The sequence below is a fragment of the Gopherus evgoodei genome, unplaced genomic scaffold, assembly GCF_007399415.2.
Source record: "Gopherus evgoodei ecotype Sinaloan lineage unplaced genomic scaffold, rGopEvg1_v1.p scaffold_45_arrow_ctg1, whole genome shotgun sequence".
In the NCBI taxonomy this organism is placed as follows: domain Eukaryota; kingdom Metazoa; phylum Chordata; order Testudines; family Testudinidae; genus Gopherus; species Gopherus evgoodei.
Window position 1 is genome coordinate 1,900,825 of NW_022060066.1, and position 72,089 is coordinate 1,972,913.

General features: G+C 43.4%; 5 protein-coding genes across 5 annotated transcripts; 2 read left to right on the forward strand and 3 right to left on the reverse strand.

Moving 5' to 3' along the window:
- Nucleotides 1-9,478: 9,478 nt before the first annotated feature.
- On the reverse strand, nt 9,479-10,420 carry LOC115642778 (olfactory receptor 6B1-like). Its single transcript, XM_030546487.1, has one exon. It carries the CDS (start codon nt 10,418-10,420, stop codon nt 9,479-9,481), a length of 942 nt encoding a protein of 313 aa, XP_030402347.1.
- An 8,725-nt stretch (nt 10,421-19,145) lies between these two features.
- Nucleotides 19,146-19,763, reverse strand: LOC115642808 (olfactory receptor 6J1-like). The gene has a single exon (XM_030546509.1). The coding sequence runs from the start codon at nt 19,761-19,763 to the stop codon at nt 19,146-19,148; it is 618 nt and encodes a 205-aa protein (XP_030402369.1).
- An 11,615-nt stretch (nt 19,764-31,378) lies between these two features.
- Nucleotides 31,379-32,323, forward strand: LOC115642779 (olfactory receptor 4D1-like). Its single transcript, XM_030546488.1, has one exon. The coding sequence runs from the start codon at nt 31,379-31,381 to the stop codon at nt 32,321-32,323; it is 945 nt and encodes a 314-aa protein (XP_030402348.1).
- Nucleotides 32,324-37,137: 4,814 nt separating this feature from the next.
- LOC115642803 (olfactory receptor 4D2-like) lies at nt 37,138-38,085 on the forward strand. The gene has a single exon (XM_030546506.1). The coding sequence runs from the start codon at nt 37,138-37,140 to the stop codon at nt 38,083-38,085; it is 948 nt and encodes a 315-aa protein (XP_030402366.1).
- Nucleotides 38,086-51,031: 12,946 nt separating this feature from the next.
- Nucleotides 51,032-51,958, reverse strand: LOC115642786 (olfactory receptor 4D1-like). The gene has a single exon (XM_030546492.1). The coding sequence runs from the start codon at nt 51,956-51,958 to the stop codon at nt 51,032-51,034; it is 927 nt and encodes a 308-aa protein (XP_030402352.1).
- Between the last annotated feature and the right edge of the window lie 20,131 nt (nt 51,959-72,089).

The window sequence follows — 72,089 nt, forward strand, 5'->3', positions numbered from 1 at the left end:
CATTTTGCAGTGTTAAAACACATTTTGTAGGACTGTGACCATTTAACCAGGTGATTCAGATCTCTCTCCTCTCCTCTTCATTATTTACCACACCCCTTATCTTTGTGTCATCTGCAAAGTTCACCAGCAAAGATTTCATACCCTCATCTGGATGCACCAGAGACAATAAGGCCAGACTCAAGTACCTACATGTAAGTGGGGGAATGGTCCCACTATTGTGGGGAACTTTCCTGGCTTCTGCACTACCCCCGTGAAGTGCACTGGTGAAAGGATCTGAGTCCTCGCTCCCACTTCCTTTACCCAGAGGCCTCTCTGCCCTTGAGGACTCCCCTTCCACTCTCCTGTCTAGCAGAGTCCTCGTAACCACAACAAGGCTGGGCCCAAGATTCCTGGGGGAAGCTCAACCCCCAACTCTGCTGTGGTCACCCAGGACAGGAGCTAGGGTGTCCCCACTCCAGGGTACTCTCTCTGCACTGGGCACCTTCCTGACCCACTGATCATTTCATACAATTTAAAGCAAATACAAGTTGTTTAATTCACAGTTTTAAAAAAAGAATAAGGACAAATGGGAAAAATTAAAAGAAAACACATCACCCTGCTCTGTGGCAGGGAACATCACAAACAGTGTCTCTGGACATCAGGGCACTTCACAGTCTCTTCCTTTTAGGTCCCAGGTCTCCTTCTCAGGCCCTGGCTGTGCCGCAGGGACACCATGGGTTGTACATTTGCTCTGATGGTGGCCACTCACCTCCGGGCTCTAGGTGGTGGGGACCTTCTTCCCAGCATCAGCTGCCTGTCGGGTAAAGATCCCCCTCCCAATCTGGCCTGCAAGGACCCTTGGCTGGGGGTGTCTTTTTGCGCTGGGCCCTTTGCCCAAGGTCCTCCCTTGGCTGGCCCTAGTTGCTCACTACACCTGGCTCTGTGGCTGCAGCTCTACTCCCAACTCTGACCTGCTTCCTGGGCTGCTTTTCTGGCCCTTCTGGCTGGCACAACTCTGTTCCCCAGCTCAGCTCCAGCCTCTGCTCTCTCCTTAACTCGTCCCCACTCTGTCTGACCCAGGCAATTCCAGCTCACACAGAGGATGGGAAACCCTCTGTCCTCCTGACTCCCTGATTAGCCTGCCTGCCCTGTCAATCAGGCTAAGCTGGAGCATTGGCCTCTCTCCATTGTTCCTGGGGACTGTCAGTCTCAGGGTCCTGATTTCCCATGAACCCTTCCCCTTTTGGTACTGGGAGCTAGCCAGCCAAAACACTCCCACTGAGTGTTAGTAAAGCAGATAGAAAGAATGAAGTGACCACAGTGAGATGTGATCCACAAGCGGGGAAGGATTTGCATCTTCCCTATGTTGCCTGGATTTTCAGAATGGATGAGAGGATGTAGACATAACAGATGAGGATGATCAGAAACTAGCTCATTCCTATGATAACGCTAGAGATGAGGACACTGTATCATTGGGAAAGGATTCTGTGGAATACAGATATGGTAGGGAGGGATCTTGCAGCTTATCTGACTGATTCTGTTTGGCCAAAGAAGTCTAAGCAATTCAAGAAGAGGACATTCACCAGTGCCTTCAGAAGCCCAGTGACCCAAGCACCAATGACCATCTGAATACAGGCAGCTCTGTTCATCATCTCCATCTAATGTGAGATGTGAAAAAGCATATGGAGACATATGTATCTCATAGAGCTGGAAGGTGATCAGGTCCAGCCCCCTGCCTTCACTAGCAGGACCAAGCACTGATTTTGCCCCAGATTCTTAAGTGGCCCCCTTAAGGACTGGGCTCCCAACCCTGTGTTTAACAGGCAAATACTTACACCATTGAGCTATCTCTCCCTCAGGTGAGAGGAGTATGTACATATATCAGTCGTAAGCCACTGCAGAGAGACTGAGACCGATAGATAGATAGATAGACAGATAGATACTCTCCAATGTTAAATTTTAATAAAATTGTAGCCTGGTGTTTAAAATGCATCTATCTATACCAATGTCTGTCCTCATCCACTTTCATGTCCTGATCACCATTTTAGAACAGGACCCAGAGGAAATAACTGGATATTTATAGTTGAAAGATTCAGTATATTTGGCTGTCTCCCTCTTCTAAACCCTCTGAATTAATCGTGTTTGCTTTCTTAGGGCCTGATTCTGCAAACACTGTAACATTTGAGTAACTTTGTGTAGTCTACCACAATCGAGGGCAACTGCATGTGTGTTCCCCCACTATGGTCCAACAAGGTCACTCGCGATAGGCTCCCGGCTTCCCAGCTTCACCTCTCTTGGGTGGAGACACATGTCTCTCTCTCTCTTGATCAGGGTTATTCCAGGCCACACTGTTCTCTACCTAATTGTGAATTCTTCAGCAATATGGACTGCCTCAACAGGTCTGCTTTGGAGGACTACTTCTCCTCTGAGGCCATACACAGAGTAATTGCCCACAGTTCAGTCAGCACAGAACTCTCTGTAAGCAAGCACAGTTATTATTAAGGTGAAATCATTACAGAGAAAACATCTTAAAACAATAACAGAACTTACATGCTGTGACGAGATCTCCAGGGTGCAGCCTGGGACTGTGGGATCACGGTTCCCCTTTAACTCTTTCCAACCTGGCTGACTCTCACAATGACTTGCTAGTGACCAGCAGCAAACTCCTCCAGTGCTCCTCACTCAGCACAACCGCATGTGGAGACCCCACAGCCAGCTAGACTGCGTGAATGCTCCCAGAGCCACTTATGAATCACACAGAGAAAGGGGAAACTGTGGGTGAGATTTAAAGGGCTCCACCGGGTTTCCCACCACGGCAGGGAGCCCAGAGGAGCCCTTTAAATGCCATTCCTGGTCCGGCCGCCGGAGCTTCAGGCAGTATTTAGAGAGCTCCACCGGGCTTTCCGCCACAGTATGGAGCCCGGAGAGTCCTTTAAATCCCACCCGCAGCTTTGACAGCTGGGCTGGGGCTGGCATTTAAAGGTCCCAGAGCTCCACAGTGGCTGGAGCCTCACGCCCTTTAGTTCGCCCCAGGGGCTACCAGTCACCTCTGCAGCTGGGAGCACCCTGGGTGATTTAAAGGCCCTGGGACTCCCAGCCACAGGTGGTGCCCTAGGATCTTTAAATCTTGAGGCCACGCCTCTTCCACTTGAGGCCACGCCCCCACAGACTCCGGTCGTACAGCGTAAAGCTGAAATAGCGCATGTTAAATGCGCGTACTTTGCGACATACCTGTACTTGGTCCTACTAGTGAAGGCAGGGGTCTGGACTCAATGACCTTTCAAGGTACCTTCCAGTTCTAGGAGATAGGTATATCTCCAATAATTATTATTATTATTATAGTGGGTATACACCAACCTTTGCAAAGCTGAACACATTTGCCACTCACTTCAGGCAAACTCACTGGTAAAGATAAACAGTAAAAGAAGTTTATTGACTACAAAAGATAGATTTTAAGTGATATTAAGTGATAGGCAAAAATTCAGAGTTAGTTAACAAAATAAAATAAAATATAGCCATGCAGTCTAAACTCTCAACTCTGTTAGACTGGGCAACATGTAGATTAAACTTTTTTTCTCACTCCACTAGATATTGCAATCCATAGTATACAGATTCCACCCTTGAAATCTGGGCCAGTCCCCTCAGTTGGAGTCTTCAGAGTGTCCTTGTTGCTTGCAGCGTAGGTGCCTGAAGGACAAAGGCCCAATCTTGGTCCCCTGTGTTTGGTTTTATACCCTCAGTCCATGTGCTTGGAAAACACAAGTCCAGGCATGTTTGAGGGGCATTACTGAGTCTCCAAGGAAGGTTAAGAAATTCCCCTGGTGTGGCCTCATGCAGGTGAGTCATTGTGTCATAGCTCCCTTGCTGGACAATGGTTGTTGATGGGTTGATTGATACCCCACCCAGGTGTTGGTTACTTTCCTTGCTGTTGCCTCTAGAGAGCTAATATCTGACTGATATCCCAAGTTAAAGCATATTTTAGTGACCACCATACAACACAATTCTCATAACTTCATATGCATCAATGATATAATTATATGGACAGAGAAATGACTTTCAGCAGATCATAATCTTTCCCCTGATACCTTACAAGGCATGCTTTGGATATAAGATCACAATTATACAAAATGAGGAATATGGGATTTCCAGGACACTCCCCCAAGGTATAGAACATCACACATGCATGCTAATAAGTCTACCAGAGATGATCCCAACTCCAACAAGGGACCTGGCCGGTGATCAGTCTTTCAGTATTCACACAGGGTTGGGGGTTTTTGGTTGTTTTTTCCCCAGTGGTTATAAATTCAGGACAGCTGTTTTCCCAGAACAAGAACACCCATGAAACTGAGAGTCAGTTTTATTCCATTTGGGTCTCTGGTCTGGTCCTCATGTGACAGGTGATCATCAGATAATGGGTGTCTCCTTAGGATGCAGCTTTAAAAGGATGGTTCCAGGGGAAGGAATTTGCATTCCCCTCCTCCCAGGTATTTCCTAGCATCCCACATAACTGTGGTTGTCTAGCACATGATTTCAAGGATTCCTTTGAAGCTCATAACACCTTCAAAGATTTACATGTCACATTTCCTCGAGAAGTTATAGACAATCCCACAACAGCACATAAACCTTTGCATTTTTAATACAGTGAAGTCTGAAAATACTTAAACTTAATTCAATAAGGTTAAATTCAATTCCACTTTGTACAATGTGTACGACTTGTACTTTCCACAGAATGCTGGGATGGGTTCGGAGTCAGCAGGTTATGATGATGGGTGAAATAATATAGCAGAACAAATGCAGACATCTATGGTATAATCTTGGCCTTTGTAAGTCAATAGATTTTTTACCACAAATGTGTACATAGTTGCTCCATAGTTCAGTGGTAAGAGCACTGGTCTTATAAACCAGGGGTTGTGAGTTCCAATCTCACTGGTGCCTGGTCTGTTAATGTGTATGGTCTATGTGTGTTTTTATGGGGGAATATCTCAGAATCAACTCCTATGTATCCCAGCCCCCTCAATTTTATCTTCACTATAGACCTGCCACAACAAATAGATTTCTCTAGGACACAACGGGGGCTCAGGTTTCTGTCCAAGCACAATCTGCTGTTGAATCAGAACCTGAACTAGATTCCTCTTGTTATAGCTTGTGAAAGCCAGTGAGGAACCCTTGGGCCAAATGCTGACCCAGGTTGTGTATGCCTCCTTCAAAGTCCTTCGAAATCACCTGGTATTCACTAATGGATCAATTAGTGCTAATGGCCATACCTACCAGTACCCTGCCTCTCTGTTTTTCTCTTGGCAGGCAAAGTAATTGAGCAGGTAAGAGGAGAATCGGAGGGATGAACCTAAAATGGAAAAGAAGAAACCAAACAAGAGCTCTTATGGTCTATCAGTAATGATGAAATAGACTTAGAACTGGCCCAGAAGTCAGGACAGTTGGATTCTATTCTTAGCTCTGACAGTGACCTTCTGTTTGACCTTGCTGCAAATACTTCAAACCTCTGTGCCAAAGTGGGCCATCTTCATCCTCTAGTCTGACCTTCTGCATAATACAGCCTATAATAGCCAGTTGAAACATAGCCTTGCTTAGAAGCACATGCAGTCCCAATATACCCCAGACTTTCAAAGACTCGTAGACTCCAGGACTGGAAGGGACCTTGAGAGGTCATCGAGTCCAGTCCCCTGCCCTCATAGCAGGATCAAATACTGTCTAGACCATCCCTAATAGCCATCTATCTAACCTACTGTTAAATATCTCCAGAGATGGAGATTCCACAACTTCCCTAGGCAATCTATTCCAGTGTTTAACTACCCTGACAGTTAGGAAATTTTTCCTAATGTCCAACCTAAATTTCCTTTGCTACAGTTTAAGCCCATTGCTTCTTGTTCTATCATTGGAGGCTTAGGTGAACAAGTTTTTTCCCTCCTCCTGATGACACCCTTTTAGATACCTGAAAACTGCTATCATGTCCCCTCTCAGTCTTCTCTTTTCCAAACTAAACAAACCCAATTCCTTCAGCCTTCCTTCATAGGTCATGTTCTCAAGACCTTTAATCATTCTTGTTGCTCTTCTCTGGACCCTCTCCAATTTTTCCACATCTTTCTTGAAATGCGGTGCCCAGAAGTGGACACAATACTCCAGCTGAGGCCTGACCAGTGCAGAGTAAAGCGGAAGAATGACTTCTCGTGTCTTGTTTACAACACACCTGTTAATGCATCCCAGAATCATGTTTGCTTTTTTTGTAACAGTATCACACTGTTGACTCATATTAAGCTTGTGGTCCACTATGACCCCTAGATCTCTTTCTGCCATACTCCTTCCTAGACAGTCTCTTCCCATTCTGTATGTGTGAAACTGATTGTTCCTTCCTAAGTGGAGCACTTTGCATTTAACTTTATTGAACTTCATCCTGTTTACCTCAGACCATTTCTCCAATTTGTCCAGATCATTTTGAATTTTGACCCTGTCCTCCAAAGCAGTTGCAATCCCTCCCAGTTTGGTATCGGCCGCAAACTTAATAAGTGTACTTTCTATGCCAACATCTAAATCGTTGATGAAGATATTGAACAGAACCGGTCCCAAAACAGACCCCTGCTGAACCCCACTTGTTATTCCTTTCCAGCAGGATTGGGAGCCATTAACAACTACTCTCTGAGTACGGTTATCCAGCCAGTTATGCACCCACCTTATAGTAGCCCCATCTAAATTGTACTTTCCTAGTTTATCTATAAGAATATCATGCGAGACCGTATCAAATGCCTTACTGAAGTCTAGGTATATCACATCCACTGCTTCTCCGTTATCCACAAGGCTCGTTATCCTATCAAAGAACGCTATCAGATTAGTTTGACATGATTTGTTCTTTACAAATCCATGCTGGCTATTCCCTATCACCTTACCACCTTCCAAGTGTTTGCAGATGATTTCTTTAATTACCTGCTCCATTATCTTCCCTGGCACAGAAGTTAAACTAACTGGTCTGTAGTTTCCTGGGTTGTTTTTATTTCCCTTTTTATAGATGGGCACTATATTTGCCCCCTTCCAGTCTTCTGGAATCTCGCCCGTCTCCCATGATTTCCCAAAGATAATAGCTAGAGGCTCAGATACCTCTTCTATTAACTCCTTGAGTATTCTAGGATGCATTTCATCAGGCCCTGGTGACTTGCAGGCATCTAACTTTTCTAAGTGATTTTTTACTTGCTCTTTTTTTATTTTATCTTCTAAACCTACCCTCTTCCCATAAGCATTCACTATATTAGACATTGCTTCAGACTTCTCAGTGAAGACCGAAACAAAGAAGTCATTAAGCATCTCTGCCATTTCCAAGTCTCCCGTTATGTTTCCCCCTCCTTACTGAGCAGTGGGCCTACCCTGTCCTTGGTCTTCCTCTTGCTTCTAATGTATTGATAAAAAGTCTTCTTGTTTACCTTTATTCCCATAGCTAGTTTGAGCTCATTTTGTGCCTTTGCCTTTCTAATTTTGCCTCTGCATTCCTGTGTTATTTGCCTATATTCATCCTTTGTAATCTGACCTAGTTTCCATTTTTTATACGATGCCTTTTTATTTTGTAGGTCACGCAAGATCTCAAGGGTAAGCCAAGGTGGTCTTTTGCCACATTTTCTATCTTTCCTACCCATCGAAATAGCTTGCTTTTGGGCCCTTAATAGCGTCTCTTTGAAAAACTGCCAACTCTCCTTTGTTGTTTTTCCCCTCAATCTTGATTCCCATGGGACCTTACCTATCAGCTCTCTGAGCTTACCAAAATCCGCCTTCCTGAAATCCATTGTCTCTATTTTGCTGTACTCCCTTCTACCCTTCCTTAGAATTGCAAACTCTATGATTTCATGATCACTTTCACCCAAGCTTCCTTCTACTTTTAAATTCTCAACAATTTCCTCCCTATTTGTTAAAATCAAGTCTAGAACAGCTTCCCCACAGTAGCTTTTTCAACTTTCAATAAATTGTAGAGAGAATCCACCTTTTATTCTAGTTTAAACCTGCAACTGGTCCATATCCTAAGCTGCAGAGAAATGTGACCCTCCCCCTCCCCCAAAAAGTCTCTGCCAGTCTGACCTGGGGGGAAATTCCTTCCTGACCCCAAATATGGCTATCAGTTTGACCCTGAGCATGTGGGTGAGACCTTCCAGCCAAAGAATACTTTGTAGTTACTTAAAGCCCTCCCGATCTAGTGACCCGTCACCGGCTGTTGGGCAGATTTTCTACTAACAGGCTCAGATATGCCACATGCGATTGTAGGCAGTCCCAACAGAGCATACCCTCCATAAACTTATCAAGCTCAGTCTTGAGGCAAGTTAGGATTTCTGCCCCCACTGCTCCTCATGGGGGGCAATTGCAGAACTTCACACTCTAATGGTTAGAATTGTCTAGCTATCAGGTGTGTGCTCTGCGCTATTCTGGTGCAGCGCTCCCTCTGTCTCACTAGGTGAAATCCTCCACTGTGGAGAGATAATTTAAAAAGGAATTGGAGCAGGAAAATGAGAATATTTTGGCAAAATCAAAATTTTCCTATGGAAGATTTAAGTTTAAGATTTAAGTTTTCCAGAAACTTTATTTTCCATTGATAAATATTTTTACGGAAAATTCCCAATCAGCAGTAGACTCAGTATCTGTGATTATAGACCTTCTTAAACAGGAGGGATGAAAATCTAGCATGATTGAAATCAATGGCAAAACTCCTATTGACGTCAGTAAATCCAGGATTTCACCCTAGGTGGCAGTTGTAGAAATCAGCTTCTACCAAAAGTACAAACAAATAAGTTCCCACACATCTTGAGTTCCTGCCTTGTCTGCATTGTTGTTTACAAGGCATCACACCATTCTCTGGAACTGTATATCATCTACAGAGCTGATCAGTGTTGGAATAACATTGTTTTGCATTCATCAAATACTTCTGACCCCTTTTGAATCAAAAAGTATCTAGTTAAATTTTGAGATCCTGGAGACATTACAGATGGAAGTATTTTCCTTGATGCAATCTTGTTTATTTACAAGGAATGTACAAAGTCCTACTTCTCTGAACGCAAGAGAAAACAAGAATAAGCAAAAGAGGCTTACAACCTCAAACCTGTTTAGGCAAAAAACTCTCTCTTTCTAGCTTTTCCCAGGGTCTCGATAGGCTCACGAGCTACTGCTTGACTTTTTTGATTTTTTGCCTCTGCCTCTCTTTCTGTTCCTGTATGTTATCAGCTTCTATGTGTTCTGCCCTCCCCTCCCCCACCACACACACACACACACACACACACACACACACACACACACACACACACACACACACACACACAAAACTCAGTAATAGCCCTCCATCCACTCAGTCCAAACTCTTGAGCAGGATCACAACCTCTTTTTGCCTTAGGTGAGAGGCTTCTACTTAACTCATCCTAATTGAAGGTTGCTTCCCACCCAACCTCAGTGAGGTTTGTGATTGATGTAGTTCCTGGTACCACTCCACATAATGAAGCCACCCGGGGAAAGTTCTTCCTTAGACCCTAAATAATCCTGAGGTTATCACTGATTTCCTCAGTGCCTCTTTCACCATGTTGTTCCGTAGGGTGTATATGATGGGGTTTAGCAGTGGGGTCAGGACACAGTAGAAGAGTGACACCACCTTGTCCATGTTAGAGGACTCCATCACAGGTGGGTGGGCATACATAGAAAGCGCTGAGCCATAGAATATGCCTGTGACCGCAATGTGGGCACCACAGGTGGTCAGAGCTTTCTGGAGCCCACCCTCTGAAGGCGTCCGCCATGCTGTCCGTATGACGCAGCTGTAGGAACCAGTGGTGAGGAGAAAGGAGGTCCCGGCTATGGTGCATGTCAGGGTAAAGCACATGAGCTTGCTAAGATGCGTGTCTGAGCAGGAGAGCTTGGCCAGAGGGACAAAGTCACAGAAAAAGTGGTCAATCTTGTTGGGTCCACAGAATGACAGCCTGGACATGAACACAGTGAGGACAGAGGAGGCCAAGAAGCCAGACACCCAAGCGACCACTGACAGCTTGAGACACAAGATGTTGCACATGATAGTGGAGTAGCACAAGGGGTGGCAGATGGCCAAGTAGCGGTCATACGCCATCACTGCTAGAAGGAAGAACTCAGTGGAACCCATGGAGAAGAAGAAAAACATCTGGGCTATGCATCCACGTACAGAGATTGATCTGTTCCCTGGCAGAAGCCCAGCCAGCAACTTGGGCACTGTGACTGAGGTGTACCAGATCTCCAGGAAGGAGAGGTTGCTGAGTAACACATACATAGGGCAGTGGAGGCTTGGACAACTCCTGACTATGACAATGATGGAAGTGTTGGTGGCAATGTTCAGGAGGTAGATGATCAGGAACATCACAAAGAGGATCCACTGTAGCTCCGGGGATGCAGAGAAACCCATGAGAATAAACTCAGTCACTTCAGTTTGGTTAGCCCCTTCCATGGTGCTCGCAGCTGTTTGAGCCACAGGAGAAAAAATGTATATGTTAATATGAGGATTTCCAGAGCAGAGTCAAATCCTGAGAGTCATTGAGATAGATAGATAGATAGATAGATCTGTCTGAAGGGACCTCATGAGGTCATCTAGTCCAGTCCCCTGCACTCAAGGCAGGACTAAGTATTATCAAGACCATCCCTGACAGGTGTTTATCCAACCTTTTCTTAAAAATCCCCATTGATGGAGATTCCATAACCTCCCTAGGCAATTTGTTCCAGTGCTTAACCTCTCCAACAGTTAGGAAGTTTTTCCTAATGTCGAGCCTAAACGACCCTTGCTTAAATTTAAGCCTGTTGCTTCTTGTCCTATCCTCAGAGGTTAAGAAGAATAGAGGGAGCATATGGGATAGCTAGATAAAGAGTGTGAGCACTCTGAACTGCTTTGTTTTTTGACAGTTAAAATATGTGGAGCTATACCTATCTCATAGAACTGGAAGGGACAATGAAAGGTCATGGAACCCAGTCCCCTGAATTTACAGCAGGACCAAGTACTGTCCCTGACAGATTTTTGCCCCAGATCCCTCAATGGCCCACTTAGTGATTGAACTCACAATCCTAGGTTTAACAGACCAGTGCTCAATCCACTGAGCTACCCCTCCCCCTCTCACAAAAGTCATTATACAGGACATTAAAAATCTAATTGCATGTGCTCTTTAGTAGATCAATACATTAATGAAGAGCTAAAATTTCTAATGCTCTGTGAGAATCTAGTACCTTAGATTTATCCTGGATGCACTCTAGATACTTCTTCTTGTGTCAAATTAATGTCCTCCAGTTAAATACCAGCTCATGCGGGTACGATTATCAATGTCTCTGCTGCCTCTTCACTCAGGAATAGGGTTTGGAGTTGCAAAGCAGCACCTGAGCTTCTCCGCACACCTGAATCCTGTCTGTCCCAAACTGGGACATTTATAACAAGTGAAGGACACATCCAGGGAATGCAATGGGAATCTGAGAATTGAGGGATGTGCCTGCTGTTACTCTACCTAATTACAATATGATGTGTACATTTCTCCCCACCTCCTACTTTACCTCAGAGGCGGATGAGTCTGCCATAGCCTGAGCTAACATCCTTTGGGATGTTAGCTCAGCCTGGAGCGATTCAGAACCCAGAGGTCCTGGGTTCATTGCGCCCACCAGACCTGAGACCCTCATGTAACATGTGGCAACGTGAACAAGAATTTAAGCTTGGGTGTTGGTTCCCCAGCCCCACCCCTCAGTGCCACAAGAAAGAAGGGAGATTCTAGGCTACTTGTGCAGCTTTTAATTATGCTGGGGCAGAGGCAGGGGGATGGTCCTTTTCGAAGACCTGCAAGGAAAGAGGCTGAGATTCTGTCCCCACACTTGTCCAGTTGCTTCCCTGGGTGACCCTAGGCAAATCACGTTGGGCCAGATTTTCAGATATATGGATTCATAGATGCCAAGGCCAGAAGGGGCCAGTGTGATCATCTAGTGTGACCTTCTGTACAACCTAAGCGAGAGCACTGCTCCCAAATAATTCCAGTCTTCATTTAAAAACTATCCATGATGGAGAATCCACCGGAACACTTGGTAAATTGTCTCAGTGTTTAATTACTCTCCCCATTAAAAATGTAGGAATTTGTCTACCTTCACCTTCCAGGCATTTCGGTGCCCAAAGATACATACAGCTGGCTAGTGGGATTTTCAAAATGCCTTCACCGATTAGCCACCTAACTCCCATTGAAATCACACTAACGCCTAACATACATGCCAGTGCCAAGCAAAGGAACAAACCTCACCCACCCAGACACCTACACAGCTCTGCCATATACCCAAGCAGACACACTCCACACCCCATCTATATCCAACACACACACACCCCACTCCCCAAAGGCCTGGTCTAAACTTAAAAGTTAGGTTGTCATAGATACATCAGTCAGGGGCATGAAAAAAACGCACCCATCATTGACACGCTATGCTGCCCTAACTCATGGAAGACTTTTTCTGTCAATTTAGCTAGTGGTGTTCCTACACTGACAGAAAACACCCTCACATTGGTGTCAACTGCACCTATGCTGTGGGTTCAAACTAGCATAACTACACTAATGTAGCTGTGCCAGGATAGTTGCTGTCTTGTAGACACAGCTTCAGTCTGAATTCTTCCAAGTCTGTTTGTGTTTGCTGTTTATGGCAATAACTGAATTATTTATTAATTAATATTTCTCATTTTAAATATATTTCTGGTTCTTTTATGTACCACAAACACATTAATCTGCCAGTGCACCCTATTTATCCCCTCCCCATACACACATAAATTTATTAGACAAAATTAAACAAAGCTTTCAAGTACACAAAATAACCTGCAAACTTGCTTCTTCTCCAGTCTCTGTTTTGTATTAAACTTCTTGTTTTTACTGTGAATATATCTGGGTATGGTATTTTGAGCAGAGAATGAATCTGAGGTAAAAGTGGGCACTATCCCTTTGGGGCTTATGGATCTGTGAACTTTGGGAGTGTCCACTGGAAAAGGGGTTGGAGGCTAGGTGGGCTTGTGAGTTGGCGAATGCCTATCGCTAAGCTATGAAGGAAGAGCAATGTCTGCAGAGGCCTAGTGTTACTAGAGGCTGCTGGTGACACACAGTCAGCCCCCAGCAAGTACAGGCAAACCTTTTTCACACTCAAGGCAGGTTGTAGCAAGGTGCCTCGCAATCCTGGAAACCCCTGGGAAGTGTGATACACACAATACCCAGTCACACCAAATACTTACACACTGAAGTCATTCATACCCTATGCACACACCCCAGTGTGACTGTTAATATGACCAAGAGCTGCCAGACAGGACGTGCAGTACAGAAGAGAAATGGAATTTTCTTTGTATGGAAGTAACAAATCCGGATGTTGCTCTTGGTGAAGTCAATGAGAGTTTTGCTTCTCATTTTTGTGGGAATAGGGCTGGGCCCATGGACTGGAATGGAAGATGGCCTTTTGCCTAAAGTAAAATGAGAACACTCCAAATAAAATCCCAATCTTAAACTTCCTTTTTTTAAAACAAATCTGTTTTAAATTTTATATCAGAAATAAAAAACTTTACCCACACCGAGTTAATCAAAATGGCAAAATTGCAAGACAGTATGAATCCCAAGTTCCCAAGAAACAGGATCATTACATCTCATATTCATCCTGCCATTCATTTAAATGAAAAGTTAGCCACCTTGTTTCTGATCTAAGCCACGTAGGATAAATCTTACTTAACTACCCTGAATTCTGCGGAACGACTCTGTATAAATACTTCAGACCAGTTCCAGGGAGATCAGAATCTGCCCATTCTAAGTTTGCTATTAGCAGGTCACTCAGGATCACGTACACAGAGTCAGTGTCTGCTCTCACTGTTGTAACCCACATACTTTCGGGTTGAAGCAGCATCTCCAAATTTCTAACAGTCCTACACCCACCGTGCGATTTCATACAGATTAGAGTTGTGACTGTGGTGTAAATGGTTGTTGTCCTTTTCTACAGTTATGAGTCTCCAGTTGCCTATTACTTAACTGGTACGTTGGCTCAAGCAGTAGACGGTCATTGGTACTGGAATCGATCCCTACACACACAGATTGACCAGGTGAGTTATTACCCTACAAATGAGGACTGAAATCTGTGGGCCAAATTCTGTGTCCTGGCTGGGCCCAGATGAACATATATGACATTGAGCCTCCAATGTTTCAGTCCCTGCATGGATAGGGGTTTGTGTTGGTCAAGGGGGGGGGCGTGTTCCCAGGTCCCTATCCTATAGAGAATAGCCTAGAGTGGGGAAAAAAAGTATTATAATTCCACGTGTTTTATTGCTTGTTCCGGATGGGAGTTCAGCTAGCTTAGTGGACTGGGAATCAAAAGCAGAGGCTTATATTCTTGACTCATTTGTGAAGTCATTTCATCACCTTCTGCCTCAGTTTTCCCCATCTGTCAAATGAAGGGAATAGTACTTATCAATGTTTGTAAAGTACTTTTAGATGGTTATACAGAAATTGCTACCTATGAACTGAGTATTATTAACAAAAGACCTTGCAAGAGATATTAGAGAGACGAAGTGGGTGAGGCAATGTCCTTTATTGGACCTACTTCCGTGGGTGAGACAGACAAGGGTGTGATTTATGTTATAAAGTTAGAGCAACATTAGGTAGCTTTCATTGACCTAACTATGGAAATGTCTACTCTTAAATTTCGCTCCCACTGACTTAACTACCCCATCACATTGAATTAATAACTCCACCTCCATGACCAGCGTAGAGTCAAAGTCGATGTATTTTGGTTGATGCACCATCAGCATAGACACTACATTGTATATGTCAACTATTAATGGCTTTCAGGAACCATTCCACAATGTTGCACACAATAGTACAATCGATATATGCACTGCTGGTGTGTCGCACCAACGACACAAAGAACGAAGTGTAGACACTCACTAGTGATGTAATTACTGTGGCAGAGGTATGCCGACATAAGTTAGGTCAACTTAATTTTGTAGTGTAGACAAAGCCAAGCTTTCAAGCTGCACAGAGCTCTTCCTTGGGTCTGAGAAAGGTATTCAGAGTGTCACAGCTAAATACAAGATCAAACAGACAGTTTAGCGTAAGTAGTTAGCACATATTCTAAGATACCACAGTCCAGGTCAATTCCTCCTGTGTCTGATCAGGAGTTGGGAGGCTTGAGGGGGAAACCCGGGCCCACCATCTATTCCGGCTTCCAGCCCAGGGCCCTGTGGACTACAGCTGTCTAGAGTGCCTCCTGGTACAGCTGTGCGACAGCTACAACTTCCTGGGCTACTTCCCCATGGCCTCCTCCCAACACCTTCTTTATCCTCACCACAGGACCTTTCTCCTGGTGCCTGATAATGCTTGCACTCCTCAGTCTTCCAGCAATATGTCTTCTCACTCTCAGCTCTTCATGCCTCTTACTCCCAGCTCCTCGCATGCACACCACAAACTGAAGTGAGATCCTTTTTAAACTCAGGTGCCCTGATTAGCTAGCCTGTCCTAATTGATTCTAGCAGTTTCTTAAATGTCTTCAGGTGTCTTAATTATCCTTCCTGTCTTAATTGGTTCTAGTAGGTTCCTGTTTACTCTAGTGTACCCCCTGCTCTGGTCACTCAGGGAACAGAAAACTACTCAGTCATGACCAGTATATCTGCCTTCCACTAGACTCCTGTACCCCACTGGTCTGGGTCTATCACACTTGTTAACACCATTTGATGCTGGACAGTGATTGGGTGATGCTAACACCTTTGGGTGCATGTATTACATCTAAATTAAAACAAAGCTACTATTTTAGACACCTAAGTTCAAAATTTAGGCACCACTGAGATCCTCAAAGCCCCCACTTAGCTGTTGCCGAGCCCTATAACTACCTTAATTCAGAGGCCAAAAGTTTTGCTGCAAAAGTCCCCAAAGTGCCTGTGTTTCTGCCATGATTCATGCACACCACAGCAAACATAGACATGACTGCACTTCTTTCTCCTGTGGAACCCGATCTGGTAGATGGGCTCTGAACGCATCTAAATCCACATAAGACAGTGTAGGGTGCGGTGAGGACTTCCCTCATTTCTAAGCAGGGAAGGAACAGATTATCATTGATAAATATCGCTAAACAGCAATTTCACCAAACACACAATTCGACGAAAAAATGTTTCCATCGATAATCAAAATTGACTGATAGGCGAAGTAAGCAAAATGCTGCCTGAGCACTGATAAGAGTTTGATTTAAGGATATTGACCTTGTATATTTTGACATGTGATGTTGCCAATTTGTGTTGTAACGTTTTATAAAGCTTTAACTTTCTGAATCTCAGCGTCTACCCTCTTTAAATAATTATTGTCTGATCCCCTGCCCCATAATTGACTGCAACTGTGAAAATTTAAATCAATAAACATTGAATGGGGAAATAAAGCTTAAAATCTGTGATTTTGCACAACTGTGAAAATTAAAACAATATTAAAAACTTAAAAATAAGCATCAATAATATCTGCCAAAATTATTTTAAGAAAAAATTGAATTCTGTCAAACCTATTAATAACTTGTAGGTTTAGGCAGATAACACTGGTTTGGACACACCCGGGGGCTGAGGATTCCTAACCTCTTGTTTTTGGTTTTCACAGGGTGGCAGAGGCCCAGATCCACAAAGAGACTTAGGCCTGGGACTCACCTGGGAGATTAGAGACCTGGGTTCAGTGTCACCCTCTATCCAATGTGAAGAGCAGATCTGAACCAGGGCATCCCATATCCCAGGTGAGCACCCTAACGACTGAGATAAAGGTTACAATGGAGCTCCTTCTTCTGCCCTCCCCCCCACTGCCATTTTGTGTGGCGTTGGGCAACATACACATTTTATCTTGGCTACATTGTGAAGATTTAACACAAATTTAGAAACTTCCCATCATGCAAAGGTTAAAAGAGAGGCCCCCATCTTCCCAAACTCCCATGACATTTCATGAATCCTTTAGCCAAATGACTGAAAACAAAGCAAAATTTGTCGAGTTTGATTGAAATGAAATGTTTCACTTCCACATTATCAAAACATTTAGATTCTTTTTTTCAGTTTGCTCAAAACTATGTGGTAAACGTGACACACACGGATGAACAGTTTGGGGTCAACTAAAACTGCATATTTTTGGTGAATAAACTCAGCACTATTTGCCAGAGTTCAGTACTGTTGATTCTGTAGAATTAATTTGTCTTATAAGAGTGGACATAGTGGCTCAGAGCAATGGTCTATCTAGCCCTGTATCCTGTCTTCCAAGAGTGCCTGGTGCCAGATGCTTCAGAAGAAATGAACAGAACACGCAATTTTCAAGTGATCCATCCCCTGACATCCAGTTCCAGCATCTGGCAGTCAAAGATATAGATCATCTGTGAGCATCAGCCATCAGGAGGTAATGACAGATAGTAAGTGTCCAGACTGGATTTATAGAATGTAGAAATAGTTCTGTGTTCTGTTCCTAACTCCTCCCTTGACTCTGTGAATTAAGAGATTCGGGCTCTAGATATTACATCGGAGTGGCCTATTAGTTTGCACTCCTGGGTAAAGCTGGACAAATTTTTTCTAATGAATATTTTTTTTGGTCAAAAAATGCAGTTTCAGGCTAACCAAAACTATTCATGAATTCAGGTTAAATTTGGTGAGTAGTTTTGGCTGTAAAAAAATGTTCATTTTGACATTTTCTATATGCACCATTTTGACTTTTTTTTAAAATGACATTTTTCAGATGGTTAGTTAGATTTCTTAAAAAACAAACAAACAAAATGGAAAAGAAACCCCACCCAGAACAAAATGAAACAAACAAAATAAAATAATAATAATAACTTTGGTCAAATGAACTATTTTATTTGACCAAAACTAAAATTAATTGTTTCATTTCAGATTAACCAAAATGTTTTGTGTTTTTTGGTTAATCCAATTGGATTTTTATTCATTTTGGGGAATAAAAGAAATCCATTTCTGGTTGACACAATTTTATATTAATTTTTCCATAGATTTTGGGTCGGCCACTGAACCAAAAAACTCAGTGATTCACTGAGCTCTACTTTTGGCTTCTATTCCCAACTCAGGGATGAAAATGGTATCTAGTGGTTAGAGCACGGGGTCCCTGAGTGTCAGCACTCCTGGCTTCTATTTCCAGCTCTGGCAGGAAGAAAGTCTAATTGTTTAGAGTAGCTAGCTGGGAATGAGGAATCCTGAATTCTCTGTCTGACTCACTGTATGACTTGGACAAATCGATTCACCTTTCTGCACCTCAGTTTACACATCTGTAGAATGCTGATTATAGAGAGGATCACTTTCACACAAGGGATATGCTGTGAGCAAATAAATGATGCATACATTGTATTTTCCTTTTTAAATGCAGAACATTTTATTTTATATATTCTGATTGGAATATTTTTTATATATTTCTCTTCTAAAGGCAGCTTCTTCTGCATTACTGACATGAAAGGAGTGATTTGAAAGAAAGAAAGAAAGAAAGAAAGAAAGAAAGAAAGAAAGAAAGAAAGAAAGAAAGAAAGAAAGAAAGAAAGAAAGAAAGAAAGAAAACTTTTATTTTAGTCATACTGGTATATTTTTTCATATCTCCCTCCTAAAACACCCACTTCTTCTGCACTGGTCACAGGAAATGATCAACATCTTCATCCTGATTTTCATTCCTAGCTGAGATGCTACAAGTCCCACATCGGTGGACCGGTGCAATGCTGCTGCTGTGGGACCCTTATAAATCACTTGTCAGTTTATAACCCAGCCATCAGCACCGAAAACACAAGGAGCAGCTAAACGACACAACGGACAGCTTTGAAAAGAAAACATCGGCCTTCCTTTATGACCCTTCCAGGTGCTTGTCGGGAAATGCTGAGCATCCTCAAGGACAACAGTGGGAGTTGTGGGTGCTCAGTCAATTCCAGGAGGTTGTCTGCATCCCGAATAATCATGCCCATGGGCACCTTCCATTGTGAAGCAGAGGTACTAGGGAATACCAAGCCTCAATACTTCTGCACTCTCTTCTTCTTATCCCAGCTCAGACTGCGTGTTCAATGAGCCCCAGGCACTTGGTGATTGAGTCTCTCAATGCCTCCTTGACCTTCTGGTTCCTGAGGCTGAATATGAGTGGGTTGAGCATAGGGGTCACTGCAGTGGTCATCAGAGCGGCAACCTTGTTAAGGTTCATGGAGCTGGCTTACGAGGGCCTGACATAGATGAAGATGGAGGTGCCGTAGCCGATGGTGACCATGGTGAAATGAGAGGTACAGGTGGAGAAAGCTTTCTGCCTGCCCTTGGCAGATGGGATCCGGATGATGGTGCAGATAATATACATATAGGAGATGACAGTCAGCAGCAAGGACCCTAGCAACACAGGCAGCGAGATGATGAAATCAATGAATTCCAGCAGCTGGATGTCAGCACAGGCAAGGTGCAACAAGGGGGCACTGTCACAGAAGAAATGGTTGATGATATTGGGGCCACAGTAGGGCAGTCCAAGTTTGATCATGGTAGGAACCAAGATAGAGAAGAATCCCCCCATCCATGATCCCACCACCAGCCAGACGCAGACCTTTCCATTCATGATGGTGGTGTAGCTCAGTGGGTAACATATGGCCACGTAACGATCATAGGACATCATGGCCAACAGGACATACTCCGAGATTCCCAGCAAGAAATAGAAGTAGGATTGAGCCAGGCACCCATAAAAGGAGATGGTCTTCCTCTCTGAGAGGAAGTTCTCCAGCATTTTTGGGACCACGGACATAGTCATGAGGATTTCAATGAGGGACAGGTTGCAGAGGAAGAAATACATGGGTGACTGCAGGCGGTTGTCAGTGCATATTAAGGTGATGATGATGGAGTTCCCAATCATCGCCACCACAAGGATGATGAAGAAAAGCATGAAAAGGACAATCTCCACCTCACGGGGACTAGGGAAACCTATCAGGATGAATTCAGTCACACTTGTTCCATTCCTTCCTTCCATACCTGCTACGGCCCTTACCTAGACAGAGAACAATAAAATAATGAAACCAACACATTTTCAAGTGTTATTGAGAACTTTACTCAAAATTGCAGAGGGAAACATGAGGTTTAATTAATAGATAACAGTAAATAATAATGGAGAAGATGCAGGAGAGGATGGGGAAAAAAATGATGAAGAAGAAAATGAAGATGAAGATGAAGAGCAAGAACATAAAGAAGGAGAAGAGTCTCTAAAACAAGATTGGATAATTGGGATTGATACATGAATCACTGGGAGAGGTTCCTTGGCCTGTGTTATGCTGGAGGCCAGATTAGGTGATCCATAATGGTCCCATCTGGCTTTGAAATCTATGAATCTATCAAAAAGACAACAACAACAATGAAAATAGAGAAGCAGAAGTCAATGATGATGCAAAATAACTAAATCACAAAAGTGGAGCGAGGCATACTTTTATTTTACTTTTCTCCCAAGCATATGATGATCTGATTTGAACACGTAGGCTGATATTTTCAAAGCAGGCTGAAATTAATTGGAATTGGCCATCTAAATCTGCTATGTACTTTGGCAATCTGTTTATTTGTCCATCATCTTTAATAATATTTCAGGATTTGCTCTTCCCTGCATCACGCTTTGAGGCAACATCATGCCCTATACCAGTGGTTTTCAAATTGCAGGTCATGACCCAGTACTGCATCGAGGCATGTCAGGCACTGGGTCGCGGTGGCTCTGGCCAGCCCCACCAACCGGGCCATTAAAAGTCCTGTTGATGGTGCTGCGCAGCTAAGGCAGGCTAGTCCCTACCTGTTCTGACACCATGCTGCACCCAGAAACGCCAGCAGCAGGTCCAGCTCCTAGGCAGGGGGGCCACAGGCCTTCATGTGCTTCTCCCGCCCCAAGCACTGGCTCAGCACTCCCAATGGCCAGTTCCTGGCTGATGGGAGCTGGGCAAGGTGATGCCTGTGGGTGAGAGCCGCATGGAGCCACTTGTACACCTTCACCTAGGAGCCAGACCTGCTACTGGCCTCTTCCAAGGTGCAGTGCAGTCCATAGTGCCAGGACAGTCAAGAAGCTGCCTCTGCACCCCAGCTGTGCCGCTGACCAGGTGCCACCAAAGGTAAGCCTGCACCCCAACCCTCTGCCCCAGCCCTGAGCCCCTTCTACACCCCAAATCACTTATCCCCAGCTCTGTTGGGTCATGAGCATCAACAAATTTCTTCAACTGGGTCACCAGAAAAAAAGTTTGAAAACCACTGCCCTATACTATACCTACCCTATACCTATCTACCTCAAAAAATCAATCAGTAAAAAACAATCACTGAAAAATTCATCCAAAGCAAAAGAACTATAAAGAGACCTGAAACAAACAAAACAAAGAGGAAAATAACCCGACCTAAGCAGGTTTTTATACCCCCAAAATGGAGAAGAGTCAGAACCTTAGACACATTTCTATGGGCAATCTATTTTATGTCAAAGATGCTGAGATAGGTGTTGGGAAGCAGGATAAAGTGAGAAGAGAATAAAAGAGAAGATCCATTTTTACATCTGTACAAAGAGAATATAAAATAGTTGCCAGAGATTAATATAAGTAACAAAGGAAATTGGATTTGGTACCATTTTACAATCAGTTTGCATTCATCATGCAACAATTCTTAATGCATGGTACAAGGTATGAGAAAAACAGATCTATTGATGGCATTTATTGAATGTCATGTTTGTGTATTAGGCATTATTTTACACTACTTAATAAAACAGCAGTCTAACTTGTGATGCTAGTACAGAATCTGACAGGAGTGGCTTTTCTAGTCTTTCAAATGAGAAATGTGAAATATCCACTTTTCTTAGAATTTTAAGATCTACAAGGCTTAGAAAGGGTTTTGCTCTATGTTTTGTGAAGCATCATGTAGGTTTGTGGTGTGAAATAAAAGAAAATAAATAACACTGGGGCTTATATTTCTCTCTGGTGTAATTCCTCATTCAACAGGGCTGAATCCCCTCTCACTCAGTCTGGTGTGAATGAAGCCTATGGAAGTCAAGGGAGGAAGTCAACTTAAGTGAAAATCCAACCCACCCCAGTAACACCAACATCTACTGTGCTCCCTCATTCTCTGAGTCTTCAACTGCATCTCCAAATGGAGCTGATGATACTGTCCAAAGTTGCCTTGCTCACAGATAAAATAAAGATGATGTTGTTTTATTCTCCAGGTACAAGATGAAAAAAACTAAAGCCAGCAATCCACAAACCTAGGGAGATTCTCTCCAATTAATGCATTATTGCCACTAATAAACATTTTGCCAGTGAAATTCTATCCTCAGTGACTCCTCTGCAGCCCCGGTCCCTTCACATCCAGCCCTCTGTGACCCCTCTGCAGTCCTGCTGCCTGCTATAGTTCTATAAGTTAGAAGCTGGCCATGTAAATGAAACTTACTTGGCAATGCAAGAGCCAGAAGATGATCTGTCTCTCATCAGGGCATTGACTCAAGAGGATGACCAGAATGAAAAATCACACAAGCTTGGCACTGTCCCTTCAATTAGCAAATCTGAGTCTGATAAGCATGGGGGGTGGGGAGTGGTGCAAAGGAGGAAGTTGTTGGTTTAGCCAGGGAATGCAGTACAATTCCTAATTAAGTATTACATTGCAACAGCCAGGTAAAACTCCTGGGTTTACAACTCTCTTTACAAGATGGAATTTCCTGGACAACATGCCAGACTCAGGGTCCCATTCTCCATCTATTGCACCTTGTGTTCTCATTTACAGCAGAGCAAAATGTGTGCAAAATGCTACAAAAGCAGAATGTTAGCGACAGTCTGGGCTTTCTATTCCCGGCTCTGCCATCGGGCCTGCTGTGTGGCCTTGGGACAGTTCCTTCCCTTCTCTGTACCTCTCTGTCTCCTCTCAACTTGTCTCTGTCATTTCTATTTAGTTTGGAAGATGTTTAGGTGGGGACTGGCTTTCCCTATATATCGGTGCAGTGCCTAGCACAGTGGGGCTTCACTTTTGTTTGACATTTCCAGGCAATAAAAATAATGATTGTTGTTGTTCTACACCCACTTTGCACAAGAATAAATGGCAACCCAAGTTGCAAGGCAATGGAGAAGCAAGCCCTATACAAAAACACCTTGATGTCACCCCATATGAATAACACCAGAAAACCGTGAAATACACAAAATATGACAGTCAGAAATACTCACTTCATCTCCCACACATCCTCCTCAAGGAGCTGCATTTAGATCTGTTGTCCTTTCTCAAAGGAGAGAGGTCCCATCCAGCCTATATGGACTCCAGAATGCAGAGTTCTCTTCTTTCAGGACATCTTCGGCTAATGACAGCTGCGCTCTTCCTGCCTATACCCAGACCACTGGCTTCCTTACAGATTTTCCAAGCTTGGAAATTTGTGTGAGAGACAACTTCATTGTAGGAGTTATGGAACCACTGAGCGCAGACTCACTAATTTAACTGTTCACTACTGCACTGACAATAACCCCAGTCTTAACCTCAGCACTATGTATTGGCAGGATGTGCCAATTTTGGCTATCAGTCGAGAACCTGCTATAGCATAGTCTGCGTCAGTATCCAGCAACCATTTGGCCAACATGACAAGATCATGGGTTCCAGCAGTCAGATATTTGAAGCATCGGTGCTGAACAAGAATAATTTATGTACTGCTTGAAATTATCTCCCCCGGCAGCAAAGAAGCATATGGGAAATAGACAGTTCTTTTCTGGCTCACCATATGTATTTTTAGCCAACTGATTAGTATGTTCCATAACATTGTCCTCCAGGGCCAGTTATAAACATTTCTCCTGGGGGAAGGAGAAAAAAAAAGTTTCTTAAATACTACTACAAAAACTATCAAAGAACTGAGATTTAACGATATTGATCATCCACAGCAGATAGATAGATTGATAGATAGATAGATATTGCTTCTAGGCTCCAGTATCAGCATGGGCAGGCTCCTTTCCCTAAATTCAGCAGTCTAATCTCCCATCTTTATCATTTACCTTGGCTTGAGGAGTCATTTTGACCTGGATCAAACTGGGGTTCAGCCATTGACAACTAAGTCCTGGTCCACATTACAAAGTTAGGTCAACATAATCCACATTGCATCAACCTGTTTGTGCATGGGTCTACCCTCTAATTTGTCTGTGGCTGACATAAGCACCCCGTTACAGTGACACAGTGAAATCACCTCTCCAAATGGTGTTGAGTATTCGGGTATGTCTATACTACCAGCCAGATCAGCGGGTAGTGTTCGATGTGTCGGGGATCGATTTATAGCGTCTCGTCTGGACATGATAAATCGATCCGCTAATCGATTCCCATACTCCACCTTAGCAGGAGGAGTAAGCAGCATCGACAGGGGAACTGCAGCAGTCGACTCGCTGCCGTGAGGACGGCCAGGTAAGTCGAACTAACATACTTCGACTTCAGCTACGCAAATAGCATAGCTGAAGTTGCTTATCTTAGTTTGAAACCTCCTCCCCACCAGTGTAGACCAGCCCTTGGTTAACCTACTGAGGTTGATGCAGTGCAAATGTAGATACTGTGTGACTCTAGCAGTTCTCCAGCAGCTGTCCCACAATGCCCCGTTCCCTGGTCATAATTTTGAACTCCATTGTCCAGGAGTCATGGAGACTGGAAGTTATGTGCAGAAACGCCTGTGTTAATAATCCCTGACCCAGAGTTCACTGCTTGGGCCAGTGGTGATTTCTTCTACAAATGCAGCAAAGGGTCCTCTGGCACCTTATTGACTAACAGACATTTTGGAGCATGAGCTTTCATGGGTGAATACCCACTTGGTCAGATGCATCTGACCAAGTGGGTGTTCACCCATGAAAGCTCATGCTCCTAATGTCTGTTAGTCTATAAGGTGCCACAGAACTCTTTCCTGCTTTTACAGATCCAGACTAATACAGCTACCCTTCTGATACTCTTCTACAAATGTGAGTTCAAAAAGCCTGTAACTTACAGGGATCAGATCCTGATGTCCTTACTCAATCCTTACTCAGTGTTTGCTCACATGAAATACCCATTGAAGTTAATTGGTCAAATCTTTCCATTTTACTTATGTTATACTCTGTACTTGCTCAGTAAATGTTCACACTTAAGACAATGAGCCAAAACCTTAGGGTCTTGCTTCTTCTGTACTCATATAAACCCTGCTTCAAAGTCAATGTGCCACATACTGAAGTCCTATCTAGTTCTTACTCAGGCAAAACTATCCCTGGACTCAATGGGAGAAGACTGGTGTTTTCAATGGGGCCTAAGGGAGTTAGGCACCTAAATGATGTTGACTATTAAAGAGAGTTCTGCATCTAACTCCTGCAGTCTCTGGTCAAACTCTCAGCCTAAATACTGAGTCTCTACCCAGTTTTTACTCAGGAAAACTTACAGTGAATACAAATAAGAGTTTTGTCTGAGCAAACCCTCTTGCCATGGTAATAGGTAACCATTATGCTCTTCTTGATACAGGAGAGAAGGAATCACCTCCTATAGTAAAGGAGGAGAAGCCTCATACCCCTAAGGCTGGGAGGTCTGCTGCCACCACTGCGAATAGGAAATGTAGGGTAGTGGTGGTCGGAGAACCTCTGCTGAGGGGGACAGAGGCGCTCATCTGATGCCCTGACATTTCATCTTGGGAGGTATGCTGTCTGCCGGGGGCCCTTATCCGAAATGTTACAGAGGCATTGTCAGAGATTATCCAGCCCTCTGACTACTACCCCATGCTACTCATCCATGTGGGCACAAATGATACTGCAAGATGTGACACCGAGTGGATCAAGAGTGACTACAGGGCTCTGGGAGTACGGGTGAAGGAGTTTGGAGCGTAGGTGGCATTCTCTTTGATTCTTCCTGTCAAAGGTAGGGGCCCGGGCAGAGACAGATGAATCATGGAGGTTAATGCCTGGCTGCGAAAATGTTGTCTCCAGGAGGGCTTTGGCTTCCTCGACCACGGGATGCTATTTGAGGAAGGACTGCTAAGAAGAGAGGGCGCTCACCTTTCGAGAAGGAGAAAGACTCTAATTGCACGCAGACTGGCTAACCTAGTGAGGAGGGCTTTAAACTAGGTTCAACAGGGACAAGTGAGCAAAGCCCACAGGTAAGTGGGGAACATGGAGACCTGGGAGATGGGTCTGAAACAAGAGGGAGCGTGGGCTATAATGGCAGAGAGAAAGGAGGGTCAGGGCAAATCTGGGAGGCAAGATCAAACCAGTGTCTTAGATGCCTGTATACATATGTGAGAAGTATAGGTAATAAGCAGGAAGAACTTGAAGTGCTAATAAATGAATACAACTATGACATTGTTGGCATCACTGAAACTTGGTGGGATAATACACATGATTGGAATGTTGCTGTGGATGGGTACAGCTTGCTCAGGAAGGATAAACAGGGGAAAAAGGGAGGAGGTGTTGCCTTGTAATATTAAAAATGTACACACTTGGACTGAGGTGGAGATGGACACAGGAGACACAGAAGATGGAAGTGTTGAGAGTCTCTGGGTTAGGCTAACAGGGGTAAAACGAAAGGGTGATGTCGTACTAGGAGTCTGCTACAGGCCACCTAACCAGGTGGAAGAGGTGGATGAGGCTTTTTTTAAACAACTAACAAAATCATCCAAAGCCCAAGATTTGGTGGTGTTGGGAAAATAACACCATGGGGCACAGACTATCCAATAAGTTCTTGGACTGCATTGCAGACAACTTTTTATTTCAGAAGGTTGAAAAAGCTACTGGGGGGAAGCTGTTCTAGACTTGATTTTAACAAATAGGGAGGAACTCATTGAGAATTTGAAAGTAGTAAGCAGCTTGGGTGAAAGTGATCATGAAATCATAGAGTTTGCAATTCTAAGGAAGGGTAGAAGGGAGTACAGAAAAATAGAGACAATGGATTTCAGGAAGGCGGATTTAGGTAAGCTGAGAGCTAATAGGTAAGGTCCCATGGGAATCAAGACTGAGGGGAAAAACAACAGAGGAGAGTTGGCAATTTTTCAAAGGGATACTGTTAAGGGTCCAAATGCAAGCTTTTCTGCTGGGTAGGAAAGACAGAGAATGTGGCAAAAGATCACCTTGGCTTAACCATGGGATCTTGCATGATCTAAAAAATAAAAAGGAGTCATATAAAAAATGGAAACTAGGACAGATTACAAAGGAGGAATATAGGCAAACAACACAGGAGTGCAGGGGCAAGATTAGAAAGGCAAGGGCACAAAATGAGCTCAAACTAGCTATGAGAATAAAGGGAAACAAGAAGACTTTTTATCAATATATTAGAAGCAAGAGGAAGACCAAGGACAGGGTAGGCCCACTGCTCAATGAGGAGGGAGAAACAGTAACAGGAAACTTGGAAATGGCAGAGATGCTTAATGACTTCTTTGTTTCGGTCTTCACCAAGAAGTCTCAAGGAATGCCTAACATAGTGAATGCTTATGGGAAAGGGGTAGCTTTAGAAGCTAAAATAAAAAAAGAACAAGTTAAAAATCACTTAGAAAAGTTAGATGCCTGCAAGTCACCAGGGTCTGATGAAATGCATCCTAGAATACTCAAGGAGCTAATAGAGGAGGTATCTGAGCTTCCAGCTACTATCTTTGGAAAATCATGGGAGACGGGAGAGATTCCAGAAGACTGAAAAAGGGCAAATATAGTGCCTATCTATAAAAAGGGAAATAAAAACAACCTATGAAACTATGAGCCTTGTGGATGAGGGAGAAGCAGTGGATGTGGTATACCTATACTTTAGTAAGGCATTTAATACGGTCTTGCATTATATTCTTATCGTTAAACTAGGCAAATACAATGTAGATGGGGCTACTATAAGGTGGGTGCATACCTGTTTGGATAACCATACTCAGAGAGTAGTTATTACTGGTTCCCAATCCTGCTGGAAAGGTATAACAGGTGGGGTTCCACAGGGGTCTGTTTTGGGAACGGCTCTGTTCAATATCTTCATTAATGACTTAGATTTTGGCATAGAAAGTACGCTTATTAAGTTTGCGGATGATATCAAACTAGGAGGGATTGCAACTGCTTTGGAGGACAGGGTCATAATTAAAAATGATCTGGACAAATTGGAGAACTGGTCTGAGGTAAACAGGATGAAGTTTAACAAAGACAAATGCAAAGTGCTCCACTCAGGAAGGAAAATCAATTTCACACATACAAAACTGGAAGAGACTGTCTAGGAAGGAATACAGCAGAAAGGAATCTAGGGGTTATAGTGGACCACAAGCTAAATATGAGTCAACAGTGTGATGCTGTTGCAAAAAAAAGCAAACGTGATTCTCAGATGCATTAACAGGTGTGTTGTGAGTAAGACACGAGAAGTCATTCTTCCGCTCAACTCTGTGCTGGTTAGGCCTCAGCTGGAGTATTGTGTCCAGTTCTGGGCACCGCATTTCAAGAAAGATGTGGAAAAATTGGAGAGAGTCCAGAGAAGAGCAACAAGAATGACTAAAGGTCTTGAGAACATGACCTATGAAGGAAGGCTGAAAGAACTGGCTTTGTTTAGTTTGGAAAAGAGAAGACTGAGAGGGGACATGATAGCAGTTTTCAGGTATCTAAAAGGGTGTCATCAGGAGGAGAGAGAAAACTTGTTCACCTTAGCCTCTAAGGATAGAACAAGAAGCAATGGGCTTAAACTGCAGCAAGGGAGATTTAGGTTGGACATGAGGAAAAAGTTCCTAACTGTCAAGGTGGTTAAACATTGGAATAAATTGCCTAGGGAGGTTGTGGAATCTCCATCTCTGGAGGTATTTAAGAGTAGGTTAGATAAATGTCTATCAGGGATGGTCTAGACAGTAGGGCATGAGGGCAGGAGACTGGACTCAATGATGTCTCAAGGTCCCTTCCAGTCCTAGAATCTATGAATCTATGATGACATAATGCCAGGCTGATTAGGCCTTAGCTGTAGTGTTGTGTCCGGTTCTGGATGGGTTTCTGGTTTGAGCCACTATTACTGTGATTACTGTAGCATCCAGAAATGTCAACCCAGTTCAGGGCCCCCTTTTATTGGGTGCTGCCCAGAGACCAAAACATGGAAAGATCTTGCCCAAGGAGTTTATAATCTAAGTACACAAGGCTGGGGGGTAAGACAGAAGGGAAATGTGTTGCCTGAGTTCACCCCGTAGGAAAGCGGGGAAGAGGACCCAGGTGTCCTGAGGCCCAGTGAAGTGCCCTATGTACTAGGCCATGCTACAGCCTTTCTGTACCAGTTTGCAGAATGAGAGATGGGGAGTCACAACACCTCTAAGGGGTACCATTCTAGTCCTGAAAGACCTTCAAGGAGTTGAGGATGGTCAGCAGTTCATAAATTTGCACCCAAAAGTCTCACTAGACCCAGTCCTGCAGTACGTAGGAAGTTTGATGAAATAAAGGCTGCAGGTCAGGGCCCACAGGGGTCTTTACATGCACAGGAAATAAGATGAATCCTGTCACTTCCACGTGTTCCTGTGTCTGGTAGACTGAGCCCTTGCACCCTAGGGTTAAGGAATAGCTATACGCCATTTTCAGTTCTTTGTTCACTGGACAAAATGTCATGACTAAAACAGTTTGGGTAGCTTTCTTGGAGGTATTCCTTTATGGAGAAATCAAGTAAAAAGGGGAGAGAGAGAGAGAGAGAGAGAAGGAGAGAGAGAGAGACTTCCAGAAAAAAAAAAAAAAAAATAAATCCTGGCCGTGCTGAGATCAATGGAAGTCCAATAATTGACTCTAATATGACCAGCATTTCACCAACAGAGTGCAACACGTCAGCACACACACGCTTTCTCCTACACACTGGAGCCTAGATTTTCTGCCATCTAGAGCCACCCTAGCAATAAGACACAAACTCTGAGTCCAGGTATGAAACTATTGGACAATAGCCCTTAACGGTGTGTCTGAGGAATTACCTAAGATAGATAGATAGATAGATGTACTGACAGACTGAAAAAAGTCAGAAAAGGAGGAAGAGAGTAGAACTGATCTAAAATCTTTTGGCTCATGGGAAATTTTCACATTTTGAAATGTGTTTTCAGTCTGAGCTGGAACAAAAACAAACATTTTCAAAATTTCCCATGAAATGAAAATTCTGAAAAATTTCAGTTTGGGGAAATTGCCATTTAAGAAAGTTTCAGCATTTTGTTTCAGAGGGGCTCTGCTGGCACAGGTAGCATCATTTGGGGAGGACGTGGTCCTACTCCAGTAGAAAAATTCCTTCTGGATACATGCTGTGTCTACCCTAGTGGACTGACTCCAGCTCCCACCAGGGCTGTGGTTGGTGATGAGTCCTTCGAACCCCTGCGATGGGGGTTCTGTGGTTACAAGTTGGGAACAGCTGTTAGCTCAGAACAAGCAACCACATGAGTTGCTTATTTGTTCCTTTATGTATTTGGAACCTTTGATTTTGTCCTCCTGTCACAGGTGATCAGCAGACAAATATTCCACCTCAAGGCGCAGGTTAAGAGGCAGAGTTTTTGCACTCCATGAACTGGTACATTTGCATCACCTCCCCTTAGGTTTCCTGGGAAATAAATGTTGTTTGTCCCAGTCATTCATTCTTGTTTGGCACATTATTTCAACTAGTTCTTGGAAGCTCATAACACTTCCTACGGTTAACATTGGTTACATTTGTAATGTGCGTGGGGTGGGTGGGTTTTTTTTGTTTTGTTTTGGGGCGTTTTTTGCACCGTTCTATTTCTATCTTTGATACTTTACTTCTATATTATTTCCTATCATGTCACTGTCAGAAATGCATAATACGAACAGACTGAGCTCTTGAAGATTCTCGCTGCTAAGCATTTTCTCCGCGTATGAATCACTTTTGTGGCTCTGTTCTGCACCCTCCCCAAAATGCAATATTCCGTTATCGGTCTCACCTGTGTTGCATTCAGAGATAATATCTCCTTCCTACCCCTAATCACTATTTCCCTGTTTATATATCCCTTGGGTTCCTTTCAAAATCCTACTATTAAGCCTCTCCTATCTTTAATTAACTATTTTTCCTCAGACAGAAGCAGCCTTTTTTTTATTTTTAAAGTGATCTACTCTGAAGAGTCAGTGTGTAAGAATGGCTGCTTCTTATTCCACACACATTCTCCTTGCATGTGTCCAGAGTCTGAGTTCCTACACTTAGGGAGAAAAATAATGTTTCCCACAGTTTAACAGGTCTGTTAAATCAGAGAAGGCCCTGTGGTGAGCAGAGGGCTCTTCTGGTGAGTAGACTACTCCTCTTAACTCTCAGCACCCCATCCAGTGGTGAGCAGGGGTAGGATGACTTAGGTGTAATGAATCAGGGTTCTCCTGAAGTGAGGCTGAGGACACTGTGTTAGTAAGAAAAGCCCAAAACAAAGTGTGCTTCTTAATGTGGATGAAAATAGATTTAATATCAATAAGTTAAAGGGAAGCTGAACAAAATGTAATAATTTTTTTTCTCGCTCTTCAATTTGCAGGTATAGTTTAAGGACACGGAATGGAGCAGCAGAACCTCACCAGTACAGTGACTGAATTTGTTCTCTTGGGCCTCACCCAGAATCAGCAGCTGAAGTATTTTCTCTTCATGGTCTTCTTCGTAGTCTACGTGACCACCTGGCTGGGAAACTTCACCATCATCATCACCGTGATCGCCGACCACCAGCTCCACAGCCCCATGTACTTCCTGCTGGCCAACCTGACTTTTAATGTCAATGCTCCCCACCTGCATTCAGGTCTCCTCTTCCAGCATAAACCAGTCTCCTTTGAGGAGTGCATCCTCCAGATGTTCTTCTTCCACTTCATCGGGGGTGCAATGGTGTTTTTTCTTGTGGGGATGGCCATTGATCGGTACGTGGCCATCTATAAACCACTGAGATATTTGATTATCATGAACTGGGCCATGTGCATGGGGCTAGTGGTACTAGCATGGCTGGGTGGATTGGCTCACTCTGCTGTTCAAATTGGACTTCTCCTCCAGTTACCTTTCTGTGGGCCTAACATCCTGGACAATTTTTACTGTGATGTCCTGCAAGTCATCAAACTGGCCTGCACTGACACCTACTTGGTTGAACTGCAGATGGTCTTCAGTGGTGGAGTGCTCCTCATCATACTATTTATCAGTCTGCTGATTTCCTACACCATCATATTAGTCAAGATCAGGACACATGTCACGGAAGGAAAACACAAGGCTCTGTCCACCTGTGGAGCCCAGATCTTGGTTGTGAGCTTAATATTCATTCCTGGCATCTTCATCTATGCTCAGCCCTTTAAGAAGTTCACCCTGGACAAGACGGCCTCAGTCTTTTTCACGGTCATCTCCCAAATGCTGAACCCAATGATCTACACATTGAGAAATGCAGAGATGAAACTGGCCATCAAGAGGATGATGAGCAGAATGCTGTTGTCATGGAAGAAACGAAGGACATTGGTTATCTTTGAATGATCATTTCTATTAGAAACCGGACCTCAACACATCAAAGGGCAGATGTACACACCATGTGAAATGTGCCTTCCATCAAAGGGAACACATACTACATACTCATGAGAAATAGTGTTAATGAATAAATTACACACCCAGGGTCACAAATCTCCATTGAAGTTCATGGGGCCAACTTATTTAGATCAGTGTACCTCCATTGGAGTCAATGGGCCAGGTCCCAGGCTTGTTTAAATCTTTATAGATACATTGGCATCAATGGCTAAGATCCCCAACTGCTGTACACAGATCCACTGGTGTCAGTGGGCCAGATCCCCAGCTGACACAAAACGATGTTGCTCACAAACAGCTGATTTTCTGACTCTGAAATTTTTTGGTTAAAAAAAATGTTCTACAAATGCTTTCAATTCCTGAAACAAATCATTTCTTCTCAAAAGGAGCAATATGCAATTTCATATATGTTGAAAAAATTGTGTCCTTAATTAGCATAAATATTATTTTATAACATATTACAGGAGAGGAATATGGTATTCTAATATTGTATGGCTTAGACCTTTTTACTCATACACATTTGCAGCTTACTTGTATTTTCTGTATGACTAGTTATCAATATGAGTTAACAAAATTCAGTCTTTATTTTCATAGAGGATAAGAGTTATATGTTTCCATTTCTATGTCTTTTATATGTTTACATTTCTATTTCTAGCTTTACAGGTTAAACTACAGGTCTTTGGTTGTTTTGTTTTGTTTTTTCCCTAATCCTAACTTTTACTGAGGTAATCACTATTTTTGATGGAATGTTGTTATTGTTAAAAGTGGCTTTTTAGACACTTTGAAAATGAAGTGAAAAATGTTATCATACATTATCCAGACAGGGTTTGTTTTGTTTTGTTTTTGGCGGGGGGTGGGGAGTAGGTTTTTCTTTCTTCTTTTCTCCTCCTCTATTAACATTTTCCTTAGAAAATCAGAAGAAAGTACAAAAGAGAGAACAGGGATAGAAGTAGGAAAAAAAATGAAAAACCCCAAAACCCCATCATTTTTAGATAAAAATGCTATTAATATTTATTTTAAAATACAAGTTCTTTACAACGCCTGAAATGAAAAATGGCTTTGAAATTGTTCAATAATTTTGTGAAATATTTTATTTTTTTCCCAATCAACTTTATTTTTACAACTTTGCAGTAGTAAATTGCTGATCGGCTGTGAAATCTGGCTAAGTAATACCCAACCAATCTCCCACCCAACTGCCTCAGAGCAGTAGGACAGTGGGTGAACATTACTTCCAGCTGGAACATCAAAAGAATAGAGAACTCATATGTAACCTATGTCACCTGTGCAAAACCATTGATGACAGTAGAAGGGAACAGGAGACGCTGAGGGCAGAATGATGAGAAATGGCATTGAAGTGAAGTCACTGAGGGCAGGGTGTGAAGGAGACGGGGATACAGAGGGGTCACTGAGGGCAGTATTACAGTGATGGAAATCATCCAGGTAACCTGAGAGAGAAAGAAAGAAGCAGGAATACAAATATGGCTACTTCCATGGCCATGAGATCAACAGATTTGGGTTGTGTTGGGGAAAATGGTAAGCCAATTCCAAAATCCAGGGATATTTGCTGGAAATGAGTTGCCCCCAAACCCAACATAGTGGAATTCTATTCTGTAATCAATTAGAGCAGATACGTCCATTTATTCTAACCTACGGTCCAGAATTTTAAGGTATTTAGTGACCTAGAATCATTTTCAATACCATCTTTGTAATCATTGGGGATTAGACACCCATGTGCTTTTGAAAATCCCACTAGAGGCCTACATAGCTTTCAAAATCTGGCCCCAATTCTCTAATGCCTTCTGCTGCTGCTGCCAACATGCAGCCAGACATTGGTTCAAGGTGCTGCTCTTAGTCATTGCGTGAATAGCTTAGCCTACACATGCAACAATGGCCAGGAGAAATCCCCTCATTGCTGACCCTGACATGGCTGGCAAAACCAGGGAGAAGAACATTCTAGCAGAAATGTTGATCCCTGGTCCCTCACTCACACCATATGTTCCCATAGAATCATAGATTATTAGGGACCTAAAGAGATCATCTGGTCCAACCCCCTGCTCAAAGCAGGATCAATCCCCAAGTGGCCCCCTCAAGGATTGAGCTCACATCCCTGAGTTTAGCAGACCAATGCTCAAACCACTGAGCTATCACTCCCCCATCTGCCTCTTCAGCTAGAATGTTGAAATTCTTGGACACTGAGTGTCCGTTGACCCTTAAGTCCAAAAGGAGACAGAATTTGAACTTTGACCTTTCAGTCAGCGCTGACCAACAGATGATCAGGATCTTCAGCCATGCTCTTGGCTCAAATGTGTTAAAGTTGACAAGAAGGACTTGGCATGAGCATGCCTGATTGTTCTAATCACTGCACCACATTCCTCTCCTAGAACTGCCATACAACCCAGAAGTCCCCATTCCTATCTCTGGCTCTGACCCCTGGAGCAGACTGATGTCTCAGTGCCAAAAGCAGCACCCATGAGCGCTGGGATTTCCGCTGCTTTGGAGGCGAGACAAAGGCCCAGTTCATCCGCAGTGTCCTGAAAATATTCCTTGCCTCAGCTCCAGACAACACTGAAAAGTTTCAAAGCCTGTTGAGTTTGGATAGCTAAAAATAAACATGAAATAAACAAGTAAAATAAACAAATGAAACACTTCAGGAACTTATTAATCATTCCTCTTGGGACTGGCTCCCCAATCTCTGGGGAAGCAAATTCTCGATCAAGCCCTGTAAAGCTCAGGGGGATTTCAGAAACTCTTTGATCCCAGTCCCTGGGCAGATATTGTACATGTAAAAGATTTCTGGGGATGTGCCATTTTTGGAATCAAATTCCACTTCCCCTGTCAGTGGGCAATGAACATGTCTGAGATGTGACTTCCTCTGGCTATCCTCAGTCATTTGAAGGCAGCCCGCTCTGAGATCACTGACACAGCAGTCTGTGTGAGGTAATTACTTTCATTACGCAAAAGCTGCCATTTACTACTACTAGCAGGGATAGGCGTTGTGATTGCAGGGTGGGGGGCGTGGAAGGTGGGTGGGCAACTTTTCTGATATTGGCTTGGATTTTTAGAAGCTCTTATGTGAATTATGAGGAGTGAACAGACCCTTTTAGTACAACTGTCTGAGACCTTCATGAGAGTAGCTCTGTCTGAACAAGCTTTTCCTATGGCAGCGGCTCTATGCTGCTCTGATATGAAAGACATTTCCTCTGAGGCAGGTTGGAACTGGGAAGTTACAACTGAAAATAGCCCAGGGAAATGCCCTGATCTGTGGATATAATTTCAGTGAGATTTCCTGCACCTATTCTCATTTAAAACTCCCAGATGGGAAGGAGACATGAATAAGGCAGGGTCCCAGAAAGCATCCGTAGTAGGGCAGAAATTGAATCCAGCTCCTCAGAATCCAAGAGCTATGAGTTACCCACAAATACATTCTCCCTCATCATGAGCAGCAACAGAACACTGTGCTTTAATGGTGAGATATTTAGGGGTGGTTGACATTTTTGGCAAAAACAAGCAAGTAAAACAGCCCCAGAAATTTGAGCTATTCCATAAAACCAAACTTTCATCTGGAAAAATCTCTTTTCTCTCTTTTTTAATGGAATGGTTAATTTCTTCCTTTTTCATATGTAAATAAAATAATAGAAATTGTCATCCTACTACATACACATCATTTTCTCACATATTTCTCATATATTTTAATTCAACATTTTTTGTGGGGAAAGAATGATTTTTTCCAATGACCTCAAAAGATTTTCAAAGCTGTTAATGAGAGTTCAGCATCCATTATTCCATAGTAACTCTGAATATTTCACTCTAGATGCACACTTGGAAACATTTATGAGTTCACACTTTTTTAATGTCATAGAATCATAGACTATTAGGGTTAGAAGGGACCTCAGGAGGTCATCTAGTCCAACCCCCTGCTCCAAGCAGGACCATCCCCAGATTTTTACCCCAGTTCCCTTAATGGCCCCCTCAGGGATTGAACTCACAACCCTGGGTTTAGTAGGCCAATGCTCCAACCCCTGAGCTATCCCTCCCCCCTTTAGAGTGTCTAAAGTTCAGCACCAGAATCTGTAGGTACCTTAATAAAGCAATGGCATTGTTCAGAGATACTGAGCACATGGTAGTCCTGCTCAAGTAAACTAGACAAAATTCCGTCTCTTCTTGGAGCCACCTTAAGAGGCCAAAGACCATCATCATGTTAAGGTGGGTTACAGGTATTCAGTACCTCTGATATCAAGACCAGGAATTGGGCAACAGAATCCCATGAATCAGTGGTTCACAAATTTTCCATTGCAATTCTCCTCCCATCTTGTGAGGATCTAGCTAGGATCTCCCTCCGATTTAGCCTCTATGATCCCCAAGATGAGAGACCCTGGATTCTGAGAATCGCTGCCTAAATGCACTCCCTGCAAATCCACTTGCTTCCCAAACCAGAACCTCTAGGCCCAGCCAGGAATCTGTGGACAATGGGTGGTGTGCCCCATTAGGCCTTCAGGAAGATGAATGGATATGGTGGTTAGTATGAGGCTTGTTTGGATGTGCAGATCGCTGCTATTCACTGGTGGAGATCATAGTGTCTACTGAAGCAGAGTTACTGAACACTGCGGCTTAGGATAGATATATAGAATTTAGCAAACAAAGGAATTCATAATCAAATGTGTTTCTTAAGGTGCAGTTAATGCTCATTTCATGTCAGTAACATGTAGTGGGATTACATAATGATTATTATCATCACTCTTCCCTCTTCAGGAGCATTTTGAGGTTCATAAATGGAGCAGGAGAACCTCACTACCACAGTGACAGAATTTGTCCTCTTGGGCCTTACCCAAAGTCTTGAGCTGCAGCGATTCCTCTTCATCATCTTCTCCATAGTCTACCTGACAACCTGGCTGGGAAACTTCACCATCATCATCACTGTGATCACCGAGCACCATCTCCACACCCCAATGTACTTCCTGCCGGCCAACCTAGCTTTCTTGGATGTCGGCGACTCATCAGTAAATGCTCCAAAATTTCTGGCGGGTCTCCTCAGCCACCGTAAAACCATCTCATTCAATGAGTATTTCCTGCAGATGTTCTTCTTCCACTTTATCGCCGGAGCAATGTCATTATGCCTTGTGGGGATGGCAGTCGATCGGTACGTGGCCATCTATAAACCACTGCGGTACTTGACAATCATGAACCCTGGTGTGCTTGTGGGGATAGTGGTACTGGCATGGCTGGGTGGCTTGGCTCACTCTGCTGTTCAGATTGGACTGCTCCTCCAGTTACCATTCTGTGGGCCAAATGTCCTGGACAATTTCTACTGTGATGTTCCACAGGTCATCAAACTGGCTTGTACCAAGACTCACCTGGTCGAACTGCAGGTGGTTTTCAATGGTGGAGTGCTACTTGTAATGATATTCATCATTCTGCTTATTTCCTATGCTATCATCTTATTCAAGATAAGGACATACCTCACAGAAGGGAAACATGAGGCTCTGTCAACCTGTGGAACCCAGATTACCGTGGTGTGTTTAATATTCACACCCTGCATCTTCATCTATGCTCGACCTTTCCAGAAGTTCACCCTGGACAAAGTGGTCTCAGTCATTTATACTGTAATCACCCCAATGCTGAATCCAATGATCTACATGCTGAGGAATGCTGAGATGAAGAAGGCCATCAGGAGACTGATGAGGAGAGTGCTGTGCTCAAAGAGGGAAATAAATACATAATTTATCTTTCAATGTCAATTTGTGCTGAAAAACTGAATTCAGCATAGCAGAGAGCAGATGTATGGGGTATGTGGAATGTATTGTGTGGTCATACAGTGCACTCATAAGAAACTGTGCTCACAAATGAGTGATAGACTGAGGGCCAGAATCTTCATAAAGGGATGAAAAGCAATCGGTTTAAATAAGATATGACTCCATCCGGGTAAATGGACCAGATCCCCAGTAGAGGAAATGGGGGCATCTCCTTAAATTGCTTCCACCAGCTTAGACTTTGACACTGAGACTTCATGGTTGAAATTATTCTAAGAATGATTTTGACCAATGAGGAATCCATGAGGAATCAATATCTTCTCTGAGAAAAGAGCTGTTCAGTATACTAAGTGTCATAACTAATGTACTGGTTGTAGTGAGGAAATTACTGTAGAGTATTGCAAGAAGTGATTAGGAACAATCTTTTACTTTATGGCTTATATTTTTATCCCTTATACATATACAACTCTTACCTGTAATTATCATGTGACTTTCCATCAAAGTGATTTAAGAATGATCAAATCTTACTTTCACAAGGAATTGATTTTAATTTTCATACACAGACGTATGAAAGTTATCTTCACAGGTAAAAAGACAAAAACAAACAAAACACAACTTGGACTTGCTTGTCTTTTCTGTTAATCCTTATACAGAGTGCAGTAATGGATAGAGTTGGGAAACATTTTGATGGTTTTTTTTTAAAGTGTCTGTTTCATTGATAATGTATAAATAATATTAAAAAAAGTTTCCGTACATATTCCAGATTTTTGTTGTAAAGGAGAAAAAAAGATGTTGATGTTTCCATGTTTACTTAGAAAGAAAGAAAGAAAGAAAGAAAGAAAGAAAGAAAGAAAGAAAGAAAGAAAGAAAGAAAGAAAGAAAAAAAAATTGGTGGATATTTTGTTATAAAGGAAACAATTATGAAATTTTCCAATAAGAGAAAAACAGAGTTTTTTTTTTCAAAATATAAATAATTTTGTAAACTTTCAAATAATATTGTGGTTCTTTTTTCTTTCTCAAAAAGTTCTATATTCTCAAAATTTAAGAGCTAAAGAAGCTGTTCTACAGTTACAATTATTTAGATCAAACTGGGCACCTGTTCCACAACAGATCTACTCTTCTTGTGTATCAGAACTTGAGTTTGAGACCCAGAAATGAATTATAACTATCTATACTCCTGTTAAGAACTCCAATACAAACACTGCCCTGCAACAACAGCTTCACACTATTTCTAGAGAGAAAAGGTAGGTGATGTAATATCTTTTCTTATGCCATCTTCTGTTGGTGAAAGAGACACACTTTCATGCTTACACAAAGCTCTTTTTCTGATCTGGGTAACTTACTCAGAGTGTCACAGCTAAATAGAAGATGGAACAGATAGTATAGCATCTAGAGTTAGCACATATTTCAAGGGATCATTCAAGATGAAGTGGTCCATTAACAATGCTCCAGTCATAGAGAGGAAAGAAAGTGGGGGAAACACTAAATGCCCAAATAGCAACTATGTGGGTGAAACCAGACAATCACAACTCTCTCCAATGAACTCACACAGGAAAATGATAATGGCCCAAAACACTTCATCACACGTGGGTGAACACTTTTCATTAAGTGATCACTCTAAATCTGACCTGTCAGTCCTCATGCACAAAGGAAACCTGCACAACACCAGGTAAGCTCAAAAGGTTGTCTCTCTTGCCAACAGATGTGTCAAGTAAAAGATATTACCTCCCTCACCTTGATTCTCCAGTATCCTCAAACCGACACAGTTACTGCATACAAGCTATTTCTGACAGTAATATCTTTAGAACAGAACTGTCAATCAATATCAAATCAATCACACCTATATATAATGAATGAAGTCAACAAGAACATAAAAAATTAAGGATTTGGTATTCAACTGAGGTCAGTGAGGGCAGCATGTGACCGGGATGGGGACTACTGAGAGGCACTGAGGGCAAAGTGTCAAGGAGATGGGTTTCCACAGGGGTTCACAGTGAAGGCAGCTTTTCAGTGATGGAGACCATATAGGTAACCCGAAAAAGACCGTGAGAGAGGCGGGAAGAAAAATATAATCGCTTCTATGCCCATGCAATCAGCAGACTTGAGTTGTGTTGGGGAAAATGACAAGTGATTGATCTGCTCCCAACCCAATAGATCAGAATTCTCGTCTCTTGCAAGCCGGCCCAGGTGGGTCTATTCAGTTCTGTTCAAGGCATAAGGGAGAGATTTTTAAAGGTATTTAGGGGGCCCAGTGGAATGTCCAAAAGCACCTAGGTGCCTTTGTACTCAATGGGTTTAGGCACTTTTAGGTGCATTTGGAAATCCCATTAAGTGCCTAAATATCTTTAAAAATCTGGCGCTAATTCTCTGAATGCCCCTGCTGCTGCCTACACACATCTGGACATCAGTCTAATGTGCTGCTCAGTCCCCCCACACGTAACAAGCGATTCCCTCCCTGTTTTCCTCACATGACTGGCAAATTCGGGAGAAGATCATACTAGTGGAGATGTTGGTCTCAGGTCCCTCACTGACACCATACATTCCCATGTTCCTGTTGAGCTGGAATGTTGAAATTCTTGGACACTGATTGTCCATTGACTGCTCAGTGCAAAAGGGGACCAAATTTGAACTTTGACCTTTCAGGCAGTGCTCACCAAAGGTAATCCGGATCATCAGCCTTGCTCGTAGTTCAAGTATATTAAAGAGGACTTGAGGGACTTGGCATGACCATGCCTGCTTGTTCTAACCACTACACATCACACCCCTCCTAGACCTGGCATACAACCCAAAAGTCTCCATCTCTGACCCCTGGAGCAGACTGATCTCTCAGTGCCAGGAGAAACACCCAGGAGTCCTGGTATTTCTGCTGCTTTGGAGGCCAGACAAACACACAGTTCATCCACTGTGTCCCGACTATCCTCCTTGTGTCAGCCCCTGACAACTCTGCAAAGTTTACAAGCCTGTTGAGTTTGGATGGCCAGAAATAAACATGAACTAAATGAAACACTCCAGGAACTTATTAAGGGTTCTCCTTGTGGTGCAATTCCCACACCTCTGGGGAAGCAACTTCTCAGTCAGGCCTCATGAAGCTCAAGGGGATTTCAGGGAATCTTTGAGCCCAGCGCCTAGGCAGATATTATACATGGAAAAGATTTCTGAGGATGTGCCATTTTTGGAACCATGCTCACTTCTCCTGTCAGTCAAGAGAGCAATGAACATCTCTGAGTTGTGACTTTCCCTGGCCATTCTCAGTCATTTGGAGGCAGCCGGCTCTGAAAGCAGAAAGCAGACTTTTACTGTAGAACATCTTCAATGTGCTACTAGAACATAAGAACGGCCATACTGGGTCAGACCAAAGGTCCATCTAGCCCAGTATCTGTCTACTGACATTGGCCAATACCAGGTGCCCCAGAGGGAGTGAACCTAAAAGGCAATGATCAAGTGACCTCTCTCCTGCCATCCATCTCCATCCTCTGAAAAACAGAGGCTAGGGACACCACTCCTTACCCAGCTCTAGTCATTGTGATAGCAGGTGATGGAGGTGGGAAGACAGCTTTTCTGATATTCAGGGCTGACCAGAGCGGGGGAGCAAGTGGGGTAATTTGCCCCAGGCTCCATGCCCCTCAGGGGCCCCGTGAGCCCTGGTCTGACAGAGGTCCGGTTCTTTGGCCTGCATTTCGGCCTGCGGGGGGCCCTTCAGTGCTGCCGAAGATGCGGAGAGACTGAAGGGCCCCCTGCCGCCAAAGAGCCGAACCACTGCTGGGTGAATACAAGCGCGATGGCTTCCCTGCTTTGCCCCAGGCCCCCTGAATCCTCTAGGTGTCCCTGCTGACATTGACTTGGATATTTAGAGGAACCTAAGTGAGTCAGAAAGAGAACTGAGAACAGAGTCTATCTGAGACCTTCTGTGAGACCATCTCTGTCTGACCAAGCTTCTCCTATGACTTCTCCTATGGCTCTATGCTGCTCTGATATGAAAGATATTTTCTCTGAGGTAGGTTGGAGCATGGAAGTGAAAACTAGTGTGATGGGGCAAGGCTAGATGGCTACAGTAAAGTACTGAGAGGCAGGTATGTTAGCCCCAGGCTAAACAAATCCCTAGGACCGTGATAACCAAATAGCAGTTGCTCCAGGTTAATCAAGGCACCTGGGGCCCATTAAGATCTTTCTGAAAGGTAGTGGAGATAGCTACATTGATTAGAACACCTGCAGCCAGTCAAGGCAGGCTAATCAGGGCACCTGAATTTAAAAAGGAGCTCACTGCCATCAGGCAGGGAGGAGCCAGAGGAGAAGGAGTGCTTGTTAGAAGCTGGGAACAAGAGGCATAAGGAACTGAGACTGAGAGGGTGTGCTACTGGAGGATTGAGGAATTATCAGACAATCAAGCATTATCAGACAGCAGGAGGAAGGTCCTGTGGTGAGGATAAAGAAGGTGTTTGGAGGAGGCCATGGGGAAGTAGCCCAGGGAGTTGTAGCTGTCATGCAGCTCTTACAGGAAGTACTATAGACAGTTGCAATCCACAGGGCCCTGGACTGGAACCCGGAGTAGGGGGTGGGCCCGGGTTCCCCCCAAACCTCTCAACTCCTGATCAGACACAGGAGGAGTTGACCCAGACTGTGGGTTCTACCAGAGGGGAAGATCACTGAGGTGAGCAAATCAGCCAATAAGCGCAGGACCCACCAAGGTAGAGGAGGAACTTTGTCACACTAGGAAAAGCCCAGTGAAGTGCCCTGATCTGTGAATAAAACCTGAGTGTGATTCCTTGCATCTAACTTCCTTATTCTCCTTTAAAACTTACAGATGGGAGGGGATATGAGTTTTCCAGGGTGCCAGAAAAATGTCTGCAGTAGGGCAGAATTTCTGTGACAGAACTGTAGCCATCCTCCCACCTTCCTCATGGAAACAGAGCACGGTCCTTTAAGGAGATTTTTAGGGTTGGATGACATTCTTATGTGGGGGATATGGGGGGGGGACATACTGCTGAAGAATGAGCTTCCCTCAGAATCCAAATTGCAGAAAGGAAAATCTCTTCTTTCATTTTGTTACCAAAAAATTGAATTGGGAGTTTTATTTCTTACTCTTTCAAATGCAAAAGGAATGAGAGAAAGGGTCCCCCTGCCCACCTCCTGCCAGGCACACAACATTTTCTCACATCTGTTTATATTCTCCCCTTTTATTTTTCCCTTTGGAAAAGGTGAGGGAACGTAAAAAGGTTAAGGGAAAAAATTGGTTGAGAGGACGTTAAAAGTAGAATAGCCAAGCAGAAAGAGCACTGGACTGGAAGGCAGAAAATCTCTGTTATATTCCTAGCTCTACCGATAGCCTGCAAGTGTCATTGTCTAACTCACATCCCCTCTGTGCCTCAATTTCACATCTGTTGGATAGGAATAACAATAGTGACCTCCTTTGTAAGCTGCTTTGAGATCCATGGATGTACCCCACTATACAGGGCTAAGAGTCATTAAAAGTGATGAATATTTTTTGTTTCCCCAAAAAGGAGCCAAAATTTGAAAGAAAAAAATATTTCCTACTGAAACAAAAACATTGGGGGAAATGAAATTTTCATAGAACCATAAAAATGTGGGCCTGGAAGGGACCTTGTGAGGTCATCAAATCCAGCTCCCTGCACTGAGGCAGGACCATGTGAACTTAGCCCATCCCTGACAGGTGTTTGCCCAACCTGTTGTTGAAAACCTCCAGTGATTCCACCACCTCCCCTGGAAGCCTGTTCCCGCACTTAACAACCCTGAGAGTTTATCATTTTTGATGTTCTCCTCTGGCTCTCTCCAGTTGGTTCGTGTCTTTCCTAAATTGTGGCACCCAGAACTGGACACGATACACCAGCTGAAGCCTCATCACTGTTGAACTGAGAGGGACAGTTACCTCCTGTGTTTTATGTACAGCCCAGTATAATATTAGCCTTTTTCACAACTTCATCATGTTGAATAATATTCTTTTTGTGAGCCAATCTGACCTCTTCCGCCCCAATACTTTTCAGCAAATATGGCCTCCTTGCTAATCATGCAGTGCCTGGCTAGCTCAGTCAGTAGCACATGGGACTCTTAATCCTTGGGTACAACAATTTTTTTATTTAGTGGGAATTGGTCCTGCTTTGAGCAGGGGGTTGGACTAGATGACCTCCTGAGGTCCCTTCCAACCCTGAGATTCTATGATTTTATAATTCTATGCCCCATTTTGTAGCTGTGGATTTGATTTTTCCTTCCCAAGTGAAGTACTTTGCACCTATTTTATTTTAATTTCATCTCATTGATTTTGGACCAAGTCCCATGTTTCTCAAGGTCATTATGAATTCTAATCTGGTCCTCCAAATGGTTTTTGAACAGTTCTAGAGATGTAGAAAAAATCTTAATGGGAGTTCAGCATACACAATTCCATGGCAGCTTGGAATATTTCACTCTAGATGCACACTTGGAAACTTTACTTGTTCCCATAATATAATAAGTAGGGACCACCAAATGAAATTAATAGGTAGCAGGTTTAAAATAAATAAAAGGAGGCTCTTCTTCACACAGCATACACAATCAACCTGTGGAACTCCTTGCCTGAGAAGGTTGTGAAGGCTAGGACTGTATCAGGGTTTAAAAGAGAACTAGATAAATTCATGGAAGTTAAATCCATTAATGTCTATTAGTCAGGATGGGTAAGGAATGGTGTCCCTAGCCTCTCTTTGTCAGTGGGTGGAGATGGATGGCAAAAGAGAGATCACTTGATAGTTACTTGTTAGGTTCACTCCCTCTGGGGCACCTGGCATTGGCCACTGTCGGCAGTCAGGATACTGGGCTGGATGGACCTTTGGTCTGACCCAGTATGGCTATTCTCAAGAACATGGAGTTATAAATATATAAAAACATTTTTGCTGGATTTTTTAGCATCCTTTCCATTGTTAACAAATAAATAATGGGTAATAAATGACTTCAAATATTTTCTGTATATATATATATATATTTTAAAATGAACATATTTCCTAATGGTTCTTAGTTTTTAATTTTTCCATATTGATTCCTTTTATTCTAAGAAAGAAAGAAAGAATAAATATGAAATTTTACAGTAAGAGGACATGATGGGGAGGGGGCTACAAAGGGCAGGGTATGGAGGGGGGCTGTAAGAGGGTCACTGAGGTCAGGGTGTTTAGGAGAGGGGGCTGCAAAGAGGTCACTGAGGAACAATCATAGAGATTTACCTAGAACTAGAAGGGACCTTGTCTCCAGGCTTCCCTAGCAGGATCAAGTTTGATTTTTGCCCCAGATCCCTAAATGGCCTCCTGAAGGATTGAATATACAACCCTGGGTTTAGGAGGCCACTGCTCAAACCACTGAGCTATCCCTCCACCCATGTGTTCTGAGGGAAGGGTGGGAAGGGGAGGGGGCTGCAAAGAAGTCACAAGGCAGGATTTGGAGGGGGGTTACACAATTATCATTGAGGGTAGTGCTGATCGGGAGGGGACTGCACAAGCATCATTGAGCACAGAGTGTGGAGAGGAAGTGGCTTCACAGGGGACACTGTGGTATCACAGGGGTCACTGAGGGGATAGTGTGAAGGGGAGAGGCTGCATGGGTGTTACTGAGGGCAGAATGTGGAGAGGAGGGGGTTGCACTGGGATCACTGATGGGATGATGTGAGGGGGAGAGGACTGCACACAGGTCACTGAGGGCAGAAGTTGTAGGTAAGAGGATACCCATTGTTTAAGATGGGCTGAATGCTATAAGGAAGACTGACTTTTTTTCCCTTGGCACATGACTATCCATTGTTATCATGAATGACTATGAGTTGTCCTTGTGAGTTCCAATATACAGGAACTCCTCACTTAACGTTGTAATTATGTTCCTGAAAAATGTGACTTTAAGAGAAACAATGTTAAGCGAATCCAATTTCCCCATAAGAATTAATGTAAATGAGGGGAAAAAATTTCACCAGACAAAAGACTATATATATCTCACACACACACACACACACACACACACACACACACACACACACACACACACACACACACACACACACAGTATAAGTTTTAAACAAACAATTTAATACTGGTACACAATGATGATGATTGTGAAGCTTGGTTGAGGTGGAGGAGTCAGAGGGTGGGCTATTTCCCAGGGAATGCCTTACTGCTAAATGAACTAGCAATTGACTGAGCCCTCAGGGGTTAACTCTCACACTCTACCAGGCAGCAGGAAAGGAGGAAGAGCAGACAGAGACAGAGACACACACCCTTTAAGTAGCTGACCCCAGGCTTAAGTACACTGCTTTGTTAATTAAATGAGCTTGCTGAGACCTGAGACTGCAACTACTGCCTAGATGTTCCCTCTGTGGTGTGTCCCCCTGCTCTATGGAAGATGGGGTAAGCAGGGTGCAGGAGCAGGGTGGGGGAGTTACCCTGACAATAGCCTCCATCTTCCCCTCTCCCCCTGTACAGCAAGCAGGACTCTCTTGGAGTAGCTCCAAGGCAGAGGGTAGGAGCAGCACATGGCAATGGGGGGAGGGACAGCTGCTGCACAGGGATCTTAGGGGAGTGGGGAGCTGATAGTGGGGCTGCTGGTCCATCCTGGTTCCTACCACTCACTAACTAGCTGCAACGGGCTTCTCCTCCTGCAACCAGTGGACACAACATGTGGCTGCCAAGACATTAGAAGAGGGCATTTCACAACTTTAAATGAGCATGTTCTCTAACTGATCAGCAACTTAACATCGAAACAACGTTAACCGGGATGACTTTAAGTGAGGAGTTCCTGTATAAGGTTTGGCTTGAGTGAGAATGAGAATTACTCTACTGCATGAGCATCTTTTAGAGTTTTCATTGTGACATCCCACAACTTATGCAACTGGCCTGAACCGACACCTTCCTGGATGAGCTGCTGATGGCCTCCAATGGTGCAATGCTTCTCCTCATAATCTTTATACTCCTTCTCTTTTCGTACATCATCACTTTAGCCAAGATAAGGACAGACATCACAGAAGGGAAGCACAATACACTGTCCTCCTGCGGAACCTAGATCACAGTCATGTATGCTCAACCCTTCTGGAAATTCCCTCCAAATAAGTTGGATTTCAGTCTTCATAGCCTATGCACAACATACCTCACGTGGTGCGTGACCAGGATTTATCCCCAAATTTGTTCCGCTGGTTGGATCATTAGCTTCCCTGGCCCAGGTACTGATGGGGAGTGTGACATGAATGCTAATCCACATCCCCTGGCTTCAGTCATGAATTCTGTAATCTCCTGGATGCTGTTCATTGTTCTCCATGCTGAGAAACACAAAAATGAAAAGGCCATCACGAGACTGAGGAGCAGAATCCTGTTCTCGGGATGAAACTATAACAGTGGAATTTATCTTTGCATAAGCTTTTTTTTTTGTAATTATTATTCTACACCCATTTTCCATTGCAATATTAATAAGCCTCATTTATAATCTCTATTACATTTAAAAATATGTATTGGGGTTCAACCTCTTACCATGATGTTTATAATCATTACGGTCTGATTCCAAATGTAGATATGATTCATTACATAATCTAATTGACCCCAGACTAGGGATCTCTACCATCTTCTCCACTGGAGGAATTCCCCCCTACTTTATTCCTTTAGGCCACTAGTGTTGAATTTAGACAACAAGGGAAATTTCCCAATCTAATATCTCTGTTAAGGTGGAGGTAATATTGATTTAATATAAGCAATTTAAAGAGACAAAAATATCACTACTGTTATTTCTGGTTTTTTTTGTTTGTTTGTTGTTTGGTTTTTTGCAGTATATTTTAAGAATACAAGTTCTTTTCCAAAATAACAAATAATGTGTAGGAAAATAAACTGTGTTACAATGGGTTACTTCAGTCTGACTGACATATGCTGCAGGTTGCATGCTGTTAATCATAAAATGTCCTCTGAGTTTCTAAAAAAGGATAGCTGACAATTTCCTAACACAAAAAATGTTGCATCCAACAGCAGGAAATTCTATAGCAGACCAAATCTCGACAGCAAAAGAGAACTAAAAGAAAATTATTGCATGGGTGCAAATGATCATCACAAGATTACATTTGTTATGTGCAAACAGCATAAAATCTAAAGCAATAGCACCCAGTGCTTTAAAAGGCCAGTTTCACAAAGATGAGTCGAATCAGGTAGTAGAAAACGTTTAAACAGAAAAATGGAAGGATAATTAGGAACTGCTTCAGAACACTTCATTAGATGACACAAAAGCTACAATTGAGAGACAAGGTTACGCTGGTTAGAAAAAAACAGTTTGGCTTGCCGGGCAAATTAAAGCAATTATAAAGGATGGGATAGACATTAAGGTCAGGCTGTGACAGACATGGGGCTGCACAAGGGTCCTTGGTGGTACTGAGCAAGGAGGATTCTAAGATTGCAAGTTGAGCATGGAGAAGGAGAAATGTCTTTTCTGTACCCTGCAGTGTAATAAAGGTCAAACTTCACAATATGGTTCTGGTGGCTGAGTCACTTCCCCCCTTCCCTGTGATATAGGGAATATATACAGAACGCTGGGAGCCCTATTTATCCCCTACCTCTGTGAGGTGCTTATCAAAGTTCCTACACCTGCATGCCAGGTCATGGTTTGGTGCCCGGACTTTGTACAGAACCTGTCTGTGAGGAGAGACACAGGAAAGGGGAGAGGGAACCACAGCAGGGGGCTTGAGGACTCTCTGGGCATGGAGTGCTGCCACTTTAGACACCTACATCCCAGAATCAGACCTGGTGGCAGGGCCGGCTCCAGGGTTTTTGCCACCCCAAGCAGCAAAAAAAAAAAAAAAAGCCGCCATCTCCTCTACCGCCGCCGCTTCAGTGTTTGGCAGCAATTCAGTGGCAGGTCCTTCGCTCTGAGAGGGAGTGAGGGACCCGCCACCGAATTGCCACAGAAGAGCTGGACATGCCGCCCCTTTCCATTGGCCACCCCCGGCACCTGCTTGCTGGGCTGGTACCTGGAGCTGGCCCTGCCCATTGGGATTCACAAAATCCTCTAGCAGCTGCTGGCTAACCCTGTAGGTACCTAAAATTTTATTGTAAGGGTGCTGAGAGCCATTGAACCAAACTGTAAATCCTGTATACAATGGACTGCACTTCAAGCCAGGGGATAAGGCAGCTCCCCACCCCAGCATCCCTAGTTACAGAACCTCTGCTACCAGTCTATGTTTTGGTCTCTGGGCTTGTGCATTGCTGCCTCCCTCTAGGTACTTGGATGCCTAAACCCCAGAGAGATGCACAAAATGGGGGAAGATACGCATCTCTCTGCCTAGCTCACCAGCAGAGCCTGATCCAGCAAGTGTGCTCAGAGCTCACCTATTGGATCAGGTCCCTGTGCAGGAGTTCAGACAAGACAGCTCTGCAGATAACCCTTCTGACTTTTAGCCCAGTGCTTAGGGTTCGCCCTTGCAATGTGGGAGGCTTCCAGTTCAAGTTCCCCCTCTGCCCGAGGGCAAGAAGGGATGTGAAGAGGGATCTGCTATTTCTCAGGTGACTGCCCTAGTCAAATCCCTTCTTCAGAACACATAAGAACGGCCATACTGGCTCAGACCAAAGGTCTATCTTGCCCAGTATCCTGTCTTCTGACAATGGCCAATGCTGGCTGCCCCAGAAGGAATGAATAGAACAGGTAATCATCAAGTGATCCATCCCCTGTCACCCATTCCCAGCCCCTGGCAAACAGAGCCTAGGGACACCATCCCTGTCCATCCTGGCTAATAACCATTATCCCCCATGAATTTATTGAGTTATTTTTTTAACCCTGTTATAATCTCAGCCTTCACAACATCCCCTGGCAAAGAGTTCCACAGGCTGACTGTGCGTTGTGTGAAGAAATACTTGCTTTTGTTTGTTTTAAACTTGCTGTCTATTAATTTCATTTGGTGACCCCTAGGTTCCTTATTTACTTTCTCTGCACCAGTCAAGATTTTATAGACCTCTATCTTCTCCCTCAGGGAGTGGGAATGACTTGAACAAGAGGTGTTCCTCATTCCAGGTGAGGATAGATTAAAAGCTACAAGGGAGGTGGTCTGCCTCAGAAGAGGATCCTAACTCCAGGAATTTAGCCCAGTTTCCAGCCTAATCGGGAGATGTGATTTATGCCATAATCCCTGCCCTCCTTGGGAGTTGCTCTGAGGCTTAGAGGACAAGTTTGGATATATGGGGGATAACAATATGAACATTGGTTGTTTTTTTTTCCCCCTGCATAGTGCCTAGAAACTCCAATCAGGATCATGGCCATATTGTATTAAGCTCTCTTACAAACATATAGTAAGAGAAAATGCCTGCAACTACACTAACACCACCATTCTGTGGCGAATAATAATAATATATGGAGATATTAATAATAGCAATTAACAGGGCTGTCTGAGAAATATTTCCCCCTTCCTCTCCCCACTCCCCCAATTGATGACAATTTAAAATATTACAAATCTTTATTTTTTCCCAGGGAAAACAAACAAAACAAACCCATCTAGGTTTTAACTGCAACTGAAACCCTGACATCTGAAAAAAATCTATTTTTAGTTGATAAAAACAATTGTTTTCAGAGTTTTGGTTTTTAGACAAAATCCTAAATGTTGTAGATGAAAATGTCTAAAACCTATTTTCAATAGAAAAAAAATGTCTAAATGGAATTTGTTGCCATGTAACTGTTAAATCATTGTTTGCTGTATCACGTATATTCATTATTCTGTTATTGACGGTAGCCATTTTGTTGCCAAAGTTGCTGCAGGCTGTTGGAAACAGATAGAAATGCACTTTGCTTTTTGTTTCTCATGAAGATTTTTTTTTATTTTATTCATTCTTGATTCCTCATCTAAACCAAAACTCTTTTAAACTGAGGGCACCTACTTTAATTTTACATGTTGCAAACATAAGACTGACCCACTAACAAAGATTTACATATTTGGTTTCCTTCATGAGAAGACCTTGTTCATTAATCGCTTGATGGCATTCTTCATCTCAGTGTTTCTTAGCGTGTAGATCATGGGGTTGAGCATTGGGGTGATGACTGTATAGAGAGCAGATACTGCTTTGTCCATGGAAAATTTCCTGAAGGGTCGAGCATAGATGAAGATACAGGGTATGAAATGGATGCTCACCACCACAACCTGGGCTCCGCAGGTGGACAGGGCTTTGTGCTTCCCTTCTGGGACATGGATCCTTATCTTGACCAAGATGACTGTGTATGACACAATCAGGATGATGAAGATGATGATGGTGAGGAGCCCACTGTTGGAGACCATCAGCAACTCCACCATGTAGGTGTCTGTGCAAGCCAATTTGATCACCTGAGGGACATCACAGTAGAAATTGTCCAGTGTATTGGGTCCACAGAAAGGCAGTTGGATTGTCAGTGCAACCTGGACAATGGAATGGACAAAGACACCTAGCCATGCCCCAGCCACCAGCCCTACACACACACTCCAGTTCATGATTCTGAGATAGTGCAAAGGTTTATGGATAGCTACATACCGATCAAGTGCCATCACCATGAGGAAGAAAATCACGGCGCCCCCAGTGAAGTGGAAAAAAAACATCTGTGACATGCAATCACCAAACGTGATTGTCTTTTGCTTGGACAGGAGGTCCCACAGCATCTTGGGCACCGTGACTGAGGACTCGCTCAGGTCAATGAAGGCCAAGTTTCCCAGCAGAAAGTACATAGGGGTGTGCAGCTGGTGGTCAGTGATCACAGTGGTGATGATGGTGAGGTTTCCCAGCCAGGTCATCATGTAGACTATGAAGAAGACCACAAAGAGGAATCTCTGCAGTGCCAGACTCTGGGTTAGACCCACAAGAAGAAATTCTCTCACTCTACTGGTGAGGTTCTGCTGTTCCATTGATCAACCTTAAAATGTGCCTGCAAAGGGAACACTAGTATTAATTATTATTCACAGGTTCATATATTTTAAGGCCAGAAGATCATTTAGTCTGACCTCCTGTATAACACAGGCCAGAGGATTCATCCAGATACCTCTGCATTGACCCCAATAACTTGTGTTTGACTAATGCATTTTCCAGAAGGGCATCCAGTCTTGATCTGAAGACATCAAGAGCTGGACAGTCTACCACTTCCCTTGGTACTTCGCACTAAATGGTTAATCACTCTCACTTGCTAAAAATGTGTGCCTTAGTTTTAATTTGAATTTGTCTGGCCTCAGCTTCTGGCCATTGGTTCTTTTTCTGCCTTTCTCCACCAGAGCGGGTAAAGGTATTGTTTTACTGTAATCATCACTTCTCAATTTTCTTTTTCATAAACTAAACAGATTGAACTCTTTAAGCCTTACATTGCCATGCATTATCTCCATCTCTCTCTTTTTTCTCACTCTCTCTTTTTGCAACATCTCCAAATTTTAAGTATTTTTTGTTTAAAATATGGATACCAGACCTGGATCAAGTAGTCCGGTATTGGTCTCACCCACCCTGTGCACAGAGGTAGAAAATCACCTCCTGGCTCCTCCTCTGAAGTGTTCCCACATTTACAAATTGGAAAATTTCAGAATTTACCTTCCATGCAAATTTTTGAAACTTCAATTTTTTTGTCGCTGTTTAACATGAAAAGAAATATTGGAATATCAGAATTTCCCTTAGCTCTAATTAGCACTGTTCCCATCTTCTGGAGTTTCCCCAGAATTCCAAGATTTTTTAAAGATTAACATGAGAAGGACTAGACAGTAATTCAACAACCACAAGTCATACAAATATATCATCCTGTTTCTTTTCATGTAGGGAACAGAAGTATTTATTGAACACTACTGCGTTCCAGCATCATATTAATTATTTTATTTTGTCCATATAGTAATGGGCCTATATCATTACTAAGATTTCTTCTGTTCCTAACATACTTTAAAAACACGCTTCTTGTCCTTAGCCCTGCCAACCATGGATTTTCCCCATATGTCTTTAGCTTCTCTTACCAATTGTATGCACTTGATTGCTATTTATTTTCCCCCTTTTTCCCATTTTGTTACATACTGCTTTTCTTTAAATTCTTTCTAATTTCTGCCTTCACTTTGCTATTGAACCAAAATTGTCTTTTAGCAAAAGATGTCCTTTTTCTTGACTGCAGAATAATGGCTTTTGGACCATCTAATAAACTCTTTTTTAAGAATTCTCAATTTCCTGTCTAATTTTTTCCCCCAAATCAGTTTTGTCCATAATTTTCCTCAGCTTTGGGAAATTAGTTCTTTTGAAGCACCAAGTATATTATGACTAGTTGGGACTGTCCTTTTTTTGTCCATAATGGATGTTATCAGATCATGATTACTGGTCTGTAGGAAATCACCCACTTCCAGTCCAGTGATTAATGCATCTTTATTTGTCATAATGAGGTCCAATATGGAGTTACCTTGTGTTGGGTGCAATACCTTTGGGTTAGAAAACCATCATCTACAATTTTTTAGAAACTCTAATGGTGTTTACTACTGGCTGCATGAGACCTTCAGTATGTGTGTCCCAAACTTAGCTCCTCCATTACAACATATTTATTCCACACATTGGAGACAGGTATTCAAGGAGCATCTCATCCTGGTCTCTGATTTGATTCAATGGTCTCTAACAATATCCCCTCCTGAGTGTTGTTAGTTAGAACACTGACCCATATGCATTCCAGCTCTAGTGGTTCTGAATTATCAATAACTCTAAAACAGATATTGGTGTCTTTAATGTGGAGTGATAGGCCCATCTCTCCCCCCACCACACCCCTTTTTATTCACTCTTTCCTTCCTGAGCAGGTGATAACCAATGATTTTAACATCCCAATCAGTTATCAAAAAGGGCAATTGTATCAACTCTCTTCTCATAGGTGAGAATTTCCCTTCTCTCTTGCGTATTACCTAGCATTGGTATATGGCAACTGAAAAAATAATCTCTTCAGATCCTTCAGCACCGGGGTTCAATTTGTTCACAACACACTGAGTTTGAGTTTGTCCCACATTTCCCTCCTTAGCTCCCTTTCCAGCCATTCTTAGTTTAATGCCCTTTCAACTTCTCCAACTAGTCTCCAACCAAGATGCTTAGAAAGACTGGCTAGGTTTTGCATGGCTGAAGGAGGTAGTGTCACTGGTTGTACTCCAGGGGTATTCAGATAATTTGGGTGGAGATTTTGAAAGGAGCCTAAGGGAATGTCGGTGCTCAGCCGCTACTGCAAGTCATCTAGGATAGCAAAACTTGGATATCTAATTCCATTATGCCTCATTGAAACCCCCAGCCAAAGCCTGCTTAGGCCTGGTTGTAATTGGAGTGTAATTACATTGTAATGTGGAGATAGGCTTATTTGATGAAGATTAGTTCTCAAGTCATTTTCTAGTAGAGACTCTAGTGTTTAATTCTAGGCACCCATATTTGGAAATTTCATGTTCATGAAGACTGCCGTGTTAGAAAGTAGGGAAGAAAGAAAAACAGACTATTTATCACCATAAAAGTTAAAGACCGGACAGAGAGATTCCTAAATAACTTTTATAGTGAAAAAGAATTTCTCTGTTCCCATTGAAAGTTATACTGGTTTAATTAAACCCATAGAGCAAAGAGCAACCTAGATAACAACTAGTCAGGAACTTTTGTTTCAGTTCAGAGTCATATTCTAAGCCTGACTTGTAAGACCTATGAAGATTTTGTTTTAATGAATTCAGTTCTTCCATCATATGAGGTAGGTCATCCATTAACAAGCAGTTAAATGCATGGAGACATAGAGATTCAGATAGAAATTTATGGATAGGAATGGATGAGAAAGCAAGCAAGCAAGAAGCCCTTTCTGATATACTCACAATGGTGATAGCAGCAGAACGTGGCTCGGTCCACTTTGACCTACAGCAGAGGGATGAGTCGCCCGTGTTGGCTGGAAAACTGGGTTCAGTAGTGAGTAGTTACATTATGGCACCAGACAATCATGACAATATTCACTCCCTTGACTTCTGCCCTCCTTCCAGCTCCAGCCCTGAGAGTCCTTGTTCTCCTTACCTACCCTTGCACTAGCCCCAGTCCATACACATGCAGTAACGGGCTAGCTTAGGTGTTAAAGGTAAGGGTCTACGTCATTCATATCCGCATCTCCCCCAGCTCAGAAGAATCCAAACCTTCCCTTCGGCATCCTCACTTGGACCTTCTCCTTAGTCTTAAACTTAGCCTGTGTCTACCCTTGGGGCGATTTGTAGAGCACAGGCATTACACATATTTCTACTGGCTGCAGTGAACGGCACCTGTCACTGGGTTATGAAGCCACATGCCACAGGGAAAGGTTCTGGCAGCAGGGAGGCAGTGGCATGCTAGACTGATAAAAACAGCAGTGCAGACATGAGATGCGCTGGCTGGACCTGTAGGGAGCTGTGCAGGGTACGTACTCTAGGGTTTAGGCAGGTAGGGCACTCTATTCACCTAAGGCATGCTGTATTGTCTGCCTTGCTGACTCTACCCAGGCTAGCTGGGCATGGAGTGTCTGTCTGCTACACGCCACTGTAAGTGTAGAAATACACTCCGAGTCCATCCCACTCCATGGGTCTGCAGCTCTTGCCAAGACCTGGGAAGCCACCATCCATTCAACCTGTCCTACTAGAAGCAATTGTTAAAATCAAACATGTGAAGGGGTACAAAGAGAGTGGCTGGGATTTTCACAGGGGTCTAATTGATGTAGGTGTCCAAAGCCCAATGACTTTCAAATAGGTTAGTTATCTACCTCCCTTAGGCTTCTTTCAAAATCCCAGCTAATATTTGTTTCCTTTAGTAAAGGAAACTGTCTACCAGTGCTAAGGACTTTCCCCCCTAACCGGAGCTCTTTTTCCTTACCATCAGATTCTCTATGCATATCCCCCCAACCATATCCAACCACCAGAGGATTCCTTGAACATCTCATAACTGTGTGTGGTTCCCCATAACAGGCAAGGGAAATAGATCAGATACAAAGAGGAGGCTTCCCTAGAAATCATCCCCTTTTATCATTCTTACCCTTCCATTGACACTAGAACTGGGATCAAAACCATTCGGAAATCCACCTGAGGAATATCTGGTGTGATCAAGAAAGGTGCTGCTTTGGAGGGCTGAGGATTAATTATCTGGAGATTTAGTCTCAAGGAAAATCATTAAAATGTCAGTGGAATTTTCACTAGTATTGTTTATTTACAGACAGACAAACACAACAGACTTCGGGTGTCCTCATATTTGACCTCTTGACCCGGAGGATGTTGAAGACACCACAGAGGAATACTGGACCTCACTGTTGCGGGATCCCAAGCATTATGCATGTGCTGTGTATGCTGGCAAGTAGGAAGCTTCATAGTCAGTTCCAATGGGGGAATTAGAAAGACAATGCTCCCCAGCCCAAGTGTCAATGCAGAGGACTGAGAGTCAAGACTCCAGCAATATATTGCAAATTTATCCTAGTGGTTAGAGCAGTGGTGACTGATGCCGAGCACTGTTTTCCTGGCTCTCCCATGCCCTCCTGGTATCACCTTGAGCAAATCCTTTCAGCACATTGTCCCTCAATTTCTCCATCTATAAAAAGAGGCAATGCTATTTCCCTGCTTTCTAGTAATAATGATGAGTTCATGGACTGCAGAATCTATCTATCTATCTATCTATCTATCTATCTATCTATCTATCTATCTATCTAAACAGTTTCTCCCCTCATTCATCATCACCAAGAAAAAAATAATCTTTAGGCCCAAGTAGACCTGTCCCTTTCTTACTCTTCTCTCAGTAACCCCTGTGCAGCCCCTTCCCCTTCACACACTGCCACCAGTGACCCCGTCCAGTCTTTTAAGCTTCCAGTCTTTGGAATGGACCAGGCATGGCTGCTGTCTTTGAGCCATTGGGGACACTTTTGGGGTGTAGATATCATATCCCCTCCTGAAAGGTTTGACCACATGATCTGAGGTCCTGTGATGACCCCTGGTCCCCCACATTGCTTCAGCCCAAACTCATGCCAAATCTCTCCCAAAAGAGTGGCCTTGTCGTTTACTTCATCGATCACCTTATAAGGTCCTGTAGAGCACTGTGAACAGCCCAGTAGTAGCTATTGCTCTTTCTTTAACAGCAGGAGACATACACCGATCTATGCTGTGATGGGTTGGATCACAGAAACCCCCTTGGGAACTGCCAACTCATGCACCAAGACTACGTCTGCCCCTGCTTTCCCTGCCACCTCTGGACCCCAGCACCCTGTCTTGCTGAGCCAGACATGCCCATCTGCTCCGATAAAGACCCAGGGTCTAAATTACTCAAACTGCAGGTTTACCTGAAAGCAGCTTACAGAAGAGTTCTTGCCTTTAACACTCAGATGCCCAACTCCCAATGGGGTCTAACCCAAATAAATCAGTTTTACACTGTATAAAGCTTATGCAGGGTAAACTCATAAATTGTTCACCCTCTATAACACTGATGGAGAGATATGCACAGCTGTTTGTGTCCCCTCACTGGTATTAATAAATACTCTGAGTTAATTAATGAGTAAAAAGTTATTTTATTAAACACAGAAAGGAGGATTTAAGTGGTTCCAAGTAATAACAGATTAAACAAAGTGAGTTACCAAGTAAAATATAATAAAACGCAAATATATGCTTAATACTGCAATACAACTGAGTACAGATAAAATCTCATCCTGAAAGATGTTTCAATAAGTCTCTTTCACAGACTGGATTCCTTCCTAGTCTGGGCACAATCCTTTCCATTGGTACAGCCCTTGCTACATCTCAGGTGGTAGCTAGAGGATTCCTCATGATGGCTCTCCCTTTGTTCTGTTCCACTCATTTATGTATCTTTTGCATAGGGTGTGAATCCTTTGTCCTTCTTGGTCATCCCCACCTGCCCTTCTCAGTGGAAAAGCACCAGGTTAAAGATGGATTCCAGTTCAGGTGACATGATCACATGTCACTATAAAACTTCATTGCCCACTTGCCAGCACACACATATACAGGGAGACTTACTGGTAAAACACACCCATCTGCAGACAATTGTCCTGGTTAATGGGAGTCATCAAGATTCCAAACCATCATTAATAGCCCACACTTTGCACAATTACAATAGGCCCTGAGAGTTATATTTCATATTTCTAGTTTCAGATACAAGAGTGGTACATTTATACAAATAGGATGACCACACTCAGTAGATTATAAGCTTTCCAATGATACCTTGCAAGAGACCTTTTGCATGAAGCATATTCCAGTTACATTAGCATATTTCCATAAAATCATATAGAGTGCAACATCACATATTCCAGTACAATAAACTCCACATACATTTGCCTGCCTCAGTTTCCTCACCTGTCACTATCATTCTTTTGACCTGGGTTAGGGGTCTCTGGGGCTAGCCTCGATCCTAATGCAGCCGTGCATGGCTACACTTCTGAAACAAGGAGACTTCACCCTTGCAGCTCATGGTCTCTTGGTTGGACAGTCCATTGTCCCTCTGTAGCCTGCCACAGGAGTAAAGCAAGGGCCCACAGGCCTCAAGCTTATTGGACAATTAGCTTAGCAGAACTAAGGCCTAGGTATAAAAGGATGATGCATGTAGTTGCTAGGTACGTTGTATTTAACCGATAGTTTGACCTTACGTAATAATATCACAGTAAAGAACAGGGGAACCTGATGGGAAAAAGCAAAGCAAAGAACTCAGAGCCTCATGGACTTTAAGGTCAGAAGGGACCATCATGTATCCTTCTGGCATTTTAGGGGATGTTTAAAAGGATGTTGAACTTAACCAAAATTTACATGTACTAGTTGCAGATATACCATGGCCACTAATTGACATAAACGCTAATGACTATAACATAAGTAACTGACTGACCTACTGAAGATAAGAATTCCAATATTGTTGAGAGGTGGAAGTGAGTTGAAGGAGGAAAAGAAGAACCCATCATTAAGATGCATAAAGGATGGTGGGCATCAGCCTAACACCTTATCAAAGGTCAGACCCAGTCCGAATGCAGGGTGATAAGTGGAATGTGTTGGCCTGATGACCCCGCAGATGGCTTCACCTATTCTGGGGCTTAAAGAATGCTGTGAGTATAGAAGTGCTAGCCATTTTGTACTGGCTCTACTGCCTTTGCTGTGTTACACTGTCTGTGATCTTGGTGGTTTTGCTAATAAATGTTATACTTGTGGAAGAACAGGATGTGACTTGTTTCTTGGACTATCCTCAAGAGCCTCATTCTATTGATAATTCTATTGCGGTGCCTTATTTGGAGGAAGAACCTATCAAACCACTGTGTAGTGTATCAAAATAAATATCTCCCTCGATCAGTCAGGGAACACCTTTCATGCCTAAAACTTCCCATGTGTCTCCTTCAGTGTGAGTCTTTTTAGATCTTCCTGTTTTGCCCCCTTTATCTCTGTGTCCTGTTGTTAGTAACTTCCCATCTCCAAACCCTCAGCCCCAGAGAGGCCATGGAACCAATATGCTTTGCCTTGAGTAAGCTGTCACTGGCTTCTAACAACACATCATTGTCCATGGTCTTGCAGACACTTGACACATCACTGTCAGTCCATGCTGGACTTTCCTTTTCCATGGAGGAATTCAGAAACATGGCAGTTTTAATAGCAACAATTTCAAAACATCAAGCATCATCCTTAAGTTGTAAACACAGACAGACATTTGAACATTTCAGGCACGTTAGGCTGGGAGTTTCCATGGAGACGAAGGGAGTTAGATGCCCAGCTCCTACTGAAATTCTGATAGCTTTGAAATCCCAGACTAAAACTACAAAAATGTCAGCTTTTCTAAAAGCAAGAAACCCACTGTGAGAATCTCACTCTGGCTTTATCTGCTCATCTGGACACTTTCTTGGGCTCTTTCTCAGTTTCATTCACACCTCCACCCTGCCCCTGTGACATCTCTCTCCAATCTGAGCCTCTTAAAGCCCTGCCATTGGAGAAACCTGGTCTGAGGGATCCAGGCACAGGAAGACCTCAGCAAAGCATCTGTGATCTGTTCTTCCTCCTAACACACTCAGACTCCTCTGGAAACCCCACGTAACATCTGTAGAGCCCTTTAGAGAAGTATTCACTTGTGAGTGCTTAATACTATCCCCCCAACCAGGTCGTTCTTTCTTTATCAGTGGGGTCTCTGAGCAACTGCCATCCACATAATAACAATACTTCCCCCTACTATCACATTGCACATTGTTTGATTCAAGAGTCCATACCTTGAACGACCTGCTGTATCTGTGACCTCAGAGCCGGCTGCCTCCAAAGGATGGCCTGGGGCAGTCAAACCTCAGAGCTGATCATTGCGGTCCTGGCCAGCAGAGGAAGAAGACCCAGTTCCAAGGAGGAGACAGCCCCAGAAATCTTCCCCTTATGTGCTTATTGACCCCCACTAAGGCTGATGCTAGGAGCAGAGTCGCTGAAATCCTCTTGGGTTTTAATAGGCACAATAAAGGAAGTTGCTGCTTTGGAGATTTGGAGATTCTTCCACAAGAGGAGTCTTTAATAACTCCACGGCACATTTCAGTCTCTATGTGTGTTGATATGAGCCATGTCAATGTTAGAGCCTTTGCAGATTCCCTCTGGTGCTGAGATGGCACAAGAAGGCTGTTTGGGACACAGTGGAAGAATTAGACCTTTGACTGATCTCCAAAGCAGAGGAAATTCCATGGCTGATGGGCTTTGTTCCCAGCACTGAGATGGAGAGAGACAAGCAAGGAGTTAGAGCAGGGAAGAAAAAATACAGGGCTTCTTGGTCCCCGTGCAAATTCTAGATAGGAAGTGGTCTCCAGGATTAGAGCAGGGGGTTATTGTATTTCAGGGTCCCTCATGGCTCATTTGACAGACATCGTCCAAGAGCTGTACCAAAGGACTGATAATATTTTGGTGACTTAAGATTAAAAGATCAAAGTCCAAAGTTGGTCGGCTTTCAGACTCAGCAGCCAATATACAATTAGAGACCTGAAACATCAGTACTGAGGCTCAGCAGGCACTTGGGGAATTAAAATGTCAACAGGATCTGAACACCTCAATTAGAACATCCTTCTTCCTAGTGTTATCAGGCACTTTAGCAACAACAGGGATGGGATCCTTTTTAGTGCTTAGAATAGAATAGAGATCTAACCTGTAGGGGTAGGGAGCTCCCTCATAAGCTTCACCCAGTGTTCAGAGTGTTCACCAAATAAACCTGTATTCATCCCCCTCCCCAGTCCCCCCCGATGATGATAAAGGAACTGAATGTGGGACTAAGAACATAAGAATGAACACACTGGGTCAGACCAAATGTCCATCTAGCCCAGTATCCTGTGTTCCAACAGCAGCCAATGCCAGGTGCCCCAGAGGGAATGAATAGAACAGGTAATTATCAAGTGATCCATTCTCTGTCACCCACTCCCAGTTTCTGGCAAACAGAACCTAGGGACACCATCCCTGTCCATTCTGGCTAATAGCCATTGAAGAACCTATCATCCATGAACTTATCTAGTTCTTTTCTGAACCCTGTTACAGTCTTGGCCTTCATAACATACTCTGGCAAGGAGTTCCACTTGTTGACTGTGCATTGTGTGAAGAAATACTTCCTTTTGTTTGTTTTAAACCTGCTGCCTATTAATTTCATTGGGTGACCTAGTTCTTGTATTATAAGAAGGAGTAAATAATACTTCCTTATTTACTCATGTTCTTATTCTGTATGTTCTCCCCTGTTACAGGAAAACACTCCTGACACTGGGCTTTGGGATTGACTGGGTTGAGTTCTTATCAGTCTCTCCTCTAGAAGCTGTTCCACTTTTTTATATAAATAATTTAACAGCCAATAGAGCAGTATCTTAAGTTTGGGTCTCCCACATCTCAGGTGACCACATGACTGACCGTGCAGTAGAGCAATACTCACTGTCACCCAGGCCCAGAGGGTATATATTGCAATGCATAGTAGCAATTCACAGTCGTTCACGATGACTCTGGAGAGTCATTAGGTCAGGGAAAGAGAGTGAGGCATCCTTACAGCACTCTGTCCATCTTTAACACTGAGCGTCCTGTTACCCTTCAGTCTCTCCTCTCAGACACCGCTCTACAACCATGTCCCTTTCACACCTGGCCTCCAGTGCTCCTCTGCAACCCTGTACCCTTCACATCCCGCCCTCGCTGACCACTGTGCATCCCCCATCCCGCACCCTTCACTCTCTGTCCCCTCTGTTGAATATCATTCCTTTAATTTATTATATTTCTGTTAACTTCATTCATTATAGACAGGTGTAACTGGTCTAAAATACGTTGACAGTGGTTTTTTTTTAAGTTATTGCTGTCAGACCTAGCTTACAGCTATTCTCTCAGAGCTGTGTTAGTTCAGGAGTTCTTATATGTCTATAGAAAATTATCACTCATTTTTGGATCTGAAAATCTAATTCTGATATACAGGGAGTGTAGAACTGTTCAGGAAGAAGTTTCCAGTTTCCCCTAATATTTTTCAGTGTAGAACAGCCACATTAGTACTTAAATTTTGAAAATACAGAACTTATTGGGAAAGAAAAAAGAATCACAATTTCTTTTAAAATTTACAAAAAATATTTTTATTTTGAAAGTTTTTAAAGAACTATATTTTTCTCTTCTAGTAAAATGTCCATAAATGTTTCCATTTTATCTAAATGTTTTTCTTTCTTTCTTTTTTTCATGGAGAAAAAAAGAGTAAGTGTGAAAAAAAATCGAAATATATTTAGGAAAGTGATTTGCTCTTTTATTTTTCTTTAAATTAGAGATCTGGAAAAAGTGCCAAAGGATTTTTTTTTAAATATTATTTATCTATTATGAAAAAAGAAGCCCATTTAAAAAACAACAACAAAACAACAGAAACAAAACCATCTTTGCATTCTCTCTTTATAATTGTATTTTTTATCGGGATTAGTGGAAAAGGTAACCAAAAACAAATCTAGTTTAACCTGTGATGTTAGAGGTAGAAATGTCCTGTAAGAAAATTAAAACCAATTCCTTGTGAAGGAAGCCATGTAGTAGGACACATCTATTTCCACCAGTTCTGGCCCATTTACTCTCCTGGAGCCACGTCTGATTTACACTATCTGGAGGTGTCACGCTTTCTGGAGTGGCTCATGACTGTAAGTGCCTACATTGAGGGCAGACTGTCCAAAACAGGGCAGATTCCCCAAACTGTTGGGATGCTCTATAATTAGATTCTACCAAGGCGATAACAACCATAAACTCTAGGTATGAAGTTTAAGAAATGAATCCAAATGAACTGAGTGAGACAAGACAGATGAGGCAATATGTGTTATTGCACCAGCTTCCATTGGTAAAAGAGACTAGTTTTTTAACTCAGCAACGTGTCTCTCTTTCACCAACAAAAGTTGGTTCAATAAAAATATGACCTGACTGACCTTGTCTTGTCCATAACCTGGGACCGACAGGGCTACAACACCACTGCATGCATCCAGATGAAAGCAAAAGTTTCATTTTAGTTTGAAATTTTTCTCATGCAACATCACAAATTTTCATCAAAAATGATATTTTCCCATCAAATCTTTTGATGTCAGCAAAGCCCCTTTTTTTGTACCATGACATTTCTTTTGACAGAAGAAAAATTTGATTCAAAATTAAAAAAAAAAAATCATTTGGCTTGAAGTTTTCTGATGACAAATGAAATAAATAAACGAGTAAAAAATAGATTTTTCCCACTCATGTTTATTGCCAAAGGCTGAGGGGAGATGGATTTCATTTCTTCCCTGCTGTGGCCATCCTCTGTGACCATGGGAAACTCACCCCACCCCCCAGTCTGGGATTTTCAAGAGAGAGGAAGCTAGGTGCCCAATTCCCATAGAACTTCGCTGAGAGTTTTATGTTTGAGCACCCTCCCCACATACACACACACGGATCATTTGTGCCTCTGTGTGAAGTAAGCTGATTTAAAACAGTTATCGATCTTAAGGCTCAATTCCCAATGGGACTCTGGCTTTTAGACCCTTAAAAATCTCTCTGATTCACCAAGACTGAATTTGGTGCATAGGTTCCCTATCTGATGGGGAGAGGTAGGTACCTATAAATGGAATTCATAGAAGCCAGCAGGATGAACTGTCCCGGCCTACACTTGTGATAGGATGTGCCTCAGAGAGGGATGTGTGCTACATATGTTACTGCCAGAAATAGCTTGTAGCTCTTCTCTTAAGGCTGGGTTGGTTAGGAGGTCATACAGGAGTATAAATAGATATCACTCATTTTTGGATCTGAAAATCCAATTTTGGTACACATAGATGATAGGTCTTTTCAGAAAGCAGTGCCCATTTTTAACTAAATTTTTTCACTGAGGAGCAGTCTCTTTAGTACATTGAAAATATACAACTTGTTGTGAAAGGAAAATATCACAATATTTTTTTGAAAAGTTACAAAAATATTTTTATTTTGAATTTTTTGAAAAAGAACTGTTTTTTCCTCTTATTGTAAAATTTTGTGATTTTCTTTTATCTACATTTCCATTTCTTTCTTTCTTTCTTAGCAAAAAAGGAGGAAATGTAGAAAATAAAAAATGAAATATAGCTAGAAAAGAAACTTTTCTTTTTTCTTGAAAATAAAAAATCTGGAAAATGTAAGAAACTATTTTTAAATGTTATTTACATATTGTCAGTGAAAAGGACATACTAAAAATATTCCAAGAAAAAAATGTTTCCCTTCCCTATTTATAACTACACTTTTAGATTGGAATTAGCAGAAAAAGCTAACGAAGATGAGTTAAATTTAATCTGTGAATTTAAGAGGCAGAAATGGAAATATTATGTAACAAAAATTTAAACCAATTCCTTGTGATGATAAGATCTCAGCAGTATTCAACCACTCTGCTATGAAGTCATATGGGAAATGCAGATAAGTGGTCTATATGTATAAGGGGGAAAAGAATGAGCCATAAAGCACAAGAAAATCTGTATTCCGCTATTGGAAGAAATCTATAGCGATTTCTTCACCACAATCAATACATTAGTTATAATACATAGTTTATTGAACAGATATTTTCTTGGAGACAATATTGATTTTCATGGGTTCCTCATTACTTGAAATCATTCTTAGAAGAATTTCAGCCAGCAATTCTCAGTATCAAAGCCCCATCTGATGGAAGCTGGTTAGGGAAATGCCCCCATTTCCTCTAGCTGAGGATCTGTCCCATTTACCAGCATGGAGCTACGTCTTATTCACACCGACTGCTTTTTTTAACTAATATGGAGGTTCTGGGTAACAGTCCATTCTATGTTTGTGACAACAAATTCTCATGAGTGTGCACTCTTTGATCTCTTTTGACCTAAGACTCATTTTAAAGCCTCATACATCTGCTCTCTGATACATCACAGAGATCAGAATTTTTAACACAAATGTACATTGTAAGACAAATTATGTCTCTATTCCCCTCCATGATAACAGGATTCTGCGCATCAGTTTCCTGATGGCCTTCTTCGCCTTGGTGTTTCTCAGTGTGTAGATCATTGGGTTCAGCATTGGGGCGATTACAGTGTAAATGGCTGAGATCACCTTGTCCAGGGTCATCTGTCTGAAGGGCTGAGTGTAGATGAAGAATCTGGGTATGACTTGTAATCACAACATGATAATCTGGGTCCCACAGGTGGACAGAGCCTTGCACTTCCACTCTGGGACATTTGTCCTGATCTTGACTAAGATGACAGAGTAGGAAATAGGCAGAATGATGACTAGTATTAGGATCACTATCCCATTACTGAAAATCATCTGCAGTTCGACCAGATCACTGTCAAGGCGGGTCTGTTTGATGACCTCTGGGACATCACAACAGAAACTGTCAATGAAAGAGTGGTCCACAGAGTGAGCAAATCCACCCAGCCATGCCAGCGCCACTAACCCCACATGCACGCCTCAGTTCATGATAGTTGAGTACCACAGTGGTTTATAAATGGCCATATATCAATCAAGTGCAATGCTCAAAAGTATAATGACATTGCACTTCCAATGAAGTGGAAGAAGAAAATCTGGAGGATGCACTTATTGAAGGAGATGGTTTTATGCTGGGTGAGGAGACCTGAGAGCAATGTTGGAGTATTTACTGATGACTCAGTGAAATCTAAGAAAGCCAGGTTGGCCAGCAGGAAGTACATGGTGGTGGTCGGTGATCATGGTGGTGATGATGGTGAAGTTTCCCAGCCAGGTTGTCCAGTAGACTATGAAGAAGATGATGAAGAGGAATGGCTGCATCTTAGGACTTTGGGTGAGGCCCAAGAGGACAAATTCTGTCATAAGGGTGGTGGGGTTCTTCATCTCCATTTATGAACCTCAAAATGCACCTGCAGAGGGAAGAGTATTAATAATTGTTATGATGTAATCCCAGTGAATTACTGATATTAAATGAACATTAACTCCACCTTTACAAAAATAGGTTTGTCAATTCCCTTGTTTGCTAAATTTCACACTTTGTTCTCAGCCCTAATGGTGCGTAACTCTGCTCCAGCAGAATTTACGAGCTCCACTAGTGGTCTTCTCTAACCCTGGGGTCCTTGGGAGTGAAAAGGAGCAACCTACTCACCCAGACAAGCCCTCTGCTAATGACTGTCTCCATTCACCTCCAAATGATGGTGGATGGGTAGGGAAAGTCCAAGCTCACAGCTGATCAATCTTCTCCCAACAGTATGGGGAAGGGGACCTGGTTCCAAAGAGGAGACACTCCTAGAAATCTTACCCTTATACCATATCAGCCCCACTCACTAAGACTGATGCTAACATCAAAGGCTCTCTGAAATTCCCTTGAGCTTAACAAAGAAGTTGCTATTTCAGAGCTTGGGGATCCCTTCAAAGGAAGCATGTTGTGTCCCTCACCTTACCCTTGTCTGCCCCACCTCCCAGGAGGTGCGGTTGGGATCGGGACCACTGATTCACTGTGTGACCATGGCAAGTCATCTCACTTCTCTGTGATTCAGTTCAATGATTGGCTTTGAAGATTAGGGAAAAGATGTGGGTGATGATCATTGGTTGCAGGGTAGTTTGTGTGGTGGTGGAGGCGAATTGCTCTGTCTTCTGAGCCCTTTTGCCCACCACTAAGAATCCGATATTCATAAGTACTAAACACTCACAGCTCCAATTTAATTCAATGGCAGATGTACAAACTTAGCACTAGATCTGGTCAAAGAAAAAAAAAGGTGTACGGAAAAGTTTTCCTGTTGAAAAATACACATTCATCAAAACTAATATTTTCCAGGGGAAAATGTTCTATTTTGGTTTTGCTACAGGAGTTCATTTTCATTTTGAATCAATTTTTTTTGAGGGGGAGGAAAGGACTAAAAGGTCTTTTTTTAAAAATGAAAATAAAAAAGTATGCTGCATTTTCAATCAAAATGATATTAAAATATTCACTTTGCTTTTAAATGTCAATTTGAAACAAGAGTGTGCAGTTTAAATCAGTTTGAAAATTCCTGTGGGACAAATGAATTTGTTTCATTCAGAATTCCCGACCATCTGTATTGATCAATACTCAATATCTGGCTCTTATAGTTTGGGACTTGAGGGTACCACCACCAACAAAATTATGAGGCACCTCCCTGTGTCCCTTTCTCTGTCTTTCTCTCTCTCCTTTCATTTTGTTCTCTTTCTCCCTCTCTCTTTCTCTCTCTCTCTCTTCCCCCAGGTGAGTACTTCCTGCAGACGTAACAATGAAGAACCAGAACACATCTGTGACCAAACATCCTCCTGGGACTCCCTGGCACCCACAGCTTACAAAGGCCCCCTCTTCATAGACTTCCTTAGTTCCTATGTGGTCACCTTGATGGGCAACCTCCTCATCATGGCATTGGTCTGGGCTGACTATCGCCTCTACATCTCTATGTACCTCTTCATTCCAACCTCTCCCTCCTGGACATCCTACTCACCAGTACAATCATGCCAAGATGTTGGCCAACATGGTAAGTGACAGGAACACCATTTCCTTCACCAGCTGCATTGCCCAGGCCTACTTCTACTTCCTCGTGGGCTCTACAGAGTTTTCCTTCCTCTCTGTCATGTCCTTTGAGTGCTACTTGGCCATCTGCTACCCACTGCAATATGACACCCTCATCAACACTCATGCCTGCTTATGGCTAGTGGCTGCCTCAGGGATATGTGGGTTCCTGGCCTTGCTTCTTCCTACCATCTTGGTGACCCGACTGTCATATTGTTGCCCCAGCTTCATCAAACGCTTCTTCTGGGACATGACGCCGCTCCTCAAGCTCTCCTGCTCTGACACATGGACCGTCAAGGTGGTGAAATTTGCTGTGTCAACCTTGCTTCTGCTGGGATCACTCCTAGTGATGGTGGTGTCCTACACCTTCATCATCACTACAGTGCTCAGGATCCCCTCTCCCAAAGGTTGCCAGAAGACCTTCTCCACCTGCACCTCACACATTATTGTGGGGATGTTTCCCCCATAACTAGCTCTCAGAGCTGCAGGATTGTCCAAAGATCTGAGCTGAATCAGACAAGCTGGGTTGTGTGTGGCTCCCTGGAGAAAGTGGCTTTGATGTTTCTGTGAGTGTCCCCTGGAAAAGGGGCTGGATGCTGCAGGGGAACACTCCAGCCGGGCTCGGGTAGCGGAGTGCACCTATTGATAACCTGCCAGTCGGAGTGAGGGCTGGCAGAGCCCAGAGGAGGTTGTTTAGGTGGCCTTGGGGAGCTGGCAGGTCTCCCTCTCATGGGACGCAGGGGGAATTACCAGGGGACTCACAGCCTTGGGCACCCCAAGAACTGTCCCAGCCAATGTAGCTATCTCCCTTTGCGAAGAGGAATGAGCTCCACCAGCATAAGGAACCTCCATACTGGGACAGGTGCCCCCAGTCTGAGTTTGTGGGATGCACACAGAGCAGATGTGGGGCTGGGTGCATCATGGGGCCCTGCTTGCTAGGTGTTTACCCTATAACTCTGCTGTGATGGATGGATAAACAAGCAGGAAGACTGAGGGACAGTCCTGGGAAAACTCTAGAAGACAGTAGAACCGAAGGATTGGAGGGCTTTCCAAAGGGACCCCCTACCAAAAAACTGGTTTGAAGGACCCAGACTGACACATGGGCACCTGCTGGGGGTATTTGAATAAGCCAGGCCTGCATAGGTGCCCATCAAGGCATGAGAGAGATTTGGCTGAGACAGACTGTGGTTTTAAACATTTTTCTCAAAATGCTTTATTCCTATTGTTAAAATCAACCAGACTGGGGTAAGGAGGTTGCATGTGAGTCACTGAATTCACTGATCCCCAACTCCATCAGGAAAGCGGGCAGGCCCCAAACCCAAGCATGCTGGCTAAGCACAGTGAAATCACACCCCTAACAGACATCGTCACACCAGTGCAGAATCTGTAGGGGGCCGAGAGATAGCAAGAGAAGTTGTTCAGTCTAGCTAGAGCACAGCTGCTCAGAAACAATTTCTCCATGCAATATTTCGCAAGGAAATGAACAAATTTGGAAAATTTTCACTCCCTGTCCCCCACAGCCTCCCCCTCAAAATTCAAAATGCCATTTTCTTCATTAAAAAAAAACCCAAACAGATATTGTCTTGTTTCCTTCAGAAAGGCATTACTAGATCTAAAAAAATTCTTTTCAATTTTTTTCCGTCAAGTTAAAAAAAAAGAAAAAAATGTGTAAAAAGTTCTGACAGTAGCATTCACTCTCATTTTATTTGACATTTTTGCACTTTCGAAAAGTGAGAAAAAGTGAAGGAAACATAAAACAATTGTATTTCACTTTCTAATGTTTTCCCAATTGTTTTCAATGGGAAACAAATAGGTGAAAAAGATTTTGTTTTCTTACTTTCTCCAAATTTTTACCTTTGATGCTCTTATTTTCAAATAGTTTTTAATTGTCTGAATTTTCTTAATACTCTTGTGTTTTGAAACATTTTCAGAAAACTTTAAAAAAATGCCAAATAATCTTTTTAATGATTTTTTTCATTTTTGATAAACGCCCATATTTCAACAAAAATACATTTCCTTAAAAATAAATCGGTTTCTAGGAAAGAACATTTCTTTTCACTGGACAGGCCTTAAACAGCCCGGATGAGGTTTTTCAGAGCTGCTGAGTGGCTTTAGCCACCCAATTCCCCCTGGTTTGGGTGAAATGACCCTGATTCCCACCAGCGGACAGTTTGACCTTAGGACTTGTGAACGGCCCTAGAGTGGGGCTAAGGCAGAGCTCAGCCCAGTGCTGCCTTGTGACCCTCTGCAGCGTGGAACGTGGCTAAACATCAACTTCTGAAATCTCAGTTCCCTCCAGCTGAGGATCTGCCTGTGTGAATTAGTTAGGGGCTGACATGAGCTCACTGCTTAACAGCTGATTTTTCTCAGTGCTCTAAAATCCACACGCTGAATCACATTGCCTTGAAAATTGCCATGTTTCCTTTGCGTCTGAGCTACGGCAAGTGGGGCAAATTTGGAGTCACTTGGCCCAGAGGTTCCTGAGACAGAATGCCTGTAAATAGGGGACCTGAGAGTGAAACACTGCGATTCTCTCTGGCTTGGCTCTGGTTTGGTTTCAGATGGGAGTTGATCCTGTGTCTCTCCTCCATGGCCAAGGATGTCGGCTGTATGAGACAAGTTGGTCCACCCTGTGGATGGCCTGCAGTGACGTCTGTAAGGCACAAAGGATGATTCCCCAGGAGACGGCTCTGCATTATCTGCCAATCCCAGCACACCCCAGCTGTGCTGTGCCTTTCACTGGGCACAGAGCGAGGGCCGAGCTGTTGGTGGGAGAGGGGCAGGGAGGCGCTTGCTGCCCAAAGCTCTCATCAGGACAGGATGGCAGATGAGCTCTGGAGGGAGACAGTGAGGCAGGTGCCAGGTGACAAGAAGGCCATTCCTGCAGCAGATGGGCTGAGGATTGCAAGCTCGTAGCTCAAAGCGATTTCCTGCTGTAGGAAGGCACGTACCAGGCTGGCTCATTGGCTCCTCTAACCCGGTATTCCCTGCCCTCCCCCATCACACCCCAAGGTCAATCAGGCCTCCTCTCCCCTCACATCAGACCCCTGGGTCATCCAGCCCACTCACCCCGGCTAGTCCGGTAACCCTCAGCTCTCTGCTGCACCAGAACAGACCCGGGGTCCGGACACTGCAGCTACCCAGCAGGCTCCTGTCACAGCTGGTTACACAGTGTGTCCATGGAGCTAGTGTCACACCAGCTGCCAGGCCGAAGCAGCCGGGGCTGCCAGTCAGGACTGAGGGGCACCAGCAGAGCTGTGGGTGGGGGCAGCCCAGGGCTCACGGACGGTGTTATTCCAGCCTCAGTCTCCATCCCGGTACAGCTCTTCCAGTGCCACTGAATCCTTGAGGAGGAGTGAGGGAGAGACTGGTCCTTGTCACACCTCCCCTCCCAGAGCAGAGAGAGAACCCAGGAGTCCTGGTTCCAATCCCCTCTCCCCGGTATTAACCCACTAGACCCCACCCCACTCCCCTCCCAGTATTGGGGATAGAACCTAAGAATTCTGGTTCCCAGACCCCCTGTTCTAACCACTAAAGCCCACCCCACTCTCCTCCCAGTATTGGGGATAGAACCCAGGAGTTCTGGCTTCCACAACCATCCCCTAACCAACAGACCCCCCTTCCCCTCCCAGAACTTCTCTGCATACCTCAAACTAAGACGGAGACTGCAAACCAAAAAGCTTTTGTTGATTTTTCTCCAATCTGGGGTTGCCGGCTGAGCAGCAGCTCAATATTGGAGCCATAGCCAGGGCAACGAGAGGCGAAAGACCCAGGTACTGATGAGATATTTATGGGGAACGAGCAAATGGCAAATCAAAGGGAAACAACCCTGGGACCATAAAGAACTGGCTTCTCTGCTGTGTCCAGTTATAACATAGCTAGCGTTCAGAGAGGAATGGGGTCCGGTGGGGTGCAGATTTAGCCCTGGGTCTGGGACAGGAGTGGGGTTTAGTGGTAGAGCAGGAGGGATGGGGAGCCAGGACGCTTGGGTTCTATCCCTGAGTCCAGGAAGGCAATGGGATCTCATAGATTAGAGTTGGGGGACTGGGAATCAAGACCCCCAGGTTCCATCCCTAGACAGAGCAGAGACTTGTAGCTGGTTCTCCTCTACCTCAG

Excerpts from the sequence above, each read along its gene's own strand:
- LOC115642778 (XM_030546487.1), bottom strand. The coding sequence starts at position 10,420 with ATGGAAGGGGCTAACCAAACTGAAGTGACTGAGTTTATTCTCATGGGT.
- LOC115642786 (XM_030546492.1), bottom strand. The coding sequence starts at position 51,958 with ATGGAACAGCAGAACCTCACCAGTAGAGTGAGAGAATTTCTTCTTGTG.
- LOC115642779 (XM_030546488.1), top strand. The coding sequence starts at position 31,379 with ATGGAGCAGCAGAACCTCACCAGTACAGTGACTGAATTTGTTCTCTTG.
- LOC115642808 (XM_030546509.1), bottom strand. The coding sequence starts at position 19,763 with ATGTATTTCTTCCTCTGCAACCTGTCCCTCATTGAAATCCTCATGACT.
- LOC115642803 (XM_030546506.1), top strand. The coding sequence starts at position 37,138 with ATGGAGCAGGAGAACCTCACTACCACAGTGACAGAATTTGTCCTCTTG.